Source organism: Lolium rigidum, chromosome 6, assembly GCF_022539505.1.
Source record: "Lolium rigidum isolate FL_2022 chromosome 6, APGP_CSIRO_Lrig_0.1, whole genome shotgun sequence".
NCBI classification, from domain to species: Eukaryota; Viridiplantae; Streptophyta; class Magnoliopsida; order Poales; family Poaceae; genus Lolium; species Lolium rigidum.
In genome coordinates this window covers 185037374-185108812 of record NC_061513.1, presented here as the reverse complement: position 1 = coordinate 185108812, position 71439 = coordinate 185037374, and the positions used below count along the sequence as shown (strand labels likewise).

Sequence of the window (71439 nt, the reverse complement as noted above, 5' to 3'; positions counted from 1 at the left end):
GTTTCCCGCCAGATCGAAGTCCTCTTAGCTCGAATCGGAGGGTGGCGTGGCGTGGCGTCGGGGGATGGCCGGAATCTGGGGAGGGGCGGCGGGGCTTGTGTGCGTGGGCGGCGCAGGTGTTGGGGAGGGGCGGCGGCGCTGGTGTGCGTGGGCGAGCTGCGGTGTGTGGTGTGTGGTGTGCGTGTTTGAAGGGATAAGGGAAAGGGAGAGGGAGTAGATAGGGACGCGTGGGTAGGGGGCAAAATACCCCCGGCGAATAAAGATGAAACGGCCGGCGGTAAGTTTAGGCTGAGTGGCCCACCCTGGCACGGTTTACTCCTGGCATCTTCGGTTCGTGTTCGCCGGCGGTAGAGCCCGATACCCCCGGCGTTTTTGGGCCCAACTCGCCGGCGGTAAGGCCAGGCCTAATTGGGACATGCGGCCCATTATATCGCCGGCACCTTCGTGCCCAACTCGCCGGCGGTAATGGAGACACCCCCGGCACCATCCTTTCAGTCTCGCCGGCGGTAGGGTTAGGCCCCCCTGGAAGGTATTACCGCTGGCATCTTCAACTCGTATTTGCCGGCGGTAAGGAGTGCGGCTATAAGCCTTTTCCTAGTAGTGATTGATTCTATGTCTAAGGATGTAGTTGTTGATTACATTACGCACCATACTTAATGCAATTGTCTGTTGCTTTGCAACTTAATACTGGATGGGGTTCGGATGATAACCTGAAGGTGGACTTTTTAGGCATAGATGCAGTTGGATGGCGGTCTATGTACTTTGTCGTAATGCCCAATTAAATCTCACTATATTTATCATATCATGTATATGCATTGTTATGCCCTTTTCTATTTGTCAATTGCCCGACTGTAATTTGTTCACCCAACATGCTTTTATCTTATGGGAGAGACACCTCTAGTGAACTGTGGACCCCGGTCCTATTCTTTACATCGCATACAATCTACCGCAATACTTGCTTTACTGTTTTCTTGCAAACAATCATCTTCCACACAATACGGTTAATCCTTTGTTACAGCAAGCCGGTGAGATTGACAACCTCACTGTTTCGTTGGGGCAAAGTACTTTGGTTGTGTTGTGCGGGTTCCACGTTGGCGCCGGAATCCCTGGTGTTGCGCCGCATCACATTTCGCCACCATCAACCTTCAACGTGCTTCTTGGCTCCTCCTGGTTCGATTAAACCTTGGTTTCTTTCTGAGGGAAAACTTGCCACTGTGCGCATCATACCTTCCTCTTGGGGTTCCCAACAGACGTGTACATCTACGCGCATCAGTGTTCCATACCTTTCTTGAGAGGAAATTGATATTTAATATTACCTTCCTTCATACCAATAACAGCACCAACGGTTCGAAGAAAAGGTCTTCCCAACACAATAGGACAAGATGCATTGCATTCAATATCCAAGACAACAAAATCAACGGGGACAAGGTTATTGTTAACCGTAATACGAACATTATCAATCCTTCCCAAAGGTTTCTTTTTAACATTATCAGCAAGATTAACATCCAAATAACAATTCTTCAATGGTGGCAAGTCAAGCATATCATAAATATTCTTAGGCATAACAGAAATACTTGCACCAAGATCACATAAAGAATTACACTCAAAGTCATTGAATTTCATTTTAATGATGGGCTCCCAACCATCTTCTAACTTTCTAGGAATAGAAGCTTCAAGTTTTAATTTCTCTTCCCTAGCTTTAATGAGAGCATTTGTAATATGTTTTGTAAAGGATAAATTTATAGCACTAGCATTGGGACTTCTAGCAAGTTTTTGTAAGAACTTTATAACTTCAGTAATATGACAATCATCAAAATCTAAACCATTATGTTCTACAGCAATGGAATCATTGTCACCAATATTTTGAAAAATTGCAGCAGTTTCAGGCAATTTTGCGCGCTTTGTACTAGGAGTAGAGACATTGCCAACACCAATTATTTTACCATTGATAGTAGGAGGTGTAGCAACATGTGTAGAATCAACATTACTAGTGGTGGTAATAGTCCATACTTTAGCTACATTATTTTCTTTAGCAAGTTTTTTCTTTTTCTTCTCTATCCCACCTAGCATGCAATTCAGCCAACATTCTAATATTATCATTAATTCGAACTTTGATGGAATTTGCTGTAGCAGAAAATTTTGTATCATTATCCTCAGGTCTAGCAGCCATTTTATTAATTAAAGAAGATTGTGATTCAGACATATATGAGATTCGATTCTCAGCATTTGTAAGTTTAGTTTGCAAACCAGAAATTTTCACATTTAAATTTTCAAGTTGATTTCCTATATTTTTCAACAAGGCGGATTGTTCATTCATAGTTTTAATAAACAATTGATTTTGCTCATATTGCGATTGCATAAAGCTCTTAGTAGTTCTTTCAATTTCCAATATCTTTTCCTCATTAGGCAAAACAGATCTACCATAAGAATTACCATAACCATTACTATTATTAAAAGGATATGGCCTATAGTTATTGTTGAAATTATTATTCTTAATGAAATTCACATCAACATTTTCTTCTTGAGCAACCAATGAAGCTAAAGGAACATTATTAGGATCAATATGAGATCTACCATTTGCAAGCATAGACATAATAGCATCAATCTTATCACCCAAAGAAGAGGTTTCTTCAACAGAATTTACCTTCTTACCTTGAGGAGTTCTTTCAAGTGTGCCATTCAGAGTAATTGATCATCATATCATCAAGTAATTTAGTCGCGGCGCCCAGGGTGATGGACATAAAAGTACATCCAGCAGCTGAATCCAATAGGTTCCTCGAGGAAAAATTCAATCATGCATAAAAGGTTTGGATGATCATCCAAGTAGTCAGTCCATGAGTTGGGCAATTCTTTACCAAAGATTTCATTCTCTCCCATGCTTGAGCAACATGTTCATTATCAAATTGTTTAAAGTTCATAATGCTACTTCTCAAAGATATAATCTTAGCAGGAGGATAATATTTACTAATAAAAGCATCTTTACATTTAGTCCATGAATCAATACTATTTTTAGGCAAAGAAAGCAACCAATCTTTAGCTCTTCCTCTTAATGAGAAAGGAAACAATTTCAATTTTATAATATCACCACCTATGTCCTTATACTTTTGCATTTCACAAAGTTCAACAAAATTATTAAGATGGGCAAGCAGCATCATCGTACTAACACTCGAAAATTGCTCTCTCATAACAAGATTAAGTAAAGCAGGTTTAATTTCATAGAATTCTGCTGTAGTAGCAGGTGGAGCAATAGGAGTACATATAAAATCATTATTATTTGTGCTAGTGAAATCACACAACTTAGTATTTTCAGGAGTACCCATTATAGCAGTAGTAAAAGTAAACTAAGCAAGTAGAATAAAGACAAGTAACTAATTTTTTGTGTTTTGATATAGAGCTAGTAAATAAGACAAAAAGTAAAGTAACTAATTTTTTTGTGTTTTTTAATATGAAGCAAACAAGACAGTAAATAAAATAAAGTAAAGCAAGACAAAAACAAAGTAAAGAGATTGGATGTGGAGACTCCCCTTGCAAGCGTGTCTTGATCTCCCCAGCAACGGCGCCGTAAATTTAGCTTGATACGCGTAGATGCACACGTCCGTTGGGAACCCCAAGTGGAAGGTATGATGCGTATAGAAGCAAGTTTCCCTCAGTATGAAACCAAGGTTATCGAACCAGTAGGAGCCAAGAAGCACGTGAAGGTTGTTGGTGGAGGAGTGTAGTGCGGCGCAACACCAGTGAAACCGGCGCCAACGTGGAACCTGCACAACACAATCAAGATGCTTTGCCCCAACGTAACAGTAAGGTTGTCAATCTCACCGGCTTGCTGAAAACAAAGGATTAAACGTATCGAGTGGAAGATGGTGTTTGTTTGCAAAGAACAGTAAAAACAATAATTGCAGTAGAATGTATTCAGATGTAAAAGAATGGACCGGGGTCCACAGTTCACTAGTGGTGTCTCTCCAATAACTAACATGCTGGGTGAACAAATTACAGGTGGGCAATTGACAAATCAAGATTCAATACATATCAACGATGATTACTATGTGATTTAATCAGTGGCATTACGACAAAGTACATAGACCGCTATCCAACGATGCATCTATGCCTAAATAATCCACCTTCGGGTTAGCATCCACACCCCTCCAGTATTAAGTTGTAAACAACGGATAATTGCATTAAGTATGGTGCGTAATGTAATCAACACAAATATCCTTAGACAAAGCATCAATGTTTTATCCCTAGTAGCAACAAGACATCCACAACCTTAGAACCTACCGTCACGATCCCGCATTCAATGGAGGCATGAACCCACTATCGAGCATAAATACCCCTCTTGGAGTTACAAGTATCAACTTGGCAGAGCCTCTACTAGCAACGGAGAGCATGCAAGAACATAAACAACACATGTATGATAGATTGATAATCAACTTAACATAGTATTCTAGATTCATCGGATCCCACCAAACACAACATGTAGCATTATAAATAGATTATCTTGATCATGTTAGGCAGCTCACAAGTGTTGGAGATATGCCCAAGAGGCAATAATAAAAGTGGTTATTATATATCTTTATGTTTATGATAAAAGTTTATATACCATGCTATAATTGTATTAACCGAAACATTGATACATGTGTGATATGTAAACAACAAAGAGTCCCTAGTAAGCCTCTTAACTAGCTTGTTGATTAATAGATGATTAGTTTCATAATCATGAACATTGGATGTTATTAATAACAAGGTTATATCATTGTATGAATGATGTAATGGACACACCCAATTAAGCGTAGCATAAGATCACGTCATTAAGTTATTTGCTATAAGCTTTCGATACATAGTTACCTAGTCCTTATGACCATGAGATCATGTAAATCACTTATACCGGAAAGGTACTTTGATTACATCAAACGCCACCGCGTAAATGGGTGGTTATAAAGGTGGGATTAAGTATCCGGAAAGTATGAGTTGAGGCATATGGATCAATAGTGGGATTTGTCCATCCCGATGACGGATAGATATACTCGGGCCCTCTCGGTGGAATGTCGTCTAATGTCTTGCAAGCATATGAATAAGTTCATAAGAGACTACATACCACGGCATACGAGTAAAGAGTACTTGTCGAGAAACGAGGTTGAACAAGGTATAGTGTGATACCGATGATCAAACCTCGGACAAGTAAAATATCGCGTGACAAAGGGAATTGGTATCGTATGTGTATGGTTCATTCGATCACTAAAGTCATCGTTGAATATGTGGGAGCCATTATGGATCTCCAGATCCCGCTATTGGTTATTGGTCGGAGTGAGTACTCAACCATGTCCGCATAGTTCACGAACCGTAGGGTGACACACTTAAAGTTGGATGTTGAAATGGTAGTACTTGAATATGGAATGAAGTTGGAATATTTATTCGGAGTCCCGGATGGGATCCCGGACATCACGAGGAGTTCCGGAATGGTCCGGAGAATAAGATTCATATATAGGATGTCATTTTATGTGAATAAAATGATGCGGAAGGTTCTATGGAAGGTTCTAGAAGGTTCTAGAAAAGTCCGGAAGAAACCACCAAGGAAGGTGGAGTCCACATGGGACTCCACCTCCATGGCCGGCCAACCCTAGTGGGGGAGGAGTCCCAAGTGGACTCCCCCTTAGGGGGCCGGCCACCCCCCCTATGGAAGGTGGAATTCCCACCTCTAGTGGGAGGGAAAGTTTCCCACCATATGGAAGGTTTTGGTTTCGGGTCTTATTCGAAGACTTAGACACCAACACTTGGGATCCACCTATATAAACAAGGGCCAAGGGAGGGGGCCGGCCACCCCAAGACCATAAGCTGGCCGCCCCCATAGAGTGGCCGGCCACCCCCTCCCAAACCCTAGCTTTGCTCCTCCACTTCATATTGCCCGCATAGCTTAGCGAAGCTCCGCCGGACTTCTACACCGCCACCGACACCACGCCGTCGTGCTGTCGGATTCAAGAGGAGCTACTACTTCCGCTGCCCGCTGGAACGGGGAGGTGGACGTCGTCTTCATCAACAACCGAACGTGTGACCGAGTACGGAGGTGCTGCCCGTTCGTGGCGCCGGAACCGATCGTGATCAAGATCTTCTACGCGCTTTTGCAAGCGGCAAGTGAACGTCTACCGCAGCAACAAGAGCCTCCTCTTGTAGGCTTTGGAATCTCTTCAAGGGTGAGTCTCGATAATCCCCTCGTTGCTACCGTCTTCTAGATTGCATCTTGGCTTGGATTGCGTGTTCGCCGTAGGAAAATTTTTGTTTTCTATGCTACGTTATCCTACAAGTGGTATCGAGCCGTGTCTATGCATAGATGGTTGCACGAGTAGAACACAATGGTTTGTGGGCGTTGATGCTCTTGTTATCTTTAGTTGAGTACTTTGCATCTTTGTGGCATAGTGGGATGAAGCGGCTCGGGCTAACTTTACATGACCGCGTTCATGAGATTTGCTCCACGCTTGACATGCAACTTGTATTGCATAAGTGGCTTTGCGGGTGTCTCGTCTCTCCTACTATAGTGAAGATTCAATTTACTCCTCTATTGAAAACACTAGTATCACCGTTGTGGTTCATGTTCGTAGGTAGATTGGATCTTACTCGAAAACCCTAAACCACGTAAAATATGCAAACCAAATTAGAGAACGTCTAACTTGTTTTTGCAGGGTTTGGTGATGTGATATGGCCATAATGTGATGATGAATATGTATGAGATGATCATTATTGTATTGTGGCAACCGGCAGGAGCCTTATGGTTGTCTTTAAATTTCATGTTGAGTAGTATTTCAAAGTAGTTGTAATAGTTGCTACATGGAGGACGATCATGAAGACGGCGCCATTGACCTTGGTGCTTCGCCGACGATGATGGAGATCATGCCCGTTGATGATGGAGATCATGTCCACGCTTTGGAGATCAAGATCAAAGGCGCAAAGACAAAAGGGCCATATCATATCACATATGAACTGCATGTGATGTTAATCCTTTTATGCATCTTATTTTGCTTAGATCGCGACGGTAGCATTATAAGATGATCCCTCTCACTAAAATCTCAAGATAATAAAGTGTTCATCCTTAGTAGCACCGTTATCAAGTCTTGTCGTTTCGAAGCATCTCGTGATGATCGGGTGTGATAGATTCAATAAGTACATACAACGGGTGCAAGACAGTTTTGCACATGCGGATACTAAGGTGGCCTTGACGAGCCTAGCATGTACAGACATGGTCTCGGAACACGTGATACCGAAAGGTAGAGCATGAATCATATGATTGATATGATGAACACTTTGAGTGTTCGCCATTGAAATCACACCTTTTCTCGTGATGATCGAGTTTAGGTGCGGTAGATTTGGTTCGTGTGATCACTAAGACAATGCGAGGGATATTGTTTTGAGTGGGAGTTCACCTAGTTTTTTTTAATTATATTGAATTAAAATTTGAACTCAATTTGTCATAAACTTAGTCTAAACTATTGCAAATATGTTGTAGATATGGCGTCCCCAATCAATTTTAACCAGTTCCTAGAGAAAGAAAAACTTAAGAGCAACGGTAGCAACTTCACCGACCGGTTCCGTCATGTGAGGATCTTCCTCAATGGCGGAAATCTGCAATATGTGCTTGATGCACCGCTAGGTGACCCTCCTGCAGAAACTGAAACCGATGAAGTAAAGAGTGTTTACGCAAATCGGAAAACTCGGTACTCTCAAGTTCAGTGTGCCATCTTATGCAGTCTGGAATCCGATCTTCAAAAACGTTTTGAGCACCACGATCCTCATGAATTGATGAAAGAGTTGAAGACTATTTTTGAGACTCATGCGGCCGTGGAATGCTATGAAGCATCGAAACATTTCTTCAGCTGTATGATGGAAGAAGGCAGCTCCATTAGTGAGCACATGCTCGTCATGACCGGGCATGCGAAGAAACTCAGTGACTTGGGAATAGTGATTCCTAACGGATCGGGGATTAATCGTGTCCTTCAATCACCGCCACCAAGTTACAAGAACTTTGTGATGAACTACAACATGCGTAACATGAACAAGGAGTTTCTCGAACTCTTTGGCATGCTAAAAGCTGCTGAGATTGAGATCAAGAAAGAGCACCAAGTGTTGATGGTCAACAAGACCACCAGTTTCAAGAAACGAGGGCAAGTCTAAGGGAAAATTCAAGAAGGGTGGCAAGAAAGCTGCCACGCCTCCTATGAAACCTAAGAACGGCCCTAAGCCCGATGCTTGAGTGCTATTACTCGCAAAGAGAAGGGACACCTGGAAGCGTAATTGCTCCAAGTATTTGGCAGATCCGAAGAGCGGCCTTGTCAAGAAGAAGAAAGAAGGTATATCTGATATACATGTTATAGATGTTCATTTCATCGGTTCTCGTTCTAGTACACGGGTATTTGATACCGGTTCGGTTGCTCATATTTGTAACTCGAAACAGGAACTAAAGAATAAACGACAACTGCTGAAAGATGAAGTGACGATGCGCGTTGGAAACGGATCCAAGGTCAATGTGATCGCAGTCGGGACACTTCCTCTACATCTACCTTCGGGATTAGTTTTAAGCCTAAATAATTGTTATTTTGTACCCGCGTTGAGCATGAACATTATATCAGGATCTTGTTTAATGCAAGACGGTTATTCATTCAAGTCTGAGAATAATGGTTGTTCTATCTTTATGAATAATATCTTTTATGGTCGAGCACCCGAAAAGAATGGCTTATTTCTATTAGATCTCGATAGTAGTGATACACATATACATAACATTGATGCTAAGCGAATTAAATTGAATGATAATTCTACTTATATGTGGCACTCGTCGTCTTGGTCATATTGGAGTGAAACGCATGAAGAAACTCCATACCGATGGATTACTTGAATCACTTGACTTTGAGTCACTTGATAGATGCGAAGCATGTCTGATGGGAAAAATGACTAAGACTCCATTCTCGGGTATGATGGAGCGAGCTACTGACTTATTGGAAATCATACACACAGATGTATGTGGACCAATGAGTGTAGCATCGCGCGGTGGTTATCGTTATGTTCTAACCTTCACAGATGATTTGAGTAGATATGGGTATATCTATTTAATGAAACATAAATCCGAAACTTTCGAGAAGTTTAAGGAATTCCAAAGTGAAGTAGAAAATCAACGTAACAAGAAGATTAAATTTCTACGATCGGATCGCGGAGGTGAATATCCGAGTTATGAGTTTAGCATGCATTTAAAGAAATGCGGAATACTTTCACAATTGACACCGCCGGGAACACCACAACGAAACGGTGTGTCCGAACGTCGTAATCGAACTCTCTTAGATATGGTTCGTTCTATGATGTCTCTTACCGATTTGCCGTTATCATTTTGGAGTTATGCATTAGAGACAGACCGCATTCACTTTAAATAGAGCACCATCAAAATCCGTTGAAACGACGCCGTATGAATTATGGTTTAATAAGAAACCTAAGTCAGTCGTTCCTAAAAGTTTGGGGTTGCGAAGCCTATGTAAAAAAGTTACAACCGGACAAGCTAGAACCCAAAGCGGAAAAATGCGTCTTCATAGGATACCCTAAGGAAACTATAGGGTACACTTTCTATCACGGATCCGAAGGCAAGATCTTTGTTGCTAAGAACGGAACCTTTCTTGAGAAAGAATTTCTCACTAAAGAAGTGACTCGGAAGAAAAGTAGAACTCGATGAGATTGAAGAATCTCTACTCGTTGATCGGAGTAGCGCGAAGACGGAAAATGTTCTCGTACCACCTACACCGGCAACGAGAGGAAGCTAATGATAATGATCATGAAACTTCAAATGAGACAGCTCATCGAACCTCGCAGATCGACAAGGGATCGTGCCACTCCGCATTGGTATGATCCTTGTCTAAATGTCATGATTGTGGATAACAATGATGAAGACCCCGCGACGTATGAAGAAGCGATGATGAGCCCAGATTCCAACAAATGGCAAGAAGCCATGAAATCCGAAATGGGATCCATGTATGATAACAAAGTATGGACTTTGGTAGAATTACCTGATAGCCGCAAGGCTGTCGAGAATAAATGGATCTTCAAAAGAAAAACAGATGCCGATGGTAATATTACTCGTCTATAAAGCTCGACTTGTCGCAAAGGGTTTCCGACAAATTCAAGGTGTTGACTACGATGAGACTTTCTCACCTGTAGCGAAGCTAAAATCTGTGAGGATTTTGTTAGCAATAGCTGCATTTTTCGATTATGAGATTTGGCGGATGGATGTCAAAACGGCGTTCCTTAATGGTGACATTGAGGAAGAGTTGTATATGGTACAACCCAAAGGTTTTGTCGATCCTAAAAATGCCGACAAAGTATGCAAACTTCAGCGTTCAATCTATGGACTGAAGCAAGCATCAAGAAGTTGGAACCGACGCTTTGATAAGGTGATCAAAGACTTCGGGTTTATACAGGTGTCATGGAGAGGCCTCGTATTTACAAGAAAGTGAGTGGGAGCTCCGTAGCATTCCCGATATTATATGTAGATGACATATTATTGATTGGGAATGATATAGAACTATTAAGCAGATGTAAAGGGTTATTTGAATAATAGTTTTTCAATGAAAGACCTTGGTGAAGCATCATATATATTAGGCATCAAGATTTATAGAGATAGATCAAGACGTCTAATAGGGCTATCACGAGTACATACTCGGACAAGATTCTAAAGAAGTTTAGAATGGACGAAAGTAAGAAAGGATTCTTACCTATGTTACCAGTCAAGGTCTTGAGTAAGACTCAAGGACCGGCTACGGCAGAAGAAAGAGAAAGGATGAGTCAGATCCCCTATGCCTCTGCAGTAGGCTCTATCATGTATGACATGCTATGTACTAGACCGGATATAGCACATGCTGTTAGTTTGACTAGCAGATATCAAAGTGATCCAGGGATAAAACACTGGACAACGGTCAAGAATATCCTGAAGTACTTGAAAAGAACTAAGGATATGTTTCTTTGTTATGGAGGTGACCAAGAGCTCGTTGTAACAAGTTACACCGATGCAAGTTGGAACACTGATCCCGATGACTCTAAGTCACAATCCGGGTTCGTGTTTATATTGAATGGTGCTGCAGATAAGTCGGGCAAGCTCGAAGCGAGTGCACGGTGGCGAAATCCTCAACGGAATCGGAGTACATAGTGGCTTCGGAGGCTTCATCGAAGCGGTATGGATGAAGAGGTTCATTGTAGAGCTCGGTGTGGTTCCTAGTGCATTGGACCCATTTGTCATCTACTCGTGATAACATGGGTGCCATCGCCAATGCACAAGAGCCAAGGTCACACAAGAGGCTGAAGCATATCAAGCTGCGTTACCACTCGATTCGCGAGTACATCGAAGATGGAGAAGTAAAGATTTGCAAAGTACACACCGATCCGAATGTAGCGGATCCGTTGACTAAAGCTCTCCCTAGGGCAAAGCATGACCAACACCGGAATGCCATGGGTGTTAGGTACCTTACAATGTAATCTAGATTATTGACTCTAGTGCAAGTGGGAGATCGTTGGAGATATGCCCAAGAGGCAATAATAAAAGTGGTTATTATATATCTTTATGTTTATGATAAAAGTTTATATACCATGCTATAATTGTATTAACCGAAACATTGATACATGTGTGATATGTAAACAACAAAGAGTCCCTAGTAAGCCTCTTAACTAGCTTGTTGATTAATAGATGATTAGTTTCATAATCATGAACATTGGATGTTATTAATAACAAGGTTATATCATTGTATGAATGATGTAATGGACACACCCAATTAAGCGTAGCATAAGATCACGTCATTAAGTTATTTGCTATAAGCTTTCGATACATAGTTACCTAGTCCTTATGACCATGAGATCATGTAAATCACTTATACCGGAAAGGTACTTTGATTACATCAAACGCCACTCGCGTAAATGGGTGGTTATAAAGGTGGGATTAAGTATCCGGAAAGTATGAGTTGAGGCATATGGATCAATAGTGGGATTTGTCCATCCCGATGACGGATAGATATACTCTGGGCCCTCTCGGTGGAATGTCGTCTAATGTCTTGCAAGCATATGAATAAGTTCATAAGAGACTACATACCACGGTACGAGTAAAGAGTACTTGTCAGGAAACGAGGTTGAACAAGGTATAGTGTGATACCGATGATCAAACCTCGGACAAGTAAAATATCGCGTGACAAAGGGAATTGGTATCGTATGTGTATGGTTCATTCGATCACTAAAGTCATCGTTGAATATGTGGGAGCCATTATGGATCTCCAGATCCCGCTATTGGTTATTGGTCGGAGTGAGTACTCAACCATGTCCGCATAGTTCACGAACCGTAGGGTGACACACTTAAAGTTGGATGTTGAAATGGTAGTACTTGAATATGGAATGAAGTTGGAATATTTATTCGGAGTCCCGGATGGGATCCCGGACATCACGAGGAGTTCCGGAATGGTCCGAGAATAAGATTCATATATAGGATGTCATTTTATGTGAATAAAATGATGCGGAAGGTTCTATGGAAGGTTCTAGAAGGTTCTAGAAAAGTCCGGAAGAAACCACCAAGGAAGGTGGAGTCCACATGGGACTCCACCTCCATGGCCGGCCAACCCTAGTGGGGGAGGAGTCCCAAGTGGACTCCCCCTAGGGGGCCGGCCACCCCCTATGGAAGGTGGAATTCCCACCTCTAGTGGGAGGGAAAGTTTCCCACCATATGGAAGGTTTTGGTTTCGGGTCTTATTCGAAGACTTAGACACCAACACTTGGGATCCACCTATATAAACAAGGGCCAAGGGAGGGGCCGGCCACCCCAAGACCATAAGCTGGCCGCCCCCATAGAGTGGCCGGCCACCCCCTCCCAAACCCTAGCTTTGCTCCTCCACTTCATATTGCCCGCATAGCTTAGCGAAGCTCCGCCGGACTTCTACACCGCCACCGACACCACGCCGTCGTGCTTGTCGGATTCAAGAGGAGCTACTACTTCCGCTGCCCGCCGGAACGGGGAGGTGGACGTCGTCTTCATCAACAACCGAACGTGTGACCGAGTACGGAGGTGCTGCCCGTTCGTGGCGCCGGAACCGATCGTGATCAAGATCTTCTACGCGCTTTTGCAAGCGGCAAGTGAACGTCTACCGCAGCAACAAGAGCCTCCTCTTGTAGGCTTTGGAATCTCTTCAAGGGTGAGTCTCGATAATCCCCTCGTTGCTACCGTCTTCTAGATTGCATCTTGGCTTGGATTGCGTGTTCGCCGTAGGAAAATTTTTGTTTTCTATGCTACGTTATCCTACAACAAGATCTATAACAATGATAGCACAAGCGGAGAAGACAACCATCTAGTTACTGCTATGGACCCATAGTCCAAGGATGAACTACTCACGCATCAATCCGGAGGCGGGCATGATGATGTAGAGCCCCTCCGGTGATGATTCCCCTCTCCGGCAGGGTGCCGGAGGCGATCTCCTGAATCCCCCGAGATGGGATTGGCGGCGGCGGCGTCTCTGGAAGGTTTTCCGTATCGTGGCTCTCGGTACAGTGGTATTCGCGACGAAGGCTTTAAGTAGGCGGAAGGGCAATGCAGGGGGGCTCACGAGGGGCCCACACCACAGGTCGGCGTGGCCAGGGCCTGGGTCGCGCCGCCTTGTGGTCTGGCCACCTCGTGGCCCCACTTCGTTATCTCTTCGGTCTTCTGGAAGCTTCGTGGAAAAATAGGACCCTGGGCGTTGATTTCGTCCAATTCCGAGAATATTTCCTTACTAGGATTTCTGAAACCAAAAACAGCGAGAAAACAACGAATCGACGCTTCGGCATCTTGTTAATAGGTTAGTGCCGGAAAATGTATAATAATGCTGTAAAGTATGTATAAAACATTCAAGTATTGTCATAAAAGTAGCATGGAACATAAGAAATTATAGATACGTTTGAGACGTATCAAGGAGAAGGGCAGGATCATCAGCAACAACACCAACTGAAGCAAAACCTCTACATCAACAACATATCTAGGAGTTGGAGTGAGGTATACCAAAAATTCATGAACAAACAAATGGTTTTGTTCATACTTGCACCAGCATGTCACAACACAAAGCCTTATAGGGTAAAGGAACACTGTTTGATCATCATATGGTTCTAGACCATGTGATGCTGGCAAATATGGACAGACCAGAGATACAAATCCAAGCCATGCACTATGGACATGCCAAGATAAGCCAAGCCAGTGGCATAGCCAAGTAAAAATAGTATGAACACAATCCACTGAAAGCCTAGTAAAACCATCAAAAAGAATAGACATTAAATGTATTATTTTCAACATCAAAAGCTAGTCGCAATCAAAGGATTGATCACCAGTAAGCATAAGCCTTGCACAGTAAGCCACACAACAGTAGGAGCAACCAAACATAGCAGTGAATCGTTGCTACGGTCACATCAGCCACCAGAACATCCAAACCAACAAGCTATACACATTTATCATATTACTCTAGTGAGTTCAAAACAAAGCTGGGGTACCAAGACTAGTTGGCTTTCATCCAAACTTATGAATATAACAAGGAAATCATCACTGCATAAGCAGTTCATTCCAAATATGTGACAGAAATGAAGCAAAGCTTCTCAGATAATTAAATTAATCAACAGCAAGCATACAGGGATGCTACACAAACATCAGGTATATCACCAAAGGCATCCAACATGCTTTTACAAGCATGAGCAACCACCAGTACTTGGTGAGAATCTCCACAGACCCAAGCAGTAGCATAGGACAACAAGTAAAAGCATACATGTTGAGCCAGTAAGTAAAACAACTAGCATATGATGATCACTGGATCATCTAGAGCCTGCACACACACAAGCAGCAGCTCGCCAGGAATGGTGAGAAACTGCATTTAGCTGCAGCAGCAGTAACAATAAGATAGAATAAACATATAATTGTATCCAGAAGCATACAGTCAAGGAATTGATGCACACAAGTATTAGGCAACCCCAGGTAGAGCATTAGAATGTATTCGAGCCTAGCAATCATCACACAAGCATCACTGGCTCTTGCTAAAGCAAGAACTGCTAGCAGAAGTAAGCCAAAGAAACAAATGCAGAGATAAGGGGTGATGAACCCAGCAACAACAGCTAGAGCCAGCCCAGGCAAGCAAATACACAACCAGTAGAACAGCAGCAGCAACAAGCACAAGCATGCTACCAGCACAGCAGGGTCAGTACCCTGAGAGGGGAATTTGGCCAGTAACTCTAGAGGTAGGAGAGGAAGGAGAGAAGGGAGCAGTGTCGTGTACCTGGAACCATAGCACCACAGACACGACCTTGACGGCACGGCGGCACGGGCCAGCCACAACAGCGACAAGCCGCGGCCAAGCCAGGCCACGCCGAGCGCCGCAGCTACCAGCATGCCACCGACGAGCCGCCGAGCAGCACCCGGGAGCCCTGGAACGCCATCCCGACGCACATCGCCGAAATCACCGCAACTCTAGTTATAGTAGGGGGTCGATGGCGAGCGGGAGGAGTCTTCTCTTCCAAATCGACGCGGATAGAAATCATCAGCATCGTGGGGCGTGTCGATTGCAACCCACGACGAGGTCCAAGACCGCCGGAGTCTGCCGGAGGCGACCGACGACCGTGGAGGCGAAAGGGGGATCGCAGGAGCTCAAGAAATTAGGGTTAGGGTTCGTCGCGAGCGAGAGGTGGCGAATGTGGCCGGTTGGGCCGAGCCAGGTGGGCTGGTCCGGCCTAACCAACTGGTTGGCCTGACCAGTGGCCCGAGGGGCATTTTGGTCATTTGACTAGTGAAATTTATTTGAAAATTATAAATAAATTCAAAGACCCTAGAAAAAACTCTAAAAATAAAGTAAAATATGTATACCACTTAAAAAATTATGCTCTATCCAAAAAAATGTTTCCATGAAAATTTGAACCAAAGTTAAAAATGATTATTAAGAAAATTTACAAAGGAAATTATATAAGGAAAATTATCCCTCTAAAAAACAAGAAAAGAAGGAATTAAATCAAACCTTATCTTTCTTAATAATTAAAAAAGAAAATGAATATTTCCTTTGACATGAATTTTTAATGCAAAACACCAAAAGTTATTTTAAATTACTCTTAAGGAGGAATCATAAATCTTTCTTATCCTCAAACTCTGAAAATTAACATGAAACCCTAAAATATCAGCTGGGGGGACAACATTAAAACCCTAAAGCATGCATCATTTGGATTTTTAACCATTGTCCTTATTGAACAATGATGCTATCTTTCAGAAACAGAGGACAAGGGTCAGTCCACACCATCCAACTGCAATACCTTGCAGTATTCAGGCAAGTTCATCGCTTGCTGATGCCACTTTGGGTATTTTTATCAAATTACTTGCAAAGTACTATACTTATCACTCTTGCATGAAAAGCAAAGTATTACTTTCATAATTATGAATATGACTATGTGGTGGGCAATGGAACCATGGTATGAGTTCGGTGGAGGTTCCATTGCATTGGGGTTATTCACCTAGGACTTAACAACCAATATCGTTCAGTGATTCTTGCGTTGTAATACCCGTGTTTATAAGATCTAGAGTGAGACGTAGTAGTCAGCTGTTCTTTTCCCTCTCGCATACCAATGGGTACACCTGTAGGTGGGCTAGCATCTGCTAGAAGGGATGAAGCCCCTATCGCTTCTACTGTTTGGTGTATCTATGATGGATTATAACGGGCTGGCCCAAGGGACTAGATCAAAGAATCAGTTCATGGCCAGTGGTTTACAGAAGGGTGGGTATGCAGGGTCGCGGAAAGGCCCAGTGATTGGCAACGACCTTATACCTGGCCTCACACCAAGGAAGTGTGGACAAAGTCTATAGCCCGGATGGTAACAAGGTTAAGATCTCTTATGGTTACAGAAACACACCTCTGCAGAGTGTATCAAATTTTGGCTTGTCACTCCCTGTTTCGGGTTTGGAACTGCGAACGCCGCTGGAAAGGGACTCCATGAAGTTCTAAACACCCGGTAAAGGCTGGCGGACATAGTTCTTCAGAATAAAAGCAACCTTTTGAAGCAATGATTACAAAAACTTGCATTGCCTTGGACTTTCTGGTTCATGGCGTAGTTAGTGCATTAAACACCTCTTTTATATAATGAACTTCTTGAGTACGCTCGTACTCATCCCTCTTTGAATCACATGCTTAGATTACCAGAACAACTCGGAGGGGACCAACGAAGGAGCAGAGAACATGGAGGATTTCTACTACAAGGAGCCAGATCTCTCCGGAGGCATCAAAGGGGTGGACTATCTGATCGAGTACGGAGCCGAGGAAGCAGAAGAGGATGCTTAAGATAGACGGTGTGATCATAGTAGTAGTCGAGCAACACAGAACATTCAGGGCCGGCCCTGAGGGGGGGCAGGCGGGGCGACCGCCCCGGGCCCCCGGATCCAAGGGGCCCACAAGTCCTAGATAGCTATGTATATGCACCTGCCAGCGGCTGGAACAAATCTTGGGGCGACGCCATTAGAGCAGCAGGAGGTTTCCTCTCGCTCGTATGGTTGAGGATGAAGCATTATCTCCACGAATCGTTATATGGGCTTGGATCTTGGGCCCTTCTCCTTTCTTTAACTTGGCGTTATTTATTTAGCTAGAATGGGCTTTTCACTTAATTAGCTACGAAAGGGTTAAAAGAGGTGCGTCCAATAGTCAGGAAAAAGACCGGTCCACTAAATGCAACATCATTCGCTCGATAAAAAAAGCAAATGCAACTTCAGTCGATGCATTTCAAAAGTTCCGATTGAAATAGAATCTAAATATGGAAAGGCACTTGCCATTCGTTGGTTATTAGAAGCATCCAAAAACAGTTGAAATATGGCTTTCAAATTAAGTTTCAATTTGTAGATGCTACCAAAGGAAGTGGGGGTGCCATACGAGCAAAAAGCAAATGCAACTTCAGTCGATGCACAAATTAATGGACATATGAGTTGAGTGAGTTGATATAAATAATTTGAATACACTTAAACAATTATATATAATAATTACTATATACTACAAATATTGATCATTATATAGTGAATAGTAAGGGCCCTGATTTTTAGATTCGCCCCGGGTCCCTAAAATCTCAGGACCGGCCCTGAGAACATTATAGAATAACGCTGCTCGAGTAGTGATGGTACTTAGCCTATTTCTACCACTAGTTTATAGGCTTCGCAGAGTTCAACTATAGAACTTCCGAGTTATCCTCTATGGACCTAGGAGAAGCTCCCTTATGACGTACATTTATGGCTTGTAATAATAATAAGTTTGCACCAACTATGTTTCTGTTGTACCACTCTGAGGGATGTGATATTTGCGGATTGGTACTTCGCACATGTTATATCCACGACTAGCATACTACAACATGCAGTGATATGCAGGGTCACTACACATCCCACCCTCCCAGGATCATCGATCCATTTTTTATAGCTAGCGATTTTGGATGGAAGTACATGCCTGCCGGACGAAGCGTGCAGAGACGTACATGTGCGGCAAAATGGGTGAATGGCGTACCTACCACCGGGTGTGATTTGCGATCCTCCAAGCGCCATGTGTCGTGCTGTCTCTAGCCCAATTCCTTGGCGAAGGTCGGCTTCCATCTAGTCTGGCCCCACAACTTAAATTTGAATTTTGTTACATAAATCATCGTGAGTTTAGAGGATATGGTCTGCTAGGAGCCCAAGACGCACAAAAACTATCCAGCCATGCGCGAGGTGGCGGGAGCAAACCCTATACACCGACCATGTCAGTGCGTATCGCGCGCTGCACACCCCGCGTGCGGTACGGACCGACCCAGTTAGCTGCTGGCTTCCTCTTTTTTCGGTTTTTATTTTGTTTTCTGTTTTGACCTTTTATGTTTCTTTTTTTCCTGTTTTTGTTTTCTGTTTTTTTTGTCAAATTCAAAAAGTAAAAGATTTTTAAAATGTTCAAATTTAAAAATTAAAAATCTAAAAATGTTCAAATTTGGGAAATGTTCAAATTTTAAAATGTTCAGAGTTGGAAAATATTCAAAATTTAAAAATGTTGAAGATTAAAAAAAATTCAATTTTTTTCAAATTAAAATTTGTTTATTTAAAAATTTCAAACAAAAAAAATGTTTATTTCAAAAAAATTCCAAATAAAAATGTTCATCTTAAAATTGTACATATATTTTATAAAATAAAATTTTAAAATCCAATTTTAAAAGACATAATTTTGAAAAATGTTCAGATTAAAAAATATTGTTTAAATATAAAAATTGTTCAAACTCAAAAACTTGTTCAAGTATGATTCTTTTTGAAATTCGAAAATTGTTGAAAATATAAAAAATTGGTCAAATTTTTAAAAATGTTCAAATTCGAAAATTCTTCATATATAAAAATATTAAATTTTTGAAAATAATATTTTTCAAAATTTTGAAAATATACAGATTTAAAATATGTTCATATTAAAATAATTTTCAAGTTTTGAAAAAGTTTAAATTTCAAAAAGTATATCCGAAAAAAGTTCAGATTAATTATTTTTTTAGTTTTTAAAAACGTTGCAAAAATGAAACAGCAGAAAAGGAGAAAAATGGAAAACAAGAAAACAAGAAAAAAAAGTGGCTGGGCCGGCCCAACACCCACTCTGGGGTGTATAGCACCTTCCGGCGGCGGGAGTCCGCTATCTGCCGCACCGGGCGGTAGGTTTTCCTCCGAACCTGTAAAATAGACGAAAATAGAACCCGACGGAATTCGTGAAACCCTTTCGCCTCGGCCGCCGATGCTCGCCGCCGTGCGATCCCGAGCCCTGGGCGGATGCCGCCCGGTTCTTCCACGCCTCCTCTCGTCCGCCAGCGCCTCGCCGGCTCGGCCGGCGGAGCTTATCGAGCTCTCGGAGGTGGAGAAGGTGCTGAGCGACGTCCGTGCCGGGGACGTGCGTGTGTTCCCCGTCGGTGAGGGCGGACTCCACGGCGGCGCCTGTGCGGACTACATGGTTGTCGCCACCGGCCGCTCCGACTGGCACGTCCGCAATATAGCCCAGGCTATACTCTACAAGGCACGCCCCCTGACCCCCGTTATGCCTCCCCTCGTAGAATAGGGATGGAAGGTTCTTGGTTCTGTTTTGGGGGAAAAGAACCAGTGTGTTGTCTCTAATGATTTAGTGTGATTTTATATGCTGTGATTGGAATCAGGCAAAATTTTAGCGGGTTTTAGCTCCGGGCAGATTTTCATTAAGGGCCTGCTTGGAATGACGGATTTTTAGTTTGGCCTAGATAGATCTGTAGTTATTACCCCCGTTTTTTGACGAAAATACAGGGAACCAAGTGGGGCCTAAGCTCGGGCACACTAGAAACCTGGTCAAATTTCATCAAAATTTTCATTATTTTTTTATCAAAACAAGTTGCGCAGCCGGCTGAAAGCCTGGGCTTAGGGACGGTTGGGTCCGCATATGGCTCTGGGAATATCTTAGTGTCCAAGGTTTTGTTTCTCATTGAACTAATTATTAATTTTAGTATTGAGTCCTTTGGTGGACTCATATGCTGATGGTTCCTGGAAAAATGTGACCAATAGTAGTATAGATTAATTGTACATGTGACGTGGATGAGACATAAGGTTGGTGTAAAATACTGTTGAATCAATATGTATGACAGTGTTTCCTTGGGCGTGGTAGTGTGTTAAACAATGCTACCGCATGGATGTGCTTCAAAATTGTTTGGCAGGTGATTGAAAGGTGGAGTGGACTGAAGGGTGTGCCAAATTTAATTATCAATGCTGCTCCCTCTATGTCATTAATCACCAAATGTAAACATAGTTCTGAGGTTCTCTGCCTCCTCACTATATCGAAATCATTTTCATCATTGATGTGATTTAATGTGTTTTTTTTTTGGAAATGCTAGCCTGTATCAGATGTACTCCCTTCCGTCCATAGTTCTGCGACGATACCATTTATATATTTTGAATCCATATAATTTGGTATCTATTTGTGGTCAAAGTTGTGTGCATCAGAGACCATGCGGAAAAAAAACGTGCCTTATATTTTGGGATGGAAGGAGTAGTTTACAAGCCCACTTCTGTGGCGATGCCATGTCATTTGAAGTTTGTGATCATGTGCACAGGCCATACTAATATGGTACTGAAATTGTGCCTTTTTTATTTTCTTAAGATAAAGCAGAAACAAAAGGGTTCTGATCGAATATTGATGCCGAGTGTAGAAGGCCAGCAAGCTGGAAAGTGGGTCGTCATTGATTCTGGTAACATCTAAATCTCATATGCACACCTGCAATTTTCTTTGCAGAAATTGATTTTAGAAATGAAGAGACATAGAGTAATATCATAAGGAAAATTTGATTTTAGCAATTGAAAAATAGCCCTAACTATCAAATCTAAACATACCAAAGGATCCTGTCCAAAGGATTTTCTTTAAGCTTTAAAGGAAAAGGAAACTCAAGACAGAGTCTTCTCTCCAGAGTCTAGAGCAGAAGTGCTACTGCATTATCATTATTTTTTATTTTTTTAGATCTACTGCATTATTATTTGTACCTGATGTTGGACCAGCTCTAGAGTACTCCTTAAGGCTTTATGCTGGGTTTCCACCTTGGCTGTTTGCTAGTTGTAAATCTGGTGGAATTAGCAACACCTTAGCTTCCATGAACTGTTCTTCGACAGCTGATCGTTTTGAGCAACAAAGCCCTGTAAAGATCATAATTGTGTCCCCTTTGCACCAGTAGCAAGAGCCTATCTCTTCTGCTGGCCTCATTCTTCTTCACAAGACAAATTTCATGGGAAATTTTGCGTTGGATACAAGAGCAAAACCTAATGACACAATTGCATTCCGTCTGAAATGGTTGGCGGGTACCTTTCTGGGTCATGATTCAAGCAAACTCAACAGAAGACCTGGTAAACTTTGGTCCTGCTAATTATGTTGTCCAATTAGAAACACTGCAATGACTGTCCAATAGTGCTCGACCTTCGGACTTCGGTTCAATGCCTAGCAATCAAAATCATGGAAATGTGCAAACTGTGCAGATTTGCAGGTTCTACACAATTAGTTTTGTTATTATACGGGGAAATAGCAGCAGGCTGTTTAGTACTTCTTTCTTCTCTGTTGTGATGCCTGATGTCGGTTGTGTCTTCAGCTACTCTCTATGTATAAATGAAGAAGATAATCAAGGGCCATACGCAGTAGTGGCAAATAAGGGAAGAAATGGCATTATCTCATGGGCTGAACTCCGAAGACTAGCTTCTTGAGTTTTAGAATTCTGAAATGGCAGTGTGCCTTTCTTAGTATGTGGTCTAAGTTGGTATCTTGAGGTCTGAAGTCTAGTAAGTGTTTTAGAGTTTTTTAATGTTGGTGCACCACTCTTTGAAGTAGCTCAAGTTTTAACCATCTATGCTCTCCTCTAGTTGAAGTCGTTTTGAACAATTAACCAATATTATGTCAGGAAGTATCATCATCCACGCGCTTGAAGAAAGAGCAAGAGAGTACTATGATCTGGAAAGCGTTTGGACAAAGGCGGTGTCCCCTAACATTTCTGCTCAGGTCAGCAGAGCATATAGCTTGTATTTCTTGTTGTTTCCCACAATAAATTACATTGGGTGTATCTAATTATTGATAGATGCAAATACACCATTAATATATTTTAATTATTTAATAAACATCATATTACTAAAGTTATTACGCAATTGCGGTTATGCACACACTTCAGTAAAAAAATGGTCTGGAATGCTAGGAATCATAGTGCAAATTTTAGATAATTAGGTATTTAAGTTAGCAGTCAAGATGGACGCGTTCAGTGATTTGCCATGTGAAATTAAGCATCTTTCTCTTGGGGTGAATTTAGGATCCTGTGTTGTTTCAAGACCAAGGAAAATTGTATTTTATCAAATGACAGGAAGTAGAGAGTTGCTCGATTAGTCAAATTTGTCGGTACTTGTGTTCCAACATAGTAGCCGGAAACAGGGTCAACGCCGCGTTCCGAGACCCGGGTCGATCGATGTGGGTCGGCGGCCAGGTCGTGATCCTGTTCGATGTCTGCTGACCCCTGATAAGTACCGAAGAATCTTGGGCCCCGATGGTATACAATATCACGTCGGAGGTATCGCTAAACCTATGAGCTAGAGGCTGGAGTCGCTGGACTGGGAATTGGGCGGCGTTGGTGGTGAAATCGGGAAGAAGATGAGAACGAGATGCGTTGGATTCCAGAGTCAAGCAACGTGGCCTATTGGGCTGTAAGTGGGTTGGACCCATTATTTATATTTGCAACCTTTTTATCTTTTGTGATTTTTTTCTGAGTTGGAGTTGAATTTGAATAGCACTCCATTTCATCAAACCGGGGTCATCGACCCAGAATTAAGTGGATCACGACCCACATTCCAAATTAGCGTCGCGGAGATGTATACCCCTCACCGAACCTCGTTCACAGGGATGGGGGGATCCTCGACCCTCGACCCCCTTCTTGGACCCGGTCGACTCGAATTTCTGGCAACTATGGTTCCAACCAAAAACCTTGACTAGTCGTGACTAGTCGCGCGACTAGTCCATGAGTCGGTACCTTAGCGACTCGTCTCGACTCATCAACTCGTAATCTTTGGTTTAGGGTACATACTGAAATAAAAAGTGAAAGTATACAGATAAATGTTCTGTGCAATGCACTTATTGCAATTCTTAGGGTACTTCAGGCAGTTTGAATTGGTTAACAATGCAAACCAATGGTTACATTTTTCTAATACCTGGTTGGTATTTCAAGATGTGCTAATATGGTTTTTTATAAATTTGTAAGCAGATGCAAATAGGATTTAGTTTTGGGCTATACTTCTAACAGTTTCTCATCTTACATTGTTTCTCCTGCAGGAGTTCGAGACTTCACTTGTGAAGACACGCCGCAGGGACCACTCGCAGAAACCCATGAAGAGCATCTGAGGTAAATGTGCCGCGGCCATGATCGATCGCCTGCGGTGTTGAGTATTCCGAGTTTTCTGTACCGTCAAGTCTCATTTGGATGTACTATTGTTGAACGAACTACATGGTCACACCACAGACAACCACATAACATGCATTTTCGATCGTGTGCAGGGTTTGTTCAAGGTTTTTGAGTTTGACAGCGCCAAGTATTCTTGCTTGTGTGCAAGAACCTTGAAGGGTAGATTTCTAAGTTTGCTTGTGAATGATATGTCTCATCAGGATTCATGGCACCATGATGTCTCTGCAAGCTTGTGTTTGTGTTTTGTACTTTTGTTCATTTTGTCGCCTGCAAGTTCAAGCCAAGATTGTGGTTTTTCTTTTGTTTCCTGTTGTTATCCACCTCTTTGGATAGTACTCATAATACATACTGGTGCTATCTTGGATACAAGGTAACACTTTGAACCTCTATGCTTTTAAGAGGCCTTATTTTCGTGGCCCAGACCCATCAGCAATCAGGTATCGGCCTTTGCTGTTTGACATGTTTTATGAGACATAGGGAGGGCATAAAATAAAGGCTTCAAATGAAGTGGCAACTACAGCCTGAAACCACTCTCTAAAAATAATTACTAACTTTGCTCACAAAAAAAATGATCGCAAGTTTTTCTAAATCTAGATGTATCTTTTTAATATATATGTATACATCTAAATTTAGATAAATCTTCAACATTCTTTAAAAATTGTGAGAGTACAACCTGAAACTAACTGTAAACCATATGTCCAAACCTCCCGGCACAACACAACACAGCGCATAAACACAAACTCACAGAGCAGGCATTTGAATCGTGGACTCGTGGCAGCATTTGCGTGTGCTCTTGTGACGACTGTAAAAGCATGCGCACGGAAAATGAACATTTATATTCAGCGGGTGCACCATCTAGTTTTCGGCTCAAACTTCGGAAATTTAGTTTGGCTCTCAGGTGCATATGATTTCTCTACTAAAAAATATTTTGAAGTGTTAAAAGTTTTTAATAGAAAATTATATATGTGCATCTCCATAATAACATGTGTGCGTTTGTCGAAATATCAATATTTTTTTGGTCTATGTAAAAAAGAGAAAAAATTATCTTATGAAATGTTTTACTGAGCATTGAATTTATCTTTTTTACACACGATCGTACAACAAGTCGATTTTTCATGAAACGACTGTAAACACGTAGCACGTGATGTACATGTGAATTATATATTTCGATTTTTTAGCATTTCAAAATGTATCTAAAAAATGAGAATCAGTCTAAGGTTGGGTGGTTAGGAGGGTGGTTGTACCCCTAGCCCATCAGAGTTCAAACCCCATGTTTAACATCTGTGTGTCTTATAAAAGCAGATTATTCATTCAGTAGGAGACGACATTTCCGTCGACAGCGAGGTAGGGGTGAGTGTATGCGCACACTCATGTATGTGAGCGTCTGCGTTTGTATTGTGTTTCTAAAAAAAAATGCATCTAAAATACAATTGAAACACCACCGCATCTAATATACTTCCATGTGTAAAAGAGGAGGTGGCGTTTTGGCTCATAGGAGCAAATGCTCCCATTATACAAAATAACTAAAAATTAATTTTAAAAATGTCAAAAAAAATTGACATAAATTTTTTGGTGTGCATCGTGACATTCTATATTCTATGTTCGTGCACAAGTTTTCGTGGAAAAACAACATTTTATGTGGTGTGTAAGACAAAAAAAAATGCGCTGTACGTAGTCGTGTTACAGCATCAAAATTTGTCTTTTTTACAGGAGCCACATAAATTGTTTTCTTTTTTTTAAAATTTGTGTACCAACATAAAGTGTCTATACGTACATGTAAAAATTTAGTTTAAATTTTTTTAACATTTCAAAATGTGGATTCACACAATAAAAGCAAATGCTCCTATGAGCCAAAGTGTATTTCCCGTGTATAAAAGACCACTCCAACTTCTGAAAAAAAACACCACCGCATCCATCGATGCCAGCTACACCCGCACCGGTTTTTGTTGGCTAGCAAAGCATAGCCCCATCCTGAGTTCCTCACACGTTCATCCCCCACTCCTCCTTCTCCGCTTTCGGTTTTCAGTCCACCGCCCTCTCCCGCATCGCCCCTGCCGTCCAGACGAGAGGGCCACCTCCGCTCGCAGAAGCTTCTCCAAGTGAGGCCGCCGATGATCGTCTGATCGGCCGTCGCCATGGGCTGCGCCGGATCCACCCCTACATCTGATGGTCTCTTCTTCTTACCCTGCCTTTCTCGATTGTGCTATGTTTTCTTAGTAGTGAGTTGAGATCTCGGGCAATTTGGTTCCATCTGAGAAGGGATTGACGATGTGTCATGCTGCAATAATTCAGCTGCTGGGGGAAGCAGAGAGGGTGGTTGCATCTCCTTATGGAATACTGTACAATGATATCTGATCATTCTGCTTATATTGGTAGCTTGCGCAAATCAAACAATTCTTGAAACAAAAAGTGTTGTTAGTATCACCACGATCAACATATCGGTGATACAAATTTTTTGTGAAAAGAGGATATGTGTACTATGAAAAGGCAATTGGGGAATGATAAAATTCTTATCTGCACTGCAACATGAAAACTATAGTGGGGAGAAGAAGATGCCAGTATCAAGGAAATCGATCGGACTGACGGTTTATTCTTCCTTGGGACAAAGATGTGACATGGCGAAAGACGTAGTGAAATGATGGTTTATTCTTATTGAGGAGGAAAGAAGTTTCTTATTGGGGTTCAGTAGTAGGAAATATCAGCTCTGAGCTTTCGACTAAGCAAAATGGCTTTAACATGAGTACTTCTTTTTCTAATACTGAACCCAAATAAGAAACTTCTTTTTTTTTTCGCGAAAACGCAAAAGACTTGCGTTTCGATGCATTGATAGAAAAGAAGGTTTATATGTACATGCCCCCCGTGGAGGGCTAGCACTCCGCACTACAACTCGACCCAAGAAAAAGAGACCCTATTCTAGGGGAGAAGAAGGCGAACACCCCGGGCTCCTGCGTCCGCCCATTGCCGCGCCTCAGTCCTGATGTCGTCGAATAAGGATGGCACCGAGGGCTGTGCATTGTCGAAGATCACAGCGTTCCGATGCTTCCAGATCCACCACGCCGTGAGCATGATGATCGACGAGGTACCTTTGCGCAGCCGGCGAGGGGTAGTACGCACAGCCGCCGACCACCACTCCGCAAAGTCGCCCTCCGAAGGAGGTCCCGAGGTGGATCGAATCCACGAGAGGACCTCAAACCAGATCGTCTTGGAGAATGAGCACCCCGTGAGAAGGTGCGTCATGGTCTCCTCAGCCTCGGTCGCGAGTAGGCATCCGGGCGCATGCGGAAGGCCCCGACGCGGCAGCCTCTCACCCGTCCAGCACTCTGTCCGGACGAGGCCAGCCAAATGAAGAACTTCACCCTCGGAGGCGCCCGGGACTTCCAGGTTTAGCTCCCAAGATGCCGAGGTGATGGCTCCCCGAAAGAAGGCCTCATAGCAGGAATGGGAAGTATACCGGCTATCAGCCGTCCATCGCCGTGTCATCCTATCATCTCCCGCCGAAAGCTGGAATTCCCGAAGCCTGCCCCATAGCTGCACGTCATCGCCACATTGCGAGGGCATTTGGTGCCCCCGCAATGTCGGGGATCCGGGCGCGATCGAGCAGCCGCCTCACGCACCGTACGCACCTCCTGCGTCGCTTAGGCACGAGCGCGTACACCTCTGGCGCCATCTCTATGATGGACCTGCCATCCACCCAGCGGTCCTCCCAGAAGAGGGCGGACTCTCCATCGCCCACCACCATGGAGGTGGAGGCAGCAAAGATGTCCAGCTCCGCCTTCGAGAACTGCATATCCAACCCGCGCCACGGTCTCATAGGGTCCGTGCGCAATCTCCACAGCCAGCGCACCCTAAGGCTGGTGGCCATCCGTGCAAGGTCAGGGATCCCCAGTCCGCCAAGGGCAAGCGGCCTGCACACCCTAGCCCAGTTCACATGGCAGTTGCCTCAGCTGGCGTCCGCCCTGCCCACCCATAGAAACCCTCGCATGATCTTGTTGACCTGCTTGAGCGTCTTTTTGTTGAGACCCAGCACCATCAGCTGGTGAAGCGGGATAGCCGTAAGTACCGAGCGAATCAGCGTCAGACGTCCGGCGCGCGTCATCATCGAGGCACGCCATGTTGGCAGCTTGTCAGCGAGCCTCTCCAACAGGGGGTCGAAAGCCACCGCCAACAAGGGGGATGCCAAGGTATTTCACCGGAAAAGGCGCTAGCTGACACTCCATGAGTTCCGCAGCGCCCGCAGCCTCCTCATCAGTGCAGGCGATGGGGGACACCGAACACTTAGCAAAGTTGGTGCGAAGGCCAGAGGCTTCTCCAAAGAGCCCGAGGATGTCCCGAACCGCACGCAACTCAGCCTCATCCGGGTGGCAGAAGATCACCACGTCATCCGCATAGAGGGAAACGGACGTCGCAAGCTCCCGTCGCGCCAGCCGTCGCAGAATGCCCAACTCGGTAGCCTTCGACAGCACCTTGTTGAGCGAGTTCATCACCAGCACGAACAGCGATGGCGACAGGGGGTCGCCCTCAGTCCCCGTCGATGCCAGATCGGGGGGCCTGGCTCGCCATTGAGCAACACCCGGGTGCTGGCCGTGGCCAGTAGAAGGGAGACGAGCTCCCGGAACCTCGGCCCGAACCCAACCTTCTGGAGGACCTCTAAGAGGAATCCCCAGGAAACTGAGTCGAAGGCCCGCGCGATATCGAGCTTAAGCATCACCCTCGGCTCCTTTTCCTTATGCAGGAATTTGGCTGTCTGCTGGACCAACATGAAATTGTCATGGATGCACCGTTTGCGAATAAAGGCGCATTGGTTGCGATCCACCAGCGATTCCATCCGGGGAGCCAGCCTAGTGGCCAGGACTTTTGCCACCAGCTTGGCAAAAATGTGGATCAGACTGATCGGTCTGTAGTCAGCCAACCCAGCAGCATTAAGAAACTTCTTTCCTCCTCAATAAGAATAAACCATCATTTCAATACGTCTTTCGTCATGAGACCTCTCTTTCCTGAGTACTTCTTTTTCTCCCCTAATACTGAGCTCACTTTTTTTTTTGCGGGGAATACTGAACTCACTTTACACGACTTCTCTAATAGTTGACTAGTTGTGAAAAATGGCATGATTTAATCTTTTTGCCTGATCCTGGTCACATCCTTAGTATTAGTTACACAAATTCAAAATGTTCAGCAAGCTATAAACTTGTTATGTGTTAAGGTGGTGAATATGACATTTATGTTGCCCGGTTCAGCACATGAATAGCCTTAACTCATTAATAAAACAGGCTTATAGAGCAGCAGGTTTGTTGAAAAGAACTGCTGGCATTTCTTGGAAGCTGAATTATGTGCTTTTGTTAATTTGTGTAATTCTGCGGTGCTTAATACATTGTTCAGCCTGCCTCAGTTCTAAGATCAATGAACTGCTTATTTACTGTTATATCCTGTTACTGCATTTGGATATATTCAGTTACTGACGCTTAACACATTCTGTTGATTTCAGATAATAGTAAGAAGCTGAAAAAGCCAAAGCCTTGGAAGCACACTCAGGCAATAACACCAGCAGAACTCAAACAGATGCGCGAGGAATTCTGGGACACTACTCCTCACTACGGTGGACAGAAAGGTACTATACAACTCCCATTGTTGTACTGTGAACGTTTATCTGCAGTTGATTTATACTGCTTGCTAGACCTGTACCCTTTGACTTGACTAAATTCATATGCAGTTTGTTACATTAAACTTTTGAAGTACATGTACACTTATGGTGTTTATTTTGCTTTTTTGGAAGTTTAGTCCACTGTTGCTATTCTATATATGTCGCGGCCTCTTCTAGTCCTTCAGGAGCAAAACACATACTTCAGTATGAACTATGAAGGGATCGCAGAACAGAAGCTGGCCCGTATTATTGATTTTATTGATACAAATCTCTCCCCATACTATTGACATTCCGCTGGTTTGTCATTGTGACGACCACATAATTTCGTTAAAAAATACTTATCAATTAGCATATTTTATACTCTCGCTGTCCGTAGCAAACACCTTCGACCATTATTTACAAGATATGGAAAATAGTATGGTATGGAAGTATTTTTCATGACAAAATTAAAATGTAATTATTACCTTTTAATGAGAATAGTTTTAATATTTCAATAGTCAAAGTTAACGCAAGCTTGACTGCACACTTTCTAGGATGACATCTATTTATGAGCGATGCAGTATTTTTTTGGTTCAGCGAAGGGTTGGTCTGAGAAATCTTGAACACTCTTATCGTATTCATGAAATACACACGTTTGTTTTCTTATGATAGCACACCCCTAGCACAATTTTTTTACAACCAAATAGTTGAAGAAACACTAGCTTTGCATAACAAACTGCCATCTGTTTCCATCAGAGATTTGGGATGCACTTCGAGCCGCTGCAGACGCTGAATTATCTCTTGCACAGACCATAGTGAACAGTGCTGGCATCATCGTCACAAATTCGGACATGACACTTTGCTACGATGAAAGAGGTAAAAGCATCTCTCTTGTATCTCGTGTATCTTCTCTACATCCATGCTTTCAGAACCAAACCAATGCCTCCAAACTCTGCTGCAGGTGCCAAATACGAACTACCGAAGTATGTTTTGAGTGAGCCAACTAATTTGATCAAGGAAGAATGAAGCATGGACCATGAAGGATTTGTGTAAATTATGTAAATCTCATTTTTTTTCAGTCACATTAGTCTTACTTGCTCGAAACTTCAATGGAGTTACCGCTCTTAGGCTCAGTTTGCGCTTGTTGAACCGCGATGTATTTATTTTATAATCTGCTTTACAAGATTAGCCCCATAATAATAGACAAAATTGAGAAATAGGAAAAAGGTGGTCGAGAATATGTGATTGTCATAATCCGTCTCACACTGAGTGGCAAAGGCGGCCTTAGTTTAAGTCCCGTATCTTCTTGGTCCAACACCTGTGCACAGAGCTGTTGCCAGCGTAGTATATTAAGAAAATCTCTGCCGGAGTCCCATCAGCTGCTGTACATATTCAGGTGAGAGAGCTACTGAGCATTTTCTCATCTTTGCCAGTGTTCCGAAATTTCACTCCCAAAAAGAGGGTATGCACCAGATTCAGGTAACCTTTTGCAAGGATCATCAGTTCAATAAACTTTTTTGCAGTTTTCACCACTTCTAGGTCTATCATTCCACTTAGTGCTCATCAGATATACTTTTCTTGGCACATTACATAATTATTGGATGAAAAATATGTTCATTACAACCCCCAAAAATCATTTTTTTTGGGTGATAAAGAGAAAAGATTTTTAAGTAAAGATTGAAGTTCCATACATAAAATAGATCTATTATAGCTAGTGCATCAGTTAAAAATCATAACGGATGGAATGTCTAACAAATTGGATGTAGAGGTGGTGGAGGCCACGAATTTTTTTATAAAACTGATGGTATGTGTCACTGATTAGTTGTACAGGTGGCGGAAACTGCGCGTTTTTATTTTTGTAAAACTGGTGATTTTAAACTTCCAGTGAAACCGGTGAAATCTGAAATTTGCTCCCAAAAACGTCGGTACTATGGTAGATTTTGGTCGGCACCCAAACATACCCTCGACACCTAATCAGGTCGCATGTTTTACTGCTAGTGCATTTGCTGTCGCTGCGTGTCTGTTGTTCACATTAAACAGATGGCCGTGCAAGACCTGAATCATTGGATCTCTCCCATCATAATGCCATGTAGGGTTGTACCGACAGCTTGACATTACTAACTGCACGGCTCGGGCAGATGCTTCTTTCTGGTCCGCGCAACCAATGAATGCACGGTGATGGCTATGTTCACGGACGGCAAATTATCTTCAGTTTCTTGTACTACTAGTGTGTGCATAAATTGTACCGTTTATTCAAATTTTATTGTATCTATATATTATTTAGTGTATAGATATATTTAAATTTTGATAAATCTTTGACATCCTTTCATGGATGGCGGAAGTACCAGTAATCTTGCAGAGATGAACCTCCTTTTCATTTGGGGAAATAAAGAACAGGTTTGCGGGATGGTTATAGCTGGAAAAGGTCAAGAAAACTTATTAGTTCCTCTGATTCATAATAAATGTTGGAGTTTTAGTTTAAATTTAAATTAAAGCTCTAACATTTTTTATTGATCAGAGTTTCTTCAAAAAAATAATTGATCAGAGGCATTCTCAGTATATTGGCTTTAATTGGCGTCGGCACTAGCTACCATACATGCATGGGTCAGCAATAGGAGGTAGTAGTAATATCTGGTTTTGGTTCCAACTACGTTCTACATCTCACGAAAGTTATCTAAAATTTATCTAAACTCGAATGATTCTAAACACTAAATAATACTAGTATCTATATAAATCTAAATTTTAATAAATCTCAGACAGTCTGATAAGATGGAGGAAGTAGTTTAGAAATGTGATCCTCCAAACTCCAGAGTGGCATGAAGGACCACGGTTCGAGTGATTTGTCTAGGATTCCATGCGTGCGTAGGCTGGATCCATAGATCTGAGCGGGGCTCCACGGTTTTTCTCGCGATGGATCACATCACATGACAATCTCAAACTTTTGGGCTCGCGTAGCGCGAAGGACCAGGCTGTAGACGCTCGGTAGTTCGTGAAGTGTGGTTAGTTGGACCCCTGTTTTTTTCTCAACGGAAAAAATAATTGGATCCGGGGGTACACTCTCGGAGTCTCGGAATCTTTGACGTTAAACTTGGCTCAGCCCGTTTGAGATTACTGATCTCCTCTTTCTTTTCGTTACTAGAGTTTTCACCCCTCAAGAAATGAGGGAAAATGATGCTAAATCAAATTCTGTAATTAGCTACGATGCTGATACACCGAGTTTTATTATGCCATCTGTAAATCATGATGTAACTTTGCTGAGTAATCAATAAAATGCGGCTGATGGCTTTCCCCTAAAAAAAGGGGAGAGAAGCAAACATAACCGTCAAATACCATGTAAATCATCTGCATGATTGCCAAGCACCATTTGAAGCGGAACTAGGAGCTTGTGTGGAATTAAGAGTCTAAGACCTTGATCGCTCTGTAACCCTTCTTGTTTAGTAAAGTTTCAAATGTACCCACAAAAAATACCATATATATATTTCAAAAAAAGTCTAAGCTTTGCACAATAGCTCTAGTGGTAGATTATTGGCTGTCCAAAAAAAAATGTAAATTCTTCAAAACAGTACTCGTCGATTTTTTTTTAATGGAAGCGGTACTCATAATCATAGATATTTTGTAATATTAAAACAGTATTCATATATCCGAGGAGAGAAGCCGGAGTGTGGGACGTACTACCTCCGTTTTTAAGGAATAAGGCGCACATGTATTTCAAGACGAACTTTAATCATAAAATTGAGCAATTAAATTTTGATTATATTATATGTAATTAGTATCGTTGGATTCGTATTGACACAAACTTTTTAATGATACTAATTTTATACAAGTAATTTTTATGTATTTGAAGTAATTCTTGGTCAAACAAAAAGCATGTAAAACAAGTACTACACCTTATTCCTTAAAAAAGGAGCCAGTACTACATTGGAAGCACACTGATGCAAGCAGAGAGGACCAGGTTGCACTGAACGCCTAGTAGATGGCCTAGGCCCTGCCCCTGCTTGGAAAGGAGGACGCACACAGTGCGTGCTCTACGGGATCGCGCCATGAACATTTCAATTCCCAGCACACCACATGTACTGCACCTGTTCCTACCCGGTTGTCACTTGTCAGTTTATATATCGAGCTGCAGAGAGTACGGTACAGGCAAAAGGGTAGGCAGGAGGAATAAAAAGGCTGAACACTTGCGAATGAACTGAAGCGCCTATCCGCGGAAAGCTACTTTTGGCCCTGCCGAGGTGCATGGGGGTTCGGCCGGAAAGCACAAGGTGCGGAGTCGAGCATCGTGTGATTGCAGCCCTGGTTCCGAAGTCGCGGCTGAAACTGCTTGTTTAGGCAGAGCTGGGATTAGGCAGGATTCTGCCTACCGCTGCTACTACTATCTTGCCTTGTTTAACTGGGCTAGCCCACGACTTATCCAAATGCAGATTATGTTAGCGTGCCGCCAGCCTCTAATCATACTAGCGTCATAGATTTAGCATCGCCATATAGTAATCGAAATGTAGCTAGACCGCTAGATATAGATACGACGTGCCTCTGCCAGCGACTTTTGTTAGAAAGGGGATTCTTTTCGCATACTAGGTACTTAATTATGGTGTCGCGATCACGAAATCAAGTGACCCGAAAGATTTTAGATTTGACTCTCCAGCAATGATTCGTACGCAGTACTCCCTTCATTTCATATTTGTTGTCGCTAATTAGATGTATCGATATATAATTTTTTTATGAAACACACTGCATTTATTCGGAGGGAGTACATACATGATACTACATTTGATATAGGCACACCGCACACCTTGTAAGTCAAAGAAAATGATATGCAACGGAGGGAGTACATGTTATTCGTGCATGCATGGTACGTAGGCCACTACTGTATACCACACTGACAGATAGTTCTCGTATGCTTCTGATGAATGGCTACTTGCTGAAGTGTGATCAGTGCGCATCTAGGGTCAAGCTGAGCTCCTGCACACTGCAACGTTTTTTCACGTGTCATCGAAGATCACAAGATACAGTATTAAACCAAATCTGATCCCGGGTGCATATGCACCTGGTATATATAAAACATATTTCCAAAACATAAAAAATTTAGTAAAAAAATTTAGCATATAGAGGGACATGTTCTATGTGTGCACGTAAAGTTTCACATAAAACCAACAATTTTTCTACCCTGTGCAAAAAAGACAAATAATGCCTCAAAAAATAGACTATTTTAGCACCAAAGATTTGTCTTTTTTGCACAAGGCACGTAAACATATCGGTTTTTGCTGAAACAACTTTGTAAGCATGTAATATGTCAAGGTATACACGGGGAATTTTTATTTGTATTTTTCTAACATTTTAAAATATGTTTAATATGCATTTCAAATAAAGGGTGCATATGCACCCGGGTGTAGAAACACCCTGTCCCCTTTCCTTTTCACTTCTTTGCTACTGAGAGCAAGTACAATAATGTACACTCAGCAGGCTATAAGCCATTCCATGTCATCAAAATCATACGTGGAGGGGAGAGAATAGAGGAAAGAGAAAGGAGCGGGCGCTTGGTACGTCGCCCGGCTACAGCGATACGAGTAACTGTCGCCCGCTTACAGCCGACGCGAGCGCTAGCGCCGGCGTTCCCAGATCCGGTGCACCTCGCTCCCCTCCCGTGCTTCTTCCTCCACCAACGCGCAGCAAATCCCCTGGCCTCGATCCAAATTGCTTCCTTGCGCGCCAAATCGAAGATGCCCTCCAAATCGCCATCTCGTCGAACCCTAAAACTGCTGCTCCAGATCGTCCCCAAATCGCCACCACCAAACCCTCGAACTGACGCTGGCGCCACATCAAGGTGATGGATCAGCAATCCAAAAGAACGTGTGTCTCATCCCGTGCCTCAGCTCCTTCCGGCCCTGCCTCATCCCGTCCCGCCGTCGGCCTTCCCGTCAGCAGACGGACCAGCCGCTGGGTTCCCCAACGACCACCCCTGTCAGTGGCGGCCTCCTCTGCACTATGCTGGCTTCCTGGCCTGCAGCAACCTAGTAGCAAGTTATTTGGCTCGTGGCCCTTGCTGAGCACCTCCTGCAACCATTGACGGTTCTACATCTTCTTGGTACATGGCTGAGAGTATTGACGACTCTGATCTGCAAGCATGGTACACTTCTCCTTGTTTCTTCTTCAGATAATGCTGAGTTTTTATCTTGTACGGTTTGTCAATGATCATTCTGCTACTGATTTCTTATATGTATTTTCTGTACATATTATTACCGTGTAAACCTGAAACTCTTGCGGAGAACAAGTAGTTTTCTGGACAACAATTTATCTAACAGCCTTAATAGTTCAGTCAAAAATAACAAACTTGGCATTCTTTATTAATTCCTTGATGTGGATATCAAATAAACGCAAGGAGGCCAAGAATAACTTCTACTTTGCAGCTTATGTTACAGAGGTCAAATGTTACTGTCCTTTCTGAAACTTTGGTACTGATGCAAGAACAACTTGAAGATAAAAGTATATAAATACTACATGGACGTACAAGCTATAGTTAGTGTCCTCTCCGTTGCAATTACTTTCTGATGAATACAAGATTATGTTTTGCTGAAAAATTTGAAACTACACTGAAATTCTAGTCAGCAATCCAATTACACTTAAATGCAATATAGTCCAGATAACCATGCAGGAAGTTCAACAATCTGGCCAACTAATTCTACTCTACTGTTTCAATATATATACCCTTGTCCATATTCCCTTTTTGCCGTACAGCGGCTGAAGGTTGTTGATGTAGCTGTTCCTTTTACTGAAGCTCCAACTATGGATTTGTGTCTTCAACGTCGTCAAGATCGAACTGATGTTTTGTTTTGCTGGAGACCGTATTTATTATTTTGTTTGGTTCATGCTTTTCTCTAAAGAGTCTTGTATTGTTCAAGTGTTGATGTGTTGGTGATACGTGCTATTAGTTTGCCGCTCCTTGTCGTCAAGATCAAACCTATTTGATTGTTTGTCGGAGATCTTATTTAGTATGATGTTTGGTTAATGTTTTCATATAGATTCACTTAATGTTGAACTGCCGGCATGGCACTATGTAGCATCTGTTTAGTGTTTTCTTATGAATCAGTTTGCCTTGTATATGTTGATGGTGTGGGTGGTATAACGTGGCTACAGAGATACAATTTGCAACAGATCACAACACATGATATATACATGCAGTAATTAAATATATCAATATTTGCTAACAGCCAGCATAGTAGCTAGCCTATTGTATGGCCGTGGGCTTTAAGCTAACTGTAGCTGACATGGCATGACCTTGTAGCCAGCAGCCGGGTGTGCTACTGTTCTTGCTCTGAAGGACGGAATGATGGCATAGCTGATTAGCTCGGCCATGATTTTGGAAGTGTACCGAGAGCAGCGTGGACAGCATCCCGTCCCGTTCGATTGATGCTGCAGATGTTTGCCAGCATTGCTATCCGCACACCTATCTCAGATCATCTTTCGGTCGCGTCCCTCAATAAAAATATCAAGCACGATGATTTAGGATGTATTTAAGAATTGCGCTAGATAAAAAGAGATAAAACATCTAAAAAAAAAGCTCTTTTCAGCCGTATCCCTCAAACAAGATCCGTATGCATGCATTTTAATACGACTCTTTGATCTTAAACTTAAGAATGCTGGTTTTAAGAACGAGTGATTGCCCCCAATCACAAGAGGCTCATACAGAAAGCAATCAGCCCATAGCCCAATATCGAGACCCGTCCTCAGTTCGGATTGCAGGCTGCAACTCGCTTGCATGAAGCAGAAATCGCTAGTAATCGCCGGTCAGCCATACGGCAGTGAATCCGTTCCAGATTTTATTCTCTCCCTATCCATTGACAAGGTGGAGGCTCTCATATCCAATTATTATCCTAAATAGGTTTGTTACCAGTCCGGTCTATTAATGAGGAAGTCTAATTAGATCTATCTTGAATTTTTGAGAACCCTTTGATAGCCGACAGTAAAAAAAACCCTACCCTATTCTCAAACCCTCTGCCGAGCTCTACCCTGTCCGCATTTGTTTGGAAGGGGACCACCCCATGTGAAAAAAGTACTACGTAGGTGAGGGAAAGTGTGAGAAAAAAGAATGACATGTGAGAACTAGGGGCTGCATGCATGCGGAGTCTCTACCGGGAAAACTGGGCATAAAATGACGCGCTATTTAGCTTTGAAGGACGCGACTAGAACATGCTTTTCTCCATTTCTTATCCGCGGTGGGGGATGCGACTGGATTTTGCTAGTACAAAAAACATAAATTGACAAATAATCAAATTTATGGGGAAAGTGGTAAATTTATGCTACGAAAGCTTCCCTTGTGTGACTTCTTGACCGACTCCGACTCAGCCTTTGAAGATGACGACGCCTTTTGGGTGACCACCACCCCCTTGTCCTTGCTCTGAGCCACCATGAGCGAGCGGTAAAGATGTAGCCGCGGCAAAAGGGCACGATGCTGATGCATCGCGAGTGCGGTCGGGTTAGGCTTACTGTGGCAACATAGTGCCAACGTGCACATCAACTTAAATTGACAGCTAATAGAAACGTAAATTTTATTTCAGATTTTTTTGAAACTTTGAAATATAAATTTAATTATTTTAAAATAAAGAGCTATATATATCTCGGCCTCTAAAACATCACACTCATTGATTTCATTGATTAGTACAATTTGAACGGACTTTTCGTATACTAGTACTCCGTATATGTTTTGGTATATTTTGGAACAGAGCGAGTCAAATAACCCCGAGTTCCTCCAATCCAACGGGCAGCAGCTGACTGGGAGGGCATTTCCTCTCGTGCGGGAACTCTGCCTCGACTGTACTAGGACGGTCAGTCTGAGCAGGCAGCCACGTGCGGTGCTATTTGCATGTTCCTGCCACCACTCGGGCCCTCCCTGCTCCCCGTCGTTTTCCAATGCGGTTTCGGCCGTCCTCCCGCCTCGCCGGAATCATTGTGATCGACATTTCACCCGATGGACCGGCTCCACTCTCCAGCGGGATTACTCCGACCGGTCGACCCCACTCGAAATCGGTGCCTCTCCCAGGTTCCATCGTCATATTTCAGCCATCCGTTGGCTGGCCAGGCCAATGCGTATGCGTGCAATGTAAAATGAGCTACCATCACCATGCGCAGCACCCTGACGTGCTTCCGTCGCATCGGCAGCAGTGTAGAGAGCTAATCACAAAGAAGAAAGCGGAGATGGAGTATACCACGCTACACTCTAGAGCACGGTTTCTTTAGCGTCTTGTCACAGGCATTTGTTAAAATCATCTCTAGCAGACTCTTTGAAACGTCGACTATACAACAATAATCTGCTGAAAACCCGTTTTAAAATTTCGCGGTTTCGCGCGGGCTCTGGGGGAACCGACCCGACAAATGCAAATGGTACAACCGAATCTATTCCATCAGAGCCCGCATAAAACCTTAAAATGGATTTTCAGCATTTCAACACATATATGTGATTTAGGATAATAAATATATATATCACAGTGAGAATCAACCTGAGGTTAGGTGGTTAGGAGGGTGAGTTCAAACTGCAGGTTTGACATCTGTGTGTCTCATAAAAGTGGAATATTCATTCAGTGGCAGGTGATGTTCCCGTCGACAGCGAGACGCCTGTGGTGACTTCGTCAATTTCAAGATCCAATCCGCCGGCTCAATCTTCCGGAGATGCTCATAGAGGTGAGTGTATGCGTGTGTATGTGAATGTCTATATTTGTACCGTGTTTCTAAAAAAAATACATATCACAACAATATAAACTAAATTATGAATACTATAAATTTTACACAATACATAATAATCTAATTAGTTCAAATCCAAATAATTAACACAAATAATAAATGATAGGGATATAAATAATAGTTCAAATCACAAATGAATGAATACACAATCAAATGAGTAGAAGCGAAAGACTATTGCTCATGCAAGTGCCAGTGGTGCTTAATGAGATCATGGTGAATCCTAGTATATGTGCCAGAGTCTTCAATTTGCCGCTACGTTTCAAGAAATGCTTGGTTACGATCGGGAACTTTTTTTGTTGGATTAACATGACTACCACCATTGTTGTGGAAGAACTTCAAGTTCAAATCCCTCTCATCCTCAGCAATCATGTTGTGGAGAATCACACATGCCATCATGATGTCATTGAGTGTTTTCTTGTCCTGTAGACGAGCAAACCGAGCTTGCAAAATATACTTTTTTTTTACAGAAAACCGGCGCTTTATTGATTAAATCACATCAATACAAAGGAGTCCTCGGATGCAATCCAGAACATAATAGAAAATAAAACTAGAGTTTACATCTTGACAATACTTAGCTAAAACATGCGCCGCTTCATTAAGAACACGCTTCACATGGCAGAAGGATACCGAAGTGAAGCCACTCACCAATTGCTTGATACCAGCCACGACCAAACCAACGGACGATCTGTCCATGCTTCGCGAGTTTAGTCGTTGCACCAGAGAGAGACAATCTGTGGCAAAGATCACCTTTCTCATTCCTTCATCTCGAGCTAGCTCAACCGCCCGCTGAAGAGCCAAAGCCTCTGCATACTCAGGTTGTTGGAGCCCCTCAATGTGTTGTCGACAAGCCACCAAGCAAGTGCCCCGGTGATCTCTCATGACCACTCCTACACCCATGCACTCAGCAGCTTCAAAGATCGCAGCATCAGAGTTAATAAGAACTATACCTTGCGGCGGCGGTGTCCAAATTGTTGCTGTAGGATTGGACACACACATGTGCTTGAGATTTGGTTTGTATAGGTGCTCTTTGATCAGATCGACATAAGCAAGAATCTTCACACTTGTGCGGCTAGGATTTGGCTTGACGTCCGAGAGTTCCTCGCCTCATTACGTGCCGCCCAAATATGCCAAAAAACCACTGCTAGAACTGTAGTCTGAAGATCACTTGAGCGAGACAGGAAATCAAAGAGCCAGCTCTTGCAAGACTCAAAATGTTTCCGATAAAGCTTCAGAGGAACATGCTCTTTAATTTCCCGCCAAACTACACGAGCAAACTGACAGAACAACATCGCGTGCTCGATGATCTTCGACCGCCCACAGAAAAAAAATACAGGTATCGTTCGCCGGGATCTGACGCTTGCGGAGCCGTACTCCACTTGGTAAGCAATCATGGACAAATCTCCACAGGTGAATATTCATTTTTCCCGGTGCTTTGATTTTCCAAATGGCTTTCCAATCTTTCTCATTTGCTGTCCAATTTGAAAACATACCACGGCCGTTCTTGCTGTGAGCTTGTAGAAACTTATTCGAACGAGCCAGGTTATACGCCGAACGGACAGTAAAAATCCCATGTCTTGTATGTGGCCAACAAACAAAATCATCACCTGCATGCCTTGAGATTGGGACCTGCAGGATTTTAAGTGCAGTAGCATGTGAGAAGAAAGCATGAACATTTTCTAGGTTCCACGTGCCAGACTCCTCATTGATTAGACAATGTACAGTGGCAGTCAACGGTATTGGAGATGTTGGCTTCAGAATAAGGGGTGGAAAACGTGGAATCCAATTATCCGAGATAATTTTCACAGTTCTACCATCGCCAATACCCCAACGAATACCATGCGTAAGCAGCTCTCGGCCATGCAGGATACTCCGCCAAGTATACGAAGAAGATCTTGGTTTTGTTGCATGCCAAAAGTCCGTCCCCGGAAAATATCTCCCCTTCAGTACACGAGCACATAGAGAGTTTGGATCTATGAGTAGTCGCCATCCTTGTTTGGCCAACATAGCTTGATTGAAGAGGGCGAGGTCGCGAAACCCATACCCCCTAGGGTCTTTGGTGTAGATAGCCACTCCCAAGATCTCCAATGCATCTTCTTTTTTCCGTCCTCAACTCCCCACCAACGATCAGCAATGATTTTCCTCATCTTGTCACAAGTGGTCAAGGGAAGCTGAAAACCATCACGAACACTGGAATAGCTTGAATTACTGCCTTAAGCAAGGCTTCATTACCTGCACGTGACAGTGGCCTTGGACACCATCCATTGATGCATTTCTAGATTCTTTCCAAGATAAAATTGAAGGTGGCTGTTGGTGATCGACGAATAGATGTGGGCATGCGTAGATAGAGTTCATTAAGTACTTCACTATGAACTCCCAACAAATTTTTCACCTCCAACTTCACTTGATCGGTACAATGATTACCAAAGAAAAACGAGGATTTATCACGGTTAATTTTCTGTCCTGAACCTTCACAGTAAATCCGAAGAGTATCCATGAGAGCAACCACACTCTTATTATCACTTCTAGCAAAGAAGATGCTATCATCTGCAAACAAAAGATGGGATATCGGAGGACCAAGTCGACCATTGCGAATACCATAGAGCTCACCTCGGTCCTCCCGTTGTTGCGGCATACTAGACAAACCTTCCGTGCATAAAAGAAATAAATAGGGGCTAATTGGGTCTCCCTGACGAATTCCTCTAGATGGAATAACCGGATCCGTGAGCTCGCCATTAACACGAACAGCGTATCTCACACAGGTGACACACGTCATCACCGACTTTATCCATTCAGAGTCAAAACCAAGCTTGCAAAGACAACCATAAAGATAATTCCATTCAACCCTATCATACGCTTTCATCATGTCAATTTTGAGAGCAAAAAAAGGTCTCTTGGCCTTCTGGTTGTGAATTGTATGCAAGCATTCAAAAGCAATCAGCGTGTTGTCAGTGATCAACCTTCCCGGAACAAAAGCACTCTGATATTCAGAGATAATTGTTGGTAAAATAACTTTCAACCTGTTCGCTAACACTTTGGAGGCAATTTTGTAAAGGACGTTGCACAAACTAATTGACCGATAATTCTTTAACTTTTTTGGTTTGGCAACTTTTGGAATAAGAACCACAACCGAGTCACATAGTCCTTCTGGAATCTCACCTCCACTTAAGAAGCTCCTAACAGCAGCACAAATTTCATCTTTGAAAAATTCCCAATAAGTTTGGTAAAAAAGCGTTGGAAAACCATCAGGCCCAGGCGCCTTTGTTGGTCCCATCTGGAAAAGGGCAGCCTTGATTTCCTCATCAGTGTAGAATTTGCATAAATCAGCGTTCATATCAGCTGTCACTTTAGAGGGAATTGCATCCAAGACTGCATCGGTAGAATCACAAGGTTCAGAAGAAAAAAGAGTTTCATAAAAATAAAAATCATGCACTAACCCTTTAATCTCCTCCTGTGAATCACATCTTGAGCCATCATCGCGAATAAGTGTACAAATCTTGTTTGTACGTCATCGCGCTGATGCCCTAGCATGGAAGATTGAGGATACCTACTATGCCTTGGCAAATTAAGATTGCTTTCTTGTTGTTTGATTTGAGATGGTCTTCACAAGTGTTGACCATGAAGGGTAGATTCCGTCAGTAAAAAAAGTAGGTAAATATGTAATCATGTCCATTAATGGTGTAGATGCAAGCCGGACCATCGCTGCTAACTAGCCTAGAGAAAAGACGAGACCCATGCAAGACATTGATGTTATTGAAATAACCCTATAACCCAAAGAAACAATGGTAAATCCACAGGTGGTATGCCACAACCTCAAGCACAATTGTTAGACCATGACTCTTTTCGCGGCAGCATACCTTTGGGCGGTTTTTGAACCTTGAATGCATTCCGCCAATGTTAGAATCATCTGAAAGCAAGTCTTTGAAAGAAATGAGCCAAGCCGTTTCTATTGCAATTGCACTTTGCTTAGTTACTTAAAAGAAAATGTCATACAGATACACACACAAACAGTCGAGCCAAGACCTTGTAGAGCAACTCTAGCAGGCTCCTTATATTGACAATGTAGAGTGAAACTAGGCTGATATAAGTTTTTGGTCGGTGTTGGTGGACTACGCGTCAGTGAGCTCCCTCTTCACCGAGAGCGGCGAGGCCACACGCCTCGAGGGGCTGCATTTTGGTCGAATTTTAGGGCTCTGTGGGTCGAGTCTCATCGATTGAGGTTTACTTTTTTTGCGCAATCGCCATGTATGAACTCGTATGTACGTATGCACTTGTTGAATGCAATGATCTTTCTCCATCGAATGTGTTTGTTTTTTAGTTTGGTTTAAGGAGTCTGATCTACGCGGCCGTTTTTCAACCCGTAAACTCGATTTGAGGTGCAGTTTATACACGTTCCAAAATGTGGGGCACCGCACCCGCCGAAACCGCATCTGCCAAACGGGGCCTCGGTATTGCGCACATCCCAAACAGACGCCACCGCGCAGGACGCCCACGCCCCAAGACGCCGAGCACAATCCATTCCGATTCTCCCGTGCCGTGGCCGTGGCCGTGGCCGTGATCCTCTCCTGCCCCGGCGACCCGGGCGCGATCCTCCGAAAGTGCCGCGAGCTGCCACACCCGGCACGAGACTCCGCCACTCGCCACTACCACTAGTATCACTACTCACTAGCCAGCCATCCCTACCCACCTCCTCGCTGTTCCCCCTCCCCTTCCCGTGAAATCCAACCCAAAAGCCCAAATCTCCGAACCATATACCACCGCCATTATCACTCCCACTCGCACTCGCAGTCGCTGCCGGGCGCTCACACCCACGCCACGCCGACGTCCAGGTATGGTCGGTGTGATTCGGCGCTGATATTGAGGTGCCGCCGCAATGCCGGTGCCGGACCGTGCCGCCGCCGCCGCAGGCGGCGGCGGCGGCGGGCACCACCGCGGCCACGCGCACCTCGCCAACTGCATCCACCTGCGCCACCACCACGCGCACGCCTCAGCCGGGCCGGCCTCCTCGTCGGGCCGGAGGCGGAGCCCCACGTCCGCCGCGCTCATGCGCGACCTCCTCGCCCTCCAGCGCTCGCGCTCGCTCCGGGACCCCTCCACGCGCCGCTCCGTCGAGTCCGCCAAGGTGGCCGCCGACCCCGACCCCTACACCGACGACGACGAAGACGCCACCGGCTCCGTCTCCCTCACCGCCAAGTCCCGCCGCAGCGCGACCGCGCTCAAGACGCTCCTCGACCAGCTCTCCGAGAACCCGCACCCCAAGCCGGCCAGACGCCCCCGCCGCCGCTTCAAGCGCGGGACCGGCCGCCGCGCCGGCCCCAACGCCACCACCGGCACCAGCAAGGGCCCGGATCGCGCCGCCGCGGCGCTCTCCGCGAACTCCAGCTCGCAGGAGGCCGTGTGCGACGGCAGGTACCTCTTCCGCGACGGCGCCGGCGGCGGGGACCACGCGCCGCAGGGGCAGGAGGACTCGCGGAACGTCTGCGGCATCCCGTGGAACTGGTCGCGCCTCCACCACCGCGGCAAGTCCATCCTCGACCTGGCCGGACGGAGCCTCTCCTGCGGCCTCGCCGACCCCAACAACAAGGCTTCTTCCGCCGCGGCGCCGGCGGGGCGCGAATCTGAGGCGGCGCACCTCGGCGGCTCGCACTCACTCTTCCCGGTCAAGTCCGAGCGCCTGGCGTCCTCGACCAGCTCCGACTCCGACGCCCTGCCTCTGCTCGTCGAGGCGGGCGCACACACCGGCATTGGCGCCGGGAGCTACTCGGGCGAGCTCGGGATATTCTCCAACCGGACCAGCTCCATAGACTCCTCCGACCTCCTGTCCTCGGCCCGCTCTGCCCAGAACTCCCACTCGCACTCCCACCCAACCCGCGGCGGCCGGCACCAGTCCCTCACGCAGAAGTTCGCCCCGAGAACATTCAAGGACGTGGTGGGGCAGAGCCTGGTGGTGCAGGCGCTGTCCAACGCGGTGCTCCGCCGAAAAATCGGGCTGGTGTACGTCTTCTACGGGCCGCACGGGACCGGCAAGACCTCTTGCGCGCGGGTCTTCGCCAAGGCGCTCAACTGCCGCTCGGCCGGCCACCCGCGGCCCTGCGACGCCTGCGGCTCCTGCGTCGCGCACAACGTCGGCAAGAGCCGGAGCGTCGTGGAGATCGGGCCCGTGGGCGGCGTCGACATGGACGGGATCGCCGACGTGCTCGACAGCGTCACGCTCTCGCCCGCGCCCGCGCACTACAGGGTGTTCATATTCGACGACTGCGACACGCTGCCGGCCGACACCTGGAGCGTCATCTCCAAGGTGATCGACCGGGCGCCCCGCCGCGTGGTGTTCGTCCTTGTCGGGCCCGACCTCGACCTTCCTCACATGGTCCTCTCGAGATGTCAGAAGTTCTTCTTCCCCAAGCTCAAGGAGTGCGACATCGTCAACACCTTGCAGTGGATTTCCACCAGTGAAAGCCTGGATGTTGACAGGGATGCGATGAGGTTGATCGCATCCCGTTCGGATGGATCCTTGAGAGATGCGGAGATGACTCTTGATCAGCTCAGTTTGCTGGGGCAGAGGATCTCTCTGTCTCTTGTCCAAGAACTAGTAAGATATCTCACAAGCATAATTATATCATCAACATTTCTATTTCGAAATGTCAAACAGATTCGGTGCCTAGCCTCCTTCAGTCCTTCTGGTTTGGATAGAAGGTATCAAGTAGAAGTAATGATTTTGTGGGGGCATTGCTAGTTCTGTTTAATCCTCTAATCTAATCTCTCAAGAAGTTAATTTGACCTAGTGTGGTAACTTCAGCTGATCCATATACTTAAAATAGTACATAATTGGAACAATCAGCACATGCATTAAATTTACATGTTTATAAAAAGAACTATTAACATATGAATTACCAAATCAATATCGTTAGATACATCATCAAATATATTTTCATATTATATCTACATAGTACTATTGTAGTTGTTGATGGTTTTTTCTATAAACTTGGTCAAGCTATACATTGTTTTCACTCTTCAGAAACAGAGGGAGTGCCTCTTTGATATGAATTTATTAATTTTCTTGATTCTCTGCTGAAATGTGCTTTCAAATTTAGTGCCAAGAATTCAACTAAGGAAGTCGTTCGTTTAGAGCCCCTGTCAAAATTATAGTTTTATTTTCAGTCCATGCTCGTTTGCGGTTCTTGTTTGTGGCAAGAGTACACAACTGAGCTGCTATTTTATGTCACAGGTTGGTTTGGTATCTGATGACAAGCTGGTTGATCTGCTTGATTTGGCACTATCTGCTGATACTGTGAACACAGTGAAGACATTACGGGACATTACAGAAACCGGGGTTGAGCCTTTGGCACTGATGTCTCAGCTTGCCACAATAATTACCGACATCCTGGCTGGTTCCTACACATTCGCAAGAGAAAGACTACGAAGAAAGTTCTTCAAACGTCCAACCTGTAAGCAATAACTTTTGAGCCATGGATAGTTCAAAACTTAATTTTATCATGTCTACCTCTGCCAAGAGTATGAAATAGCTCATCTGGTTGACCTGCTTTTCCTCTCTGTTCCCTTACAGTATATATTTTCCAGCCACATAATGTACTGTTCTGGTATTACTAATTTCAGTGTCAAAAAACGATATGGAAAAACTACGCCAGGCCTTGAAAACACTGTCGGAAGCTGAAAAACAGTTGAGGGTTTCTAATGACAAGGCAACATGGCTTACAGCTGCTCTGCTTCAGCTTGCTCCAGACAAGCAGTATATGCTGCCAAGTTCATCAACAAGCTCAAGTTTCAACCGCGGTGTATTGCCTGGTTCCTTTCCTGATAAGGATGTAGCATGGCACTCGGCTATTGAGCATAATGGTAATATAGCAAGCACTTCTTATGGGGAAATGAGAAGCATTGAACATACATCAAATCGCAATGGTTTGTTAGCCAGTGTTGGCAAAGCAAATGAGCGATCTAAACATAACAAAACTGAAAATGAGATGATCTGGCAAGCTGCACTTGAGAATATTCAGTCAGATACACTGAGAAAAATGATGGCCAAAGAAGGAAAGCTAAGATCCGTCAGCCTAGGCACTGGTAAGATTCAAAGTCTCACGGCATCCATTTAATTCTTTGGTTGATCTACATCATGTCATAAGTTTTTGAGCAGCTTGGACATGAGGGCATTTTTTATTTTGTGTTGACAAGATAACAGACAATAGGATATGTATCAATGCAATAATCCTATTGGAATCTGGGTGCTAGGTAGCCCTTTATTTGAAAATTTTAAAAACTTTGTTTTGAAAAATAAAAATCGAAATAATATATATATGCGTACACATAGTTGTCTAGTATGTACGTACTAATTTTGTCGACATATCTTTTTAGATGTGATGTAGGAAAAAAAGACAAATGTGAGGAGCAGAAATGAGTGTTTAATTCCTTTTTATAGTCATGATTTTTTATTTTTTGCGTAGACCAAACCATAATATATTCTTCACATACTGAGAGTACACATATGTATACAGATAGTTTTTTTTAGATTTTTTTTGAAACATATGAATATCGTTTTTGAATGTTCGAAAGTAAAGGGCTACCTAGCACCCAAGAGCCATATCGCCACTCTCATTTATCAATTGCTTTCCTATACCAGCTTACGTAATTCTTGGCACATTTTGACGTCAATCGCAATACTCATAGCTAAACCGATAACCTCACCAGCTTGTAATTTTGGATGGAAGTAGTTCAGCCCATTGGACCACCTCATTCAGTTATGGATTCACTTTCATGTCAATTGGGTGTCTACCTTATACTATACAAATCACTACGATGGACCAGTGGGCCGCCTGAGTCTGACTCAAAAGTCACCTGGAGTTGGAAGGCACCCATACTGCTCGATCTCCCAACTTGTAGTTGTGCTATGTTGAATTATTATTTTCTTGAACAAATATGTTGATCTGAACTGCTTTTAACAGCAGTTAAGTGGTTATGACAGAGATTTCACACACTCAATTGATACACTTGTATGGTTTTTCTTGGTATATATTTATTGTGATGCATTGTTGGCCTGTTTTTCTACCAGATCACCGTTTAACATCAGTTTCTTTTCTTGCTACAGCACCCACAGTGCAACTGATATTCAGTTCACGCGTAAATAAGTCCAAAGCTGAAAGCTTCAGGGGACTAATTCTGCAGGCATTTGAGTCTGTTCTTCATTCTGCTATAATACTTGAAATCCGATATGAATCAAAAAATGATGCGAGAGCAGGTCATGATCCATCTTCTTACGTGGAGAATGACTCCTCCAACATGGCACTAAGGAGGTCCTTCTCCAAACATAGTCCACTTTCTTCTGGAGGTGAAACAAACCTTATCAGGAGGCTTAAAAAAGATAGACCTGTGAAGGGATCTAGATCTACTAAGACCAGATGGATGCAATCTGATCCCCATATATTAACAGAAGGCGAGATCATTGAAGTCGGTCCTTCTCACATGCATCGTCATGCTGAAGCAGATAAGGGTGTTCTTGATATAAATGAAAGAAAGAAGGATAATATATGGGAAGATGCTTTGTCGTCACCAAACCAAGAGGGTGTGATTAGTCAAGGAGGAAGAAATGGAAATAAACAGCGTCGACAAAACAGCATAGTAAAAGGAAAGGTATCGCTTGCTCATGTTATCAGTAAGGCAGAGGCTTGTTCTCAAGGAGGAGGCTGGTCTAGACGAAAAGCTTTGTCAATTGCAGAAAAGCTGGAACAGGAGAATTTGTAAGTAACATGGTCCTATGATGAATTCATCCTGCTAAAATATCCTAAAATATAGGAGTAACACCTCAGAATCTTGTACTCCATTGTTTTATAAAAACCAATAACATCAAATGACAATGTCTTTTAGGGTTCGCAAAGCTCTTGCATGTTCCTTGATTTTTTTTAGAGAAATTGTAATATCATACACTAATAATTACTCTATACCGAGGAGCTGTAAAGCATGACAACCAAGAGAAATCAATACTCTATACTCATAGGAGAATTAAGAAATCATTTTCGTAACAACATACCATGGCAGTCCAATTTACTATGTTTAAATTCATTTTGCCAATTCAGTTTTAGATTCGTACTGCTCAGAGTGCGGTGTTTAATTGTGATATTATTTGTGCACAGGAGATTAGAGCCTAGATCAAGGAGTATACTTTGTTGGAGAACTTCCAAGACTAGACGGAAGGTAATCTTTCATATTCAAGTTTTGTTGGAAACTGCGTGTCACTGAAGTTGGCAATGGGTCTTGAATACAAATTAGGAATGTTAACCTATATCAAGTTTCCAAATGCATCTTGCTGCTTACAGATATAAATAATGTTAGGTAAGCAAAATTAAAGAGCACATTCGCCCCACCAAATGTGGTGCCAAAACTAAACCATTCATTTGCACCATGAAGGCTCTTCCAAGACAGAGCCACCCTGTGCGAAGCCATGAGACTGAAATTTAGCAAATACTTGTCCGCAGTAAATCACATACCATCGTTCTTTCCTGGGCTAACCACCTGTAAATCTACCTTGAAAGTATACAAATGTTTCTGACTCATATAAGTGATGCTCATATTTAAAAGACTCTTGCTTTTGTGGAACCATACAAAGAAGCCACTATTATCTTAGTCCTTTCTGCAACATATGACGAATCTGTATAATCTGAAACAAACAAGTGCACCCCTTTTGAGCTGACCTTTGCCTAGCTTGATATGGTGCTCTCCTTTGGTCATACCTTAAACAGTATATAAAGCTTCTATTGAGATGATTATAATAATTCTATGATGAAATCCAATAAAATTGAAAAAAATAACATCCACGTAGTGTCAAGAGGAAACCAGTACCTTGTAAGATAAAATTTTCCTCTCGCATTCTTTTCGGATTTTGCATATTGTTTGGAATGGCTTAAGATTTTCAAGTGAGCATTAGCACTGTGGATATTAGAGCACAACGTGGTGTTCCCACACTGGTTATGTGTGGCCAATTAGCTTCAGATTTTGCGAACCCTGCTTAAATTACAGTTCTTGTTCTAATGTTTCTCTATGATGTGTTTCTGTCAATGCTAATCCAGTCATTTTTTCCACAGCTCTCATCGTTTAAGGTCAGGACTGGAAGGTCACAAGCTGTATCACGGCTTATTTTGTGTGGAAGATGCATTTCCACAAAATCACCAAGATAAACCTAGAATCCTGAAGTCGTAGTTTTACAAGGATTTAATTTAGCATCCAAAGTTTATATTCACGATGTACCTTGTAGGCTGTAGCTGTCAATTTTTAGGTTCTCTAATCTGTATATTCTTTGGCATGTAAAAGAACGATAGAAATGACATAGCAATTTTTTTTTGTTAAATATGCTTGTAATTCTTTTTGAAGGCCAACAAAGTATGTACTGGAGGCCTCGATTAATAAATAGAATATTGGTCAGTTTTTAGGTTCTCTACTCTGAGCTATTTTCCTTGCTTGACGATGGCTGGTGAGCGTGCATGAATCATGCCAGCGTGTTATATAAGGCCTGTAAGGAAGAGTATTACTACTATGTATTCTTCCTTACAGGTAGGGGTGGGCCGTTTAGCCATTTTTTTGCTTTTTTTTTTTGCACTAAACTGGAAGTTGGAAATGATCTTGTGAAGGAGAATGAACTAGCTCCACTCTAGCCGGTTTGTACGGTCCCACACCCCTATTTACAAGCCTAGCTATCCTAAAATTTGACATTTCAAATGTAAATTTCCAAGACATAATTCATGTTCCACTTGGAAAATTGCACTTACAACACTGAGGCTTGCACCAACATGTCCTCGTCATACAAGTAAAGCTCATACATATGATCAAAATCACAACACTTTCCCTGCCAAATTAGGGTTGCATGGTCATACATAGACAAAACTGTAATGTTTTCCATCGACCTCTAATGTATCTTCTGCAATAATGTCTGTCAATTGAAGAGACCACCGCCAGAATTGCCCTAGACACCACCATGTCACATGTAAGTCGAAACAAGCTCCTCCAGATTCTCTTCTATTACATGAATCTGGACAATAAGATGAGCAGATCTTTTGTTATGGAGCCACAAATAACTGTAAGCTTGCCGAAATAGGCCTTTTCAGGGCCTTCCCAGTTGCAGTTAAATGATTCTAAACAATAAGCGGAGCACACGATCAGGCTGGCACATAGCCTATCATACACTGTGTCAAATTATCTGGCAGAAAGTTTAACATACTGAAACAACAATGCGTGAAACGCTATGTGGCAGCCAATAAAAAGTCAACTTGATGGCAACAAATGCAGCTTTCTTAAGGTGACACCGCATGAGTTTTTAAGTTCAAGGTAAAATCATCCCGAGTTAATCAAAAGTTAAAACATGACGACAGCTAGACAGGAGAAGCTGAATATCAGAGATTAGCAAAAATGGAACAAGCAAAAAGAAGATAATGATAAAAAAACTAAAATTAACATTAGCATGCATACGTTTTTTCTTTGTAAACGAGAAATTTCTTAAACATAATTTTATCAATTCTAAGTCAAGTTTTGTTTTGGAAAGCAAGATTTGTTCCTTGACTTCGACTTAGTTGTGAAAAAAGGCTCATACATCTGGTTTGTGAGGAGGGCAGCAGAGAAGGTGCAGATCAACCACCACCAACTCCCCTTCACTAGTAAAGATTGTTTGGCAGAAAGTTTCACATAAGAAAGCAACAACGTATGAAATGTGTTGCCTAGCAACCAACCGAAGTTCAGTTGATGGCATCAAATGCAGTTTTTTTCAAGGCAAATCATCTGCGCCTAGACAAGAGAAGCTAATCATCCGAGATTTTGAGTTGTAGCAAAACCATCATTGTAGTCAGCAATTTAAATTTCCAAAAAGAATGGAATAAGACGACGCGAGGGAAACACAAAATTGCTGTCAAACACATAACATGACAATGAGGCTATCTCACACATTATGTCAAATTGCCACATAAGAAAATCAACGTGTAATGTTGTGTGCCTGGCTCCCAACTAAAGTTCAGTTCATGGCATCAAATGCAGTTTTTTTCAAGGCAAATCATCTGCGCCTAGACAAGAGAAGCTAATCATCCGAGATTTTGAGTTGTAGCAAAACCATCATTGTAGTCAGCAATTTAAATTTCCAAAAAGAATGGAATAAGACGACACGAGGGAAACACAAAATTGCTGTCAAACACATAACCTGACAATGAGGCTATCTCACACATTATGTCAAATTGCCACATAAGAAAATCAACGTGTAATGTTGTGTGCCTGGCTCCCAAATAAAGTTCAGTTCATGGCAACGGACGCAGATTTCTTTTAAGGTGACAACTGAGAATGAATAACTTCTTAAGTTACAACTATAATCACCTGAGTTTATCGTAAGTTAATGTACCCAGACCTATACAAGAGAAGTTAATCACTGGAGAATCTGAGTTGCAGCAAAAGCTAACCTGAAGATAAGAACTAGAAACTCATTTGTTCATTGTGGTCGACAAGTAAAAGTTCCAAAAAATGGAACAAGAGGACATGAAGCCAACACGAGCAGGCAAAGGAATCATCCTGGTATACGAGTAAAAAATTAGTATAAAGACCAGGTATTATATGAAGTAAAGTACTAACTAATATAGAAACTGAATACATAATCTAGACTGCTATTAAAAATGCTGAGTTAAGTAGTAGAAGATAAGGAACTGTACCCAAAGTTAACAATTGATACTGGAATCCAAAATTTGAACCCTGCAATATCAAAATAAAGTGAACATACCATAACATCAGTTGTTTCTCTTAAAGTACAACATTACGAATACATTCAAGCAGAATTACCATTGAGAAGAGTGGGAAGGGCATCATTCTGATATTTAGATGGCAATTCTGACAATTTCCCTAACCATAAGTTGTTCCAGGCGAAAATTATAGCAATAACACAAGGACCAAGAACAATCTGGTTCAGTACGACCTGGAATGACAACAGCATAAAAAGAGATAATATAATAATGTGGAAAGAAAAGTCCAACGCATTAGGTTCATGGGAGGATGCAAACTGCACCTTAGTGGACAGACTCGCCAATGTTTGCTTGGGCATAGTCTGATCGAGGAACTGATACCATGCATATGAGCCCGGCCCATAGAGAAGGAATCCATAAGAAGCTATACGAAGCGAGCGAAGCAAATCATGGTTCAGCAATAGATCTGGTATGAGAGCCTGTAAGGAAGACCTCAGCAGGTGTCAGAACTCAACACATAGATTGTCAAGTTTACACTTATCAAAGCATCCACGATCATATAAATGGAAGTGCGTTGTGATAAAGTGTGGCATGGTGGTGCAGGATTACGCTTGCTCTAGGCAAACTGCAGATTTGGACCTTACAGTTTGGTCTACATCGAAAGTGTGGCACCAAGCCAGCCAACTGCTTCAGGTTCCAATTGTCGGAACAATTACAGAACTCAATCGCCATAATTTACTTCAAATGCATATGAATTTCATTTTGATTGCGGTTTTTTAAGGGAAATAACATGTGGAGTACCAATAGAACAGAGGAGTGACCTTGTTGTCGGCGGCTTCGGGACCGCGGCTTCGGCGGTCCATGATGCGGCGGTGGACCTGCGCAATTGTGTCGCCGGTGAGGGTGAGACAGGCAGCGGTCACGGCCTGCTTGAATGGGAAGTCGAGGGGCCACCCGCTGCTTTGGCCGACGGATTCCGACGACGATGAGAGGGGCTCCCGCGGGGGTCCGCGGCGGCGGCCGCGAGCGTCTTGGTTCCGCCGGCCGCGGCGGCGCGAGTCGTTCTTTCGGCGGATAGACGGGAGGTTCCACCACCACTCGCCGCCGCTTCCAATGGCTTTCATCTTTACTAGGCGGCGGCGGCGGCGGAGGCGGCGGGTTCGCGGAGTGTTCTGAGGCGTGCGACAGTGTGGGGGTAGCTTTTGGCAGCTCAGCATGAGGAGGGTATTCACCAATAAGGTTTTGTGGTTCCCAATCCTCTACCCGTTGTCCCTGCAAATGGGCCCAGGACAGCGTAAACCAAGAGATATTTTTCGGGGGGAAATGAACCGGTGTCGGAAAAAGAATGTTTGGTCCAAACGAGGTTGAATCTGGTATACACAAAATGTGATTAGATAATTTTAATATGGAACGAAGGGAGTACAATTTGTCGCATACTCCTTTAAAGTTAGTCAAGTTTGGTTTGTCCAGTTCTAGTTTTTGCATGTTTTCTTTTGTTTTAGTTAGGTTTTGGTCTTCCTTGGCAGGTAGTGGCTACAAAGGAGTGTTAGAATAAAATCTCCCAAACCTCTTCCTATCTCATCAACATTTGATCTAACATCAACAAACCAGATCTATTTGATTTTTGTAGATCTTGGTAGTTGGTGTGTCCTTTAGAGGAAGTTGTTTGCTGCCCCATGGCGCGGCATTTTTTTATCTCTTCATTCGTTTCGCTTTACGATTCAACCCTCTGGTTTGGTGGTGAAGGACTACAAGTCTCTGCTGCTTGGGGTGTTTCCCCATCCAATGTTCTTTAAGCAGTTATTCAGTCTCGTTGTTCGCGGTGAGTGGCTACTGCAGTCTATAATTCTTGGTTGGCAAGGATGTTTTGCAGGTGTCTTATAGTATTTAGGAGTGCTAAAAAAAGATTGGCAAGGAAAAAACACTGAGTTCACTAGCCTTGCTGCCATAATTCAGCTATATAGAGCATGAGGGTAGTCTCCTCTAAATGCACATGATGTGTGTCATTGACTTGATAACGATAGTGCCATGAGGGGGTACTCACGATACTTAAGGTTAGTAGCGAAGCTAGATGACAGGAGGTTTGAGATGGTGTAACTCATCGGTTTACCCAGGTTCACGTTCCCTTGATGGAGGATCGCTATATCTTACTAGAATTTACTATATCAACACAAAGTACCAATTATAATGGTGTGTTGTGTGTATTGAGTGCGTGCCCTAAAGTTTTCCGCTAGGCCGGCTTATAAAGGCTCCAAGACATAGGGTTTGATGGAGGTAAAGATCTAACCGACTATGTAATCCTAGTCTATGTCGACAAGTGTATCATGTGACTTATACTACAAGTAGTCCTTCTCCATGAACCTTATGGAATCCGACTTGGACCTTTCTTAGTCATCTTCGGCCTCCATCTTCTAGCATCTGGGGCGCATTGCTACCTTGACGTCTTTAACACCAAGTGGGCCACCCAGGCTTGCTAGGTTAAGCCTCTGCCCGCTGTACACCCTATTGACATAATCTTGACAATGAAAGGCATGAAGAACTCCTTTCTAGGATTAGTAGCACTTAGAGGAAACCCTAAGTATGTGAAATGGGAAATTTCCTAATTAACAATGAAGGGCAGTAGTAGATACGTGAACCCTATCCTCTGGAACATTTATAGGAATAAGATTCAGCCCGGATGCAACTCCAAAGGAGTGGACCAATTCCTTTAGGTGAAGAATCTACTGCTCATTTGCATGCACAATGACAAGAGTGGCATCGACATACTACACTATTGGGAAATCCTGGGAACAATGCAGTGGAAGGGGCCTATCAAGATGCCCTTGGGACATAGCATGATTGGCAAGGGATTGCAACACATTTGCAGCCAGAACAAATAACAAAGGGGAGATAGGGTCAGGGTAGCAGAGCTCAGAATTTATTTAATCCAAGTGCACCATTTTGGTCCAAGCCCTTTTTGTTGCAAACTTAATAAAATGAAGGAATGGTCCAATTTGTCAAAAGCTTTCTCAAAATCAGATTTGAGCAAGATTGGCTCCATCTTGGTTCTGTGGCAATGATGAATATACTTATAAGATCAGGGCACACAACCTTGTGTTGTTCTGGACTTAATGAAGACATACTGATTTTCATGAATAAGTTGCATAGTGGCAGCATGCGGTCTATTAGCCAATAACTTTGTGAGTATCTTCAGAGCGCAATTTAGCAGTGGCATCTTCCTTTTCGGGCAGAAGAGTGATGAAGTAACTATTGATACTTTCATATCATATCTTAGTGAAACTAATCACACAAATCATAAAAAACCTTTTTGATGATGGGAAAACATTTTTGAATGAACTCTTCATTAAACCCGTCAGGCTTAGGAGATTTATTATGAGGAAAGTCTGCCATTATATCATCTATTTCCTTATGGGAAAAAGGCTCTGCTAGGAATACAAGACTAGAGTGACTAGTCAATGAAGCATATACTTCTACTGACCAACAACATACTCCACTTGTCCAAGCCTTTCCGGGTAGGATTCTAGTAGAATCTCAACAATGGCAGCATGTTCACTAACTGAAACTCTAGCCGAGGTATTTAAAGAAGCAATATGATTCGTTCTCTTGCGACTATAAGCCATGGAGTGAAAAAAATCCGGAATTTTCATCCATAGAGTGACCCATTTAATTTTACCCATTTGCTTCCAATAAGGCATCTTCTGCTTAACAAGATCAGCCAAGTGAACTTTCATTACTATCAAATGCCTTTCCAAAGCAGATAGATCTCTAAATTCTAAATAGCGTCAATTAAAGAAATCAACGCATTTAGGTCATCAATATTCATTTTTACTGCTGAAATAGAACTTGACCACCTTTTTATCTCCTTTCTCAAGATTATTAGTTTAGCAGTAATTCGCTTAGCAGCATTATCAGAATGAATGAGATGGGTCCACGTAGATTCATCCAAATTCAAAAATCCATGCTGTAAGGGTATTTTACCCTTATCCATTATTTTGGTACCAATGACACCGTTGCTAGAGTATTTGGTCTAATACATATCTATGAGATTATTCCCATGTATTAGCTAAATAGGACTAATGGTGTATCAATGGAACAAGACGGTAAAGGGAGACCCCCCACACTTCGACAACAGTGAAGACTGGTTGTTCAGCCTCTGGCCGGCCTGTGGTCCGGTCGGACTGGCCTGTGGTCCAGTCGGACCGGCCTGTTGACCGGCCTGCCCGACGCAGACCGCTCCTGCTCCGGTGCCAACCGGGGGCATGTTATGTATGTCAAGAACTTGCCCCGGTCTCGGCCCGGCGCACGGCCTGGTTGGGACCGTCCGGTCCGGCCCCACGCCCGGTCTGACCGGCCTGTGGACCGGCGCCCCGGCGCAGACCGACTCCAGCTCCGGTGACATTCGGGGCCATGTTCTGTATGTCCCTGATCCGCCCCGGTCACGGCCCGGCGCCAGATCCGGTTTGGACCGGACGGTCCGGTCTGTGGCCCGATCGGACCAGCCCTAGGCCCGGTTGACCGGGCTCCTCGAAGAATTGCTGAGCTAGACAAGTTGCAACGTCCTGATTTCAAGTGACCATATAAATACCCCTTCACCTACCTCAGAACACTTAGGCACTACATTACAAACTGTTCTTGAGCTCTCTCTCATACTCCATTGCTAGAAACACCAAAAGCCTCAGATCTCCCTCCTCCTCCACCTAAACTCGAATCCCTCCGAGGAGAAGATAGAGGAGGCCCTGATCTACAGTTCCACCGAGCCAAATCTTGTTCCCCCTTGTATTAATCGAGATACTTGCTCTCTAGGGTTCCTTGGAAACCCTAGGTGGGCAAAATAAGTCTGGAAGCATCCGGGTTGTGGATTTGCTCCTGACAAGATTGTGAAGGTTTGGAGGCTGCCTGAAAGTCTACCACAAGTGAGTGAGCTATTCCTTCGTGGGATAGGCTTCGGAGAATAGGGTGAGCCTTCGTGGCGTTGGGGAATCCTTCGTGGGACCTCCACCCCTCCAAACATGACGTACCTTCTTGCAAAGGAAGGGAACACGGGAATAAACCCTCGTCTCTGCGTGCTATCGGTTATCCCTAACCGAACTCTTTACTTGTGTTATATTTTCTTGTGAGAGCCTTCGTGCTCGAGTTACTTGTATCATCATATAGGGTGCCTCACCTAGTTTGCATTAGACTCACCTTTATATTCCGCAAAGCCTAATGTTGCAAAGAAAGAATTAGAATTTGTAGAAACCTATTCACCCCCCTCTAGGTTTACCATCTCTGAACTTTCAATTGGTATCCGAGCCTGGACTCTTATTTAAGGGCTTCATAGCCTTAAGAGTGAGATGGATAAACTATTCGAGGGTCTGGACGAAGATTCTAACCTTTCGGTTAAGGAGATGAAATCCAGATTCTTAGCATATGAGGCTGAGAAAACGAAAAAAGGAGGATGAAGTCCAAAGCCAAATGGTACAAATGAGTGCCATGCTTAAGAACCTCTCGAGTGGGAGTTCTAGTGGGCCTTCGTTCCGTCTGGAAACTTACCGTGAAGTCAATCATGACTATCACAAAAACACTTCACCCATGCCGCATATAAACCATAGTGGGAGTGTTCCCCATTTTGATGGAACTCACTTTTCTTTTTGGAAATCCTCTATGGAGTCTCATATTTGCAGCTGCAGTGTGGAGAAGTGGGAGATCATCGTTGGTGGATACCGGAAGCCACAAGATCCCATTCGGTTGACCTCCACCGAATTCTACAACCGTCAACTCAATGCCCCTGCATGTGACAAGATTAGAAGTGGCATCAACTGCAAGCTCCTTGATCAAGTCAATGACATTGGCTCTGCTAAAGAGCTTTCGGATCGGATTGTAGTACTCCAAGAGGGAACCAATCTGATCCAAGGAGCTCTCTATGAGTCAGCAAATACATAGGCAACTTTGTTCATGATTAGAGAAGGAGAATCCTTGTCCGATGCCTATGGAAGACTTGGTGCTCTTAGAGTAAAGGTCAAGGGCCTTGGATGTGAAAATACAATGATGGTTTTGAAATGAATGAAGAATTCATAAAGTCCAAGGTCATTGCCATGATTGCTGTCAAATAAAAGGACACCAACATTGCACTCAACTTGCAAATCCTCACCAAGCAAGCTGATCTGAACGCAGATGATCTAGTCTCCTATGTGGCAGCCAATGACAACATGGCCAAGACGGGAGAAAAGCTCATGTCAATGAACCGTGTGGAAGGATCCTCACACAACCTTGCCTTGAAGGCTAGAGCTGAGCAAGAAAGAGAAGAATCCTATGAGATAGAAGAAGATGAAGAGATGACTTCAACTAGTGACATCGGGACACATTTTGCTTTCTTTGCCAAGAAGTACAAGAACAAGTTCCCTATGTACTTCAATGAGAAGAAGAAGAGAACGTGCTACAATTGTGATGAAGATAGTCACTTTGCAAATGAGTGCCCGTATGAAAAAAGGGTAGACAAGCCAAAGTTTGTCAAAGGGGTCAAGCCAAGATTGAAGCCAAACCCAATCAATGAACGATACAAGAAGAACAAGGGAAGATCCTTTGTTGGGGCCAAGTACATTTCCGATGAAGAGGAAGAAGATGAGGAGAAGGAGGCTGGAGTGGCCGGTTTGGCTTTCTCCAAACCCGGGTCACTTTTCACATATGATTACTCCAAGGATTACTCCACAGAATCCTCAACTCCGAATGATATTGGTTCTTCCTTCATGGCAAGAACAACTCATGGTGATGACTCCGATGACTCTGCCTCCTCTACGACCGTCGGCTCTTGTCTAATAGCAAGGGAAACAAAGGTAATGAAATCCCCACCTTCTCTATCTAGTGTTCTTGGTGATGAAACTGTTAATCAAGATGAAGAGGTTATTCTTAAGGGTCTTTTCAAAATTAGATGCACCCTCCGTGGTGTTGCTCTTGTCAAGTTCGATTTCTTGATGGACTCCCTCAATGAAAGGGACGACTCCATTGAGGAATTAGAATCTCTCATGAAAGATGAGAAACGGAGATTCAACCTCCTAAAACAAGAGTTGAAAAACGAAAGGTGCATATCTCAAGGCCTTAAGCAACAAGTTGAAACATTTGAGCTAGATAAAGTTAATGATCTAGAAACTATTGAAATGGCTCACTTATTGGCCCAAGAGCTAGATGCTTCAAAGAAGGAGCTTGAAGTTGCTCATGCTTCTCTCACTAGGGATCTTGACCACCTTGAAAAGGTTAACAACCTTGTAAAGGATGAGCTCAAGAAACTTGGAGAGAACCATGACCTACTCCAAGATACTTATAAGAAAGCTCTTGGATCAATGAATGATCCCATTACTATTGAAAAAGTTGCAAGTTCTTCTACATCATTTACTTGTGAACATGCTAAACTTGTTGAGGAGCATGTACCTATGAAAGAAGAACTATCTTTATATGTTGAGACCAATGTATATCTTGAATCCTTAGTAACCAAATATGGTCTCAATTATCATCCCACTGACTCTATTTGTGAACAAGCAACTATTCTTGAGGGGAATGTTAGGTTAACCAAGAAAATAGCCAAGTTCACCAACTCCAAGAATACGATGGGATTGGATGACCTTTTGAGTAAGCAAATGTCAAACAATAAGAAGTATGGACTTGGGTATACTCCCAAGCCTTACAAGAAGAACAACTACAATAAAGAGAAACCCGCTCAAGAGAAGAACAAGAAGGTCACTAATGTTGGCAAAGCCTTAAAGGGCAAAGCCACTAGTAGTGACCGCACGGGACCTAACAATCACTATGATATTTTTGTTGATTATTATGGTGATGTTTATGCTAAATATGTTGGCCCTCGTAATGGCTATGCTTATAGAGGGTACTCAATTTGGGTACCAAAGGATCTTGTTGCCATTACAAAGGAACCCATTAATCGATGGGTTCCTAAAACTTCCACTTGATTTTGTAGGGGTATTCTTCCGGTGGTCCAAAATGGGTGTTTGATAGTGGATGCACCAATCATATGACCGGAGGAAGAGGTGTGCTTGACCAATTCATAGAAGATGTTAATAAAAAGTCAAGCATCACCTTTGGTGACAATTCAAAGGGAAAGGTACTTGGGTATGGAAAGGTGGCAATCTCTAAGGACTTGTGCCTTGAGACGGTCATGCTTGTTGAATCCCTTGGCTATAATTTGCTTTCTATATATCACCTTTCAGATGCCAGCTATAATTCATATTTTACTAATTATTGTGTGAAAGTATTTAGGAGTGATAATCTCAAATTGGTCCTTGTTGGATATGTGGAGAACAACCTTTACGTGGTTGACCTCTCGAAAAAGAGCCATCTCCCTCCACATGTCTAATGGCGGCCAAACATGACGAAGGTTAGCTGTGGCATCGCCGCCTTGGTGATGTCAATATGAGAAATCTTAAACAACTCCTAAAGGGTGAGCACATTGTTGGACTAACCGGCATTTATTTTGAGAAAGATCGTGTATGCAGTGCATGTGTAGCTGGAAAGCAACTCAAGAAGAGACATCGTATCAATAGTAGTGTCACCACGTCTAGGCCTTTGGAGCTTCTTCACTTGGATCTCTTTGGTCCATCACATTATGATACTCTTGGTGGGAGCAAGAACGGACTGGTCATTGTTGATGATTACTCAAGATACTCTTGGGTCTTTCTCCTTAAGTCTAAGGATGAGACCTATAGAGAGTTCATCATCTTTGCCAAGAAGGCTCAACATATGTATGAATCTGAGATCAAGGCGATAAGGACCGACAATGGCACCGAGTTCAAGAACTACACTATGCAAGAGTTTGTTGATGATGAGGGCATCAAGCATGAGTTTTCAGCTCCATACACCCCTCAACAAAATGGTGTTGTTGAAAGGAAGAACCGAACTATTATTGAGATGGCAAGAACTATGTTGAGTGAATTCAATTCACCCAATAACTTTTGGGAGAAGCCATCTCTACGGTTGTCCACTACTCCAACCGACTCTTCCTCCGCCCCCGCATAATAAAACTCCATACGAGCTTCCCACAGGTAACAAGCCTAATTTCATGTACATTCGTGTGTTTGGATGCAAATGTCTTGTTAAGAACAATAAAGGGAAGCTCGGTAAATTTGAAACTAGAACTATAGAGGGCACATTTGTTGGATATGCGGAGAACTCCCACGCCTATAGATACTACAACAAGTCCACTGGGGCTACTGAAGTATCTTGTGACGTGGTGTTCTTGGAAGATAATGGCTCCCAAGTGGAGCAAGTTGTTCCATGTGCTGCAGGTGATGATTTATCCTCTACTCAAGATGAGTCACATTCCGAAGAACAAGAAGAAAGCTCTCAACCCACTGGTCAAGACCATGATGCTGATCAAGAAACATCCTCAACTCATGATCAAGCTCAATTTGTCCCTCATGATCAAGTACTAGCTAGCAAGAGATGAATTCATTGATCATGAAGGAACCATTCAGAAGATCGAGGCTGCTACAAGGGAAAGTGACATGAAAGTAGATCAAGTCCTTGGTAGCAACTCAAGAGGAGTGGTAACTCGTAGACACCATGCATTACTTATCACTTATTGTCAACACCATGCTTTTGTGTCTAGTTTTGAGCCACTCAAGGTACATGAAGCCTTGGTTGATCTGGGTTGGGTAATTGCCATGCAAGATTAATTGGAGTGTTTCACCCGCAATGAAGTATGGTCTCTAGTTGAGAGACCCAAGGATCATCACATCAATGTCATTGGGACCAAATGGGTATTCAAGAACAAGCAAGATGAGAATGGCATTGTCATAAGAAACAAAGGAAGGTTAGTGGCGCAAGGGTTTGCCCAAATAGAAGGTATGAATTTTGAGGATATCTTTGAGCTGGTAGCCCGTCTTGAAGTAATTTTTCTTTTGCTTGCATTTGCATCTTTCCACAATTTCAAACTATATCAAATGGATGTGAAAAGTGCATTTTTGAATGGTCCCCTAAAAGAAACTGCATATGTGGCTCAACCCCCGGGTTTCGAAGACCCATGCCATCCCAACCATGTGTATTTACTCCATAAGGCACTCTACGGACTAGACAAGCTCCACGTGCTTGGTATGAGTTCCTTAGGGATTTCTTACTTCATGATGGGTTTAGCATGGGTATGGTCGATTCCACCCTTTTCACCAAGCGGGTTAAAGGGGGTGGCCTATTTATATGTCAAATATATGTTGATGATATTATCTTTGGTGGAACTAACCCCAATCATAACAAAGCTTTTGAGCTATTGATGACTAGGAAATTTGAGATGTCCATGATGGGAGAGTTGAAGTTCTTCTTAGGCTTCCAAGTGAGGCAACTTGCAAAAGGCACCTTCATCTCTCAAGAAAAGTATGTGAAGGACATGCTCAAGAAGTTTAACATGACCAATGCAAGCCCAATGAAGACACACATGCCTGTGAAGGGGCAGCTTGGCTCATGCGATGGTGAGAAGGATGTGGATATAAAGTTATACCGTTCCATGATAGGATCCTTGCTCTACCTTTGCGCATCTAGGCCGGATATCATGTTAAGTGTAGGGATGTGTGCTCGTTTTCAATCTGCTCCTAAGGAGAGCCACTTGATGGCGGTCAAACGGATTCTAAGATACCTTGTTCTTACTCCTACTCTCGGGTTGTGGTATCCAAAGGGGTCAATCTTTGAACACAAAGGCTATTCAGATTCCGATTGGGCTGGTGATAAGGTTGACCGGAAGTCTACCTTCGGGGCTTGCCAATTTATTGGCCGGTCATTGGTGAGTTGGTCATCCAAGAAACAAAACCCCACTTCCCTATCCACCGCCGAAGCCGAATACATATCCGCGGCATCTTGTTGCACTCAGTTGTTATGGATGAAGCAAACCTTGAAAGACTATGGTATGTCTCTTGGTACGGTGCCTTTTCTATGTGACAACAAAAGTGCAATAAAGATCGCCAATAACCCAGTTCAACACTATCGCACCAAACACATTGACATTCGCCATCACTTCCTACGTGACCATGTTGCCAATGGGGACATTGATCTCACTCATGTGGGAACAACATACCAATTGGCGGATATTTTCACTAAGCCTTTGGATGAAGCCCGGTTTGTGAATTTGAGAGGAGAACTTGGTATTCTTGATCCTAAAAACTTAGATTGAATAACTTCTTGCACTATATTCCTGCATTTAACTTGCTATTTAGCTTAGTTCTGCAGCACATGTGGGGATAGTCATCTTACCATGTCTTGGTATGATGCATACCTATGTGTGCAACATAAATAGACCAATGTCATTATATGGACCCAAGAATGTATCTTCGAGCTCTCATGACATTTATGCTTTAACATAGGGGGGGTAATCCCGCACCTCATTAGTCTCAATTGCAAAATGATTTCATTATTTGAGGCTAAATGTTCTTATTGCAAAACTATTCCAAAATGATTTATGATTCTTGATATATTTCGAATCATGCCCATTGTTGCTATTTTACATCTTGTTTGGATTTCACTCCAATGGGTATGCCTAGAAAATCTTGTGTTTCCTACCCCATGTCTGTGCTCCTCTCATCATACATCTATCTATCTATATGTACATGTCATCTTCTGATTATACACACACAATTGCACAAAGAATAGGGCAAAAAGAGGCAAAACCCGATGTCCGGTCCCTGGCCCGGTTGGACCGGCCCTAGCGCCGGCCCGCCCGGTCTCCAGCCCGGTCAGCCGGGCGATGCGCCGGTCGACGCCTGCTTAAGTGGGGCTGGGGGTTACCCTTTGGGGATCTTTTTCCTCACTTCCCCTTTCTCCCACAACCTCCATTGGCGCCACCCCTACCTCTCCACCACTCCCTAGGGCATTCCCACCACTAGAACCTCCTCAAACTCCACTCCACCATAGATCAGGCACCTTGGAAGATCTTCACCAAGGGATTTGGTCCCTCTCAAGCCCTATTTGGAGTTCTTGGGCTTTTTCCCCTCAAGCCTCTTCTTGGTGTTCTTCCTGCTCCCTTGGGCAAGGAAGGGCAATGTCTTCGGGTAATGTTGTGGGTATACTTTATGGGTATATCAACGGCGTCATGCACTTTGACGGATCCAAGCAGCATCAAGGCTCAGGAGCCGGAGTCACCCTGAAGTCCCCAACCGGAGAAGAACTGCAATACGTTCTGCAGATTCACTTCGAAGCTACAAACAACATGGCGGAATATGAGGCTCTACTACACGGTTTGCGCATCGCTAAGGAAATTGGGATCAAGCACATCATATGCTGCGGAGATTCCGACCTGGTGGCACAACAAGTAGCCGGAACCTAGAACGCCAGAAACTCCGTTATGGCGGCTTACAGAGACGAAGTTGATGAGATCGCCAAATGCTTCCTCAGATACGAAGTCAAGTACGCCCGGAGAGATGATAACACAACGGCTGATATGCTATCCAAGCTTGGATCCGGCAGGAAACCCATTCCTCCCGGAATTTTCCTTGAGCACCTACGGATACCCTCGGTAAAGGGCGCTAACCCGAAAAATCCAGATGTGGCAGTATCTCCAGCTAAGAGGTGATGGTAATCACTCCGGCTTGGACTAAGCCTTTCCTGGACTACCTTTTGGACCACAGTAAGTTGCCCGAGGACGAGGTCCTCGCACGACAGGTCGTCAGACGAGCAAGATCCTACACAATAGTCGATGGACAACTCTACAAATGAAGCGCAAACGGGGTATTCATGAAATGCGTCTCAAATCAGGATGGCATCGAAATCCTCAGAGAGATTCATGATGGTGATTGCGGGCATCACACCGCTCCCAGATCTCTCATTGCAAAAGCTTTTCGGCAAGGATTTTACTGGCTCACAGCTAAAGAAGATGCTGAGAAATTAGTAAAAACCTGCCGAGGCTGTCAATATTACGCTACTCAACCAAGTGCTCCAGCTCAGGATCTCAAGACCATCCCCATCACATGGCCATTCGTGGTCTGGGGGCTTGATATGGTGGGGAAGCTGAAAAAATCATCTCCTGGCGGTTTTGAGTACCTCTTGGACGCTATTGACAAGTTCAGTAAATGGAACGAGGCAAAGCCAGTGAGAAAAGCCGATGGTGCTACAACACTAAAATTCGTCTGCAGCCTCGTAGTGAGATACGGCATCCCACACAGCATAATCACAGACAATGGAACAAACTTTGCTCAAGGAGAACTGAAGGATTATTGTCAAGACGTAGGGATCCGGCTTGACCTAGCATCTGTGGCGCATCCGCAGTCCAATGGGCAGGTGGAGCGAGCCAATGGTCTCATACTAGCCGGAGTCAAGCCTCGCCTCGAAGAACCGCTGCGTCGTGCAGCCGGAGCTTGGGCAGAAGAGCTAGATATTGTTCTGTGGAGTTTACGAACTACCCCTAACAGATCAACATGGTTTACCCCTTTCTTCCTAGTATACGGATATGAAGCAGTGCTTCCCTCTGACATCATCCACGACTCACCGCGAGTTTTCGCCGACAACGAAGATACAGCTGACGAGGCCAGACAGTTATCTGTGGACCTGATCGAGGAAGCTTGGAATTTAGCTGACCAGCACTCTACCATTTACCAGCAGAAACTCCGACGCTACCACAACCGTCGAGTTTGGAATCGCTCGTTTAGGGTAGGCGACCTAGTCCTCCGCCTTCGGCAGGTGAAAGAGCATAAGTTGCAATCTCCATGGGAAGGACCCTTTGTCATCAGCAAAGCGCTACACAATGGATCATACTACCTCGTTGATTTCCGCAAAAAGAAAGATAGACCTGCAAATTGGTACCGGAAACAAAAACGAGAGGATCCGGATGACATCTATGATGAGACAGATCGTCCCTGGAATATAGCACAATCGTGTATGTTTTCCGACTAAAACCGCAGAGCTGGATTTTTCCGCCTAGGCGTGTATAAAAGTTGTGATTTTCAAAATCATCCTTTAGGACGTGAGCTTAAGTTTTCTGGTGGATAAATTTTTCGTTGCGAACTCATGGATTCCTGGTAGCGATTTCTGGCACCTTGGCTGGGGGCTTGGTTCCGCGGTTATTGACGGTTTGCCATTGGGCTTCTTCACCGCTGGCGAGCGTTTCCGGCTAAAGGTCTTCCGGCTCGTGGAAGGTCAAGTGAGCAAGCCGGAAAACTTAGAAACTAGCACTTGCTTTTTTCAGCGAACGAAACATGCATTCATATAAATAAAAAGGACCGCAGGATAAGTTTTCCGCCCGCTTGCAGTTGTTTCGTCCCTAGCTACTTAAGAATTTAAGTTATACCTTACAAACCCTCGATGGGGCCAAAATGATGCATTGTTTCTCTTCCCGCAGGAATAAGTCTTTCACTGGCCCTTGGCCAGAGAGGAATCACCCTGAACATCTGGTTCAGTTTTATTCTTTTCTTCAGTTTGAGGCTGAGAAGATACATCATCGTCATCATTCTCTTCATCCTCCTCACTCGGAGACATTGCGATGTCTTTGGTCTTTCCTTTCCTGGCCTCCTTGGAGCTAGTCCAGGTGTACTTGCTTCCGGTGCCGGATCCGGTAGGTCGCATCTCCGCCTCACTTTCCTTATAAAGCTCCACTTCAAGAGGCTCGTTGGCAGGAAGTACCACCTTTTCATAAAATTCTTCATGACGGATCCTTCTGGCGATGCGGGTGTCATAGCCGCTTACTGCATCCAGCAGCGCGTTGACATCCGAAGCCGGAGGCACACCGGAGGTAACCCTGTCAATATCAAGATCCGAGTGGTGCGCCAGGCACAAGACTAGGGACATCGCAGCAGCGCCCCGAGCTGATGAAGCTTGAAGATCCACAACCAGCTCCGGAAGAATGTCCATTCTCTGAATAAGCTTGCAGACGTCGCAAGTACGGCTCTTTTTAATCGCCAGATTATGGCAAATCTTCCGGTAGGTGGAGATAAGATCCTTGCAGTCATCTCCGGCAAGCTGGAGAAGATCATCTCGAGGAAACTAGCTCCGACGCTCTTCGTTATATCCGAGAGGCTCTGAAATGAGATAATCGGAGATAAGCATAAGATGGAGCGTAATGGATAAGTTCTATGAGGTAAACTCCGGATACGTACCCATGACATCTGCGTTGAGTAAGTCCCAATGTTTCTCCGCAGTGTCCATGTACTTCCGGATCCCGTTGATCTCTTTCCGCTGCTTCTGGATGGTGTCACTGTCCACTTTTCTTTACATAGCGAATTCTCCCTCCTTCTTGATCATTTCGGAGTTCTTCTCCGCCAGCTGTTTTTCCGCCAGCTCCTTTTTCTGTTCCGCCTCCGCGAGCTTCATCTCTAGAGTTGATAAGAGGAGCGCAGGTTCTCAAGTTCAGATGAAGCTGTGGCGAGGGAAGAAGATGCACCTATTCAAAGTTAAGTTAAAATCAATATGACTGTCGGAACTTGAATTAATGGAAAGAATGGCCGGAAACAAACCTTGAGCTTCCGCCAGCTGTTTCTTCAGTTCTGTGTTTTCTGCCTTAGCAGCTTGGATTTTCTCAGCCTGGCTCAGAGTGACGCGGCGTTGCAGGGCGATATTTTTGTGTAGCTCGTAGTGCAACGCATGCTGTTCCTGTAAATAGACACAGAGCAGGATCCTTTCGAAGCATTATTGCCGGAAACTTTTCTGCCATAACGCTTGGGGGCTACTACGACATTTTAAAATCTTCTTCAGTTTGAGTTTTCTCTAAGTATTTATGTGCTAACTATTGACTAGTTTCCGCCTACATACTTGGGGGCTACTGGGAAGTACCTTCTGCTTGCAGAGGAGATGTTCGAAGAACTGGCCTACCTCCTTTTTAAAGTTCTGAATCTCCGACGATTCAGTATCAGGCTTCCCCCAGGCATTGCTCAGCATGGCGTTGAGCAGATCTTGTTCCAGATCCCACTTTTCCGCCTCTGTAAGCTTGTTGAAAAACTTTGTTGCGTAATCCTTGGGGGTGGAGGTAAGGTCAGTCGGATCACCGAAGTTCTTCGGACAAACGACAACATCATTAGCCGTAGCTTCAGCCTTTCCGGAAGAGTTAACTTCCGCTTCTTCTTGACCCTGCACTTGAGCTTCTTCAGCAGCGGGTCGCTTGGTTCCGGAGCTCTCTCCGCCCACCTTTTCGCTACTCACTGGAATTATCTCCACTTGAGTTTCGGTAGCAGGAGGGGAGAAGGCTCAGCTCGGGGCGGAGACGGTTGGGGAGCAGTGTGTGAAGTGCTTGGCGGAGCTGGCGTCGGAGGACCAACAGCTAGAGATTTTTTGCATATACATGGTGATAGATATCTGAACGTTGGTCCGCGTGGTGGTGGTAGTCGGGTTCCTATAAGAAAGTAAAGGAAATAAGTAACAAATTGTACAAGTTAAAAAGAAAAGAAGCATCAAGCTCGGAAACTTACGCAGCGCCGGGAATGATCGGACGCGACCTTTTCCCTACTGTAGTCAGCAGTTTGAGGCGCTCGCGCTCCGCCTTCCTGGAGTCGAGTGGAGGGGGCTTTGTCTTGGCCTTTTGTAATATCCCAGGTTTAGAGGCAATAAAATGAGAGAACACCAAAGTGTGCATTGCATTCATGCATGGAAAATCCGGGGAATTTTCGCGCTTCAAATAAAACTTACCACAAGAATCGAAGTTTCACTTGACTTGCTCGGAATTGAAGTAGATTATCAAGTCAAGCGTTATAAACTTCACTCGTGATCTTTGCTAAAACCTTATTTTGGGTAGAGATGATTTGATCTATGGATTAGATCAAATGGAATTAGTTTTACAACAAACAACACCTTAAGTAAGGGTCAACTATAAGATCTTATAAAGGATCTCAACATGACATTCCTTACAACAACACATTCTTTAAGAATCAAACACTAACTTATTAACACTTCAAAGTTAGCAACTACTTTTGTGTGTAATTTAATTCACTTCTAAACTTATTAATAAATAAGGTAAATCACGAGGTCTAAAGTGCATAAAGGCTACACATTCTTATTTAAATCATAACTTATTAAATATATGGAATATCATAAAACTAAATCCATTTACATTACGAATTATAGTTCAAACTATTTGAATAAAATTAACTATGAGTACTTTGAAACTCATATGACCATGCCTTGGTGAAATCAAACAACAACTATCCAAATTTGAGGAATAACCTTCAATTTTAACCTTTTCACCAATATTATAATATAAATCCAATCCAATATGATATAGTGACTCATCAACAATAATAAAACCATCCACAAGATATTTAGTAGCAAATGCCACTTGGCTATCCAAAAATAAATCATATGAGAGGATAATGATCTATGCCACATGGGATGAAAATATCTACATGACTTGCTTTCCAAGCTTTGCCACCTCATGCTCAAAGGATTGCTATGGATAAGGGCATGACAACCAAGCACCTTACTCATCAAACCAACACAAGAGTCACCCACCTATGTGTCATGATACTAGAGCTTGCCCAAGCCTATAAATAGAGCCACACCCTTCATCCATTTGCTCACCTTGTAGCATGATACAAGGAAGAAAACACATAGAGCCACTTCATGTGAATTAGCTAGGATCAAGATGAAGAAGCTAGGAGGTGGAGGCATACCACAAGATGCAGGTTTATCGATTTCCTGAAGAACAAGCTACGAGAAGAATACCAAGGTAGAATTCCTAGGCAAACCATATATTTAGAGGATCATATCATCATCTCTTAAGTAGGACCTTAGGATATTCCAAGACATTGAGAAGTGAGAGAAGTTATAATACTAACCATAGCCATGTTCATACAAGAATATTAGAGAAGTACCAATCCTAGTTGTTCAAGTCAATATTTGATCTTAGAAGTGAGAACCCTATATCAATAACAATACCTTAGCAAACCAATTCTATAATCATCACAACTTAGTATTAATTATAAACTCTAAGAATCTATTATGAGAGTGATGAGAGGAATATTAAAGAGGGATTAGTGAGGAATGAGTGGATCTTGTCTAATGCATGATTATAACTTGTAGATATAGATGATAAGTTAAACCCATATAATTAATAGATATCATCTATCACATAAAATACTAGGTATATCATTAGTAGTTAACCCCAAACCAATCCTCATGCCTTGTATGGAGGAGTAAGGGCATTAAACCTAAACCTTGTTTATCCAAACATTAGAGACAACCCTAGTATTACTTTGATATAAGATTTCTACCTAAGTTAGGAGAAATAACCCTAGCCAATTAAACATAACCAAAGCTTATGCTCATATTCTAATCCTAGTTGTGTATCACATTGGTGATCACTACTAAAACCCTAAACCCAATTTGAGTTTTAATACAAGTATAAATTTAGATTACAAATAGAACCCTGCCATGCCTCATGCCTATTCAATACTTCAATTAGTGAAGTATTCCTAAAACTCTAACCCTTTCATATAGGATCCACCCCACATAAAATATTGTTACCTAACTTGTGTATCATGTATCACAAGTAATAAA

General features: G+C 43.4%; 4 protein-coding genes across 6 annotated transcripts; 3 read left to right on the top strand and 1 right to left on the bottom strand.

Moving 5' to 3' along the window:
• The first annotated feature begins 19742 nt into the window (after positions 1-19742).
• On the top strand, positions 19743-24353 carry LOC124661377 (protein Iojap-related, mitochondrial-like). Of its 2 annotated transcripts, none has more exons than XR_006990164.1 (5): positions 19743-20021; positions 21129-21216; positions 22408-22505; positions 23817-23972; positions 24084-24353. XR_006990164.1 is itself a non-coding variant. In XM_047199236.1 (5 exons), exons 1-4 carry the CDS (start codon positions 19746-19748, stop codon positions 23883-23885), a joined length of 531 nt encoding a protein of 176 aa, XP_047055192.1. In that variant the 5' UTR covers positions 19743-19745; the 3' UTR covers position 23886; positions 24039-24353. The 2 variants fall into 2 exon arrangements, 1 of the variants encoding a protein (XP_047055192.1); XM_047199236.1 differs by having other exon boundaries at positions 23817-23886; positions 24039-24353.
• A 1560-nt stretch (positions 24354-25913) lies between these two features.
• Positions 25914-30780, top strand: LOC124665680 (ubiquitin domain-containing protein 1-like). The gene is made up of 4 exons (XM_047203071.1): positions 25914-26115; positions 29429-29551; positions 30320-30439; positions 30525-30780. Exons 1-4 carry the CDS (start codon positions 26082-26084, stop codon positions 30587-30589), a joined length of 342 nt encoding a protein of 113 aa, XP_047059027.1. The 5' UTR covers positions 25914-26081; the 3' UTR covers positions 30590-30780.
• A 13385-nt stretch (positions 30781-44165) lies between these two features.
• LOC124665284 (protein STICHEL-like 3) lies at positions 44166-50732 on the top strand. Its single transcript, XM_047202705.1, has 7 exons — positions 44166-45881; positions 46518-46737; positions 46907-47368; positions 48390-48629; positions 48732-49038; positions 49432-49492; positions 50380-50732. Exons 1-7 carry the CDS (start codon positions 44166-44168, stop codon positions 50470-50472), a joined length of 3099 nt encoding a protein of 1032 aa, XP_047058661.1. The 3' UTR covers positions 50473-50732.
• A 280-nt stretch (positions 50733-51012) lies between these two features.
• On the bottom strand, positions 51013-54212 carry LOC124661097 (protein Mpv17-like). Of its 2 annotated transcripts, none has more exons than XM_047198953.1 (6): positions 53823-54211; positions 53325-53480; positions 53102-53234; positions 52975-53014; positions 52729-52837; positions 51013-51320 (listed from the first exon to the last, which is right to left on the bottom strand). In XM_047198953.1, exons 1-5 carry the CDS (start codon positions 54123-54125, stop codon positions 52750-52752), a joined length of 720 nt encoding a protein of 239 aa, XP_047054909.1. In that variant the 5' UTR covers positions 54126-54211; the 3' UTR covers positions 51013-51320; positions 52729-52749. The 2 variants fall into 2 exon arrangements, with proteins under 2 accessions (XP_047054909.1, XP_047054910.1); XM_047198954.1 differs by lacking the exon at positions 51013-51320 and adding an exon at positions 51352-51423 and having other exon boundaries at positions 53823-54212.
• Positions 54213-71439: the final 17227 nt, after the last annotated feature.

Bases quoted from the DNA above. Each gene is read 5' to 3' on its own strand.
- LOC124665680 (XM_047203071.1), top strand. From the start codon at position 26,082: ATGGGCTGCGCCGGATCCACCCCTACATCTGATG. The intron at 26,116-29,428 runs GTCTCTTCTTCT...TGTTGATTTCAG, and splicing joins ATCCACCCCTACATCTGATG to ATAATAGTAAGAAGCTGAAA. The intron at 29,552-30,319 runs GTACTATACAAC...TGTTTCCATCAG, and splicing joins TCACTACGGTGGACAGAAAG to AGATTTGGGATGCACTTCGA.
- LOC124661097 (XM_047198954.1), bottom strand. From the start codon at position 54,125: ATGAAAGCCATTGGAAGCGGCGGCGAGTGGTGGTGGAACCTCCCGTCT. The intron at 53,235-53,324 runs GTGCAGTTTGCA...TTGTCATTCCAG, and splicing joins TGGCGAGTCTGTCCACTAAG to GTCGTACTGAACCAGATTGT. The intron at 53,015-53,101 runs GTAATTCTGCTT...TTGATATTGCAG, and splicing joins CCTTCCCACTCTTCTCAATG to GGTTCAAATTTTGGATTCCA.
- LOC124661377 (XM_047199236.1), top strand. From the start codon at position 19,746: ATGCTCGCCGCCGTGCGATCCCGAGCCCTGGGCGGATGCCGCCCGGTT. The intron at 21,217-22,407 runs GTAACATCTAAA...ATATTATGTCAG, and splicing joins GTGGGTCGTCATTGATTCTG to GAAGTATCATCATCCACGCG. The intron at 22,506-23,816 runs GTCAGCAGAGCA...TTTCTCCTGCAG, and splicing joins CCCCTAACATTTCTGCTCAG to GAGTTCGAGACTTCACTTGT.
- LOC124665284 (XM_047202705.1), top strand. From the start codon at position 44,166: ATGCCGGTGCCGGACCGTGCCGCCGCCGCCGCAGGCGGCGGCGGCGGC. The intron at 46,738-46,906 runs GTAAGCAATAAC...TACTAATTTCAG, and splicing joins GTTCTTCAAACGTCCAACCT to TGTCAAAAAACGATATGGAA. The intron at 47,369-48,389 runs GTAAGATTCAAA...TTCTTGCTACAG, and splicing joins ATCCGTCAGCCTAGGCACTG to CACCCACAGTGCAACTGATA.